Source organism: Eleutherodactylus coqui, chromosome 5, assembly GCF_035609145.1.
Source record: "Eleutherodactylus coqui strain aEleCoq1 chromosome 5, aEleCoq1.hap1, whole genome shotgun sequence".
NCBI lineage: Eukaryota > Metazoa > Chordata > Amphibia > Anura > Eleutherodactylidae > Eleutherodactylus > Eleutherodactylus coqui.
The window spans coordinates 144,812,644-144,873,591 of NC_089841.1; the positions used below are offsets into that span (position 1 = coordinate 144,812,644).

General features: G+C 45.0%; 1 protein-coding gene across 1 annotated transcript; it reads left to right on the top strand.

Annotated features, from left to right (window-relative positions):
- Positions 1 to 2,341: 2,341 nt before the first annotated feature.
- Positions 2,342 to 56,372, top strand: RFLNA (refilin A). The gene is made up of 4 exons (XM_066603364.1): positions 2,342 to 2,463; positions 7,472 to 7,819; positions 52,162 to 52,271; positions 53,110 to 56,372. The coding sequence occupies exons 2-4, from the start codon at positions 7,601 to 7,603 to the stop codon at positions 53,441 to 53,443; spliced, it is 663 nt and encodes a 220-aa protein (XP_066459461.1). The 5' UTR covers positions 2,342 to 2,463; positions 7,472 to 7,600; the 3' UTR covers positions 53,444 to 56,372.
- The last annotated feature ends 4,576 nt before the right edge of the window (positions 56,373 to 60,948 follow it).

Below are 60,948 nucleotides of genomic sequence, written 5' to 3' on the forward strand. Positions count from 1 at the left end.
ACAGTAAAAATCGGAATTATTGGTGCAGATTTCGACTCAAAATCATCTGTGTACCCGTAGCTGATCTCAGAGGACACCGCGCCCCCCTCTGAAGTCTTCAGCTGCAGCGCTTCCTTCACTCTGGGTACCCGGCCACCGGTACTGAGCGGCAGTGCTGCTGGTTACTTCTGCATCACCTGACCAGCAGCGCTGCACCCACTAGAGGCCGCCAGGTACCGAGGGTGGAGGAAGCGCTGCCAGCTGAAGACTTCAGAGGGGGGCGCTGTGTCCTCTGAGATCAGCTACGGGTACACAGATGATTTTGAATCAAATTTTTTATCTGTTTTGGATGCTGAAATGCTACGGAATCTGCATTGGAACTTCTGCTTTGTGGATGCACCGCAGCATTTCCGCCCCAAGTAAATATACCCCTTGGCTAATTGCACATGGGCGAGCATAATATCGAGCTGAGAAAACTGGCACGATATCGCGCTCGGCAACAAGCATTTTACCCGCGGATGCAAGGCGATTTTCAGGCAAAAACGCCTCGCATCGCTTCTGTGAAATTCCGATCCTCTTACGCGAGTTTTAGGTGTAATAAAGGATGGGAAGGGTTTTCCATTGATTTGAATGGGAAACCTCACATCGCACATCACATGACCTGCGATGTATTTAAGGTCCCATTGAAATCAATGGGCGATGCGTTCTGAGGAACACAAAATACTAGGACATGCCACAATTTTTACCTCGCAGCATCGCTCATGTATAGGACTCCATTCCAGTTTTATGCGTCTCACAGCGCACAAGATTTTCGCCAGTGTGAAACCAGCCCCAAACAACTTTCACAAGCGTGTGGTGCTGGGCTAATTTTCCGTGGCCCACCCTGAAGTGACGGGGGGCTGCTGTGTGGTCTGTAGTCATTTTTGGGTGTGGGGGAGTCATATGTATTATTTGTGATTCAAATGCCGTCTTTTGGGTCACGTCCTAAATAAACTGGGCGACCATAATGCAAAAGATTTATGAGGTGCCGGGTGTGCCATGTTTATTCTTTAGAATCTCCTCTCAGTAGTAGTCATGGTGGTAGGCCTCGACGACAAGGGGCCTCTGCCATATTCCACCAGCCACACTTTACCACACAGGAGCCCGCATAACTGTGCTGCACCGCCTGCAGAGCCCCCCTCTCACGCCTGCTGCAGCGGCCCCCCCTCCCGCCGCCTGCTGCAGCGGCCCCCCCCTCCCGCTGCAGCCCCCCCTCCCGCTGCAGCGCCCCCCTCACGTCGCCTGCTGCAGCGCCCCCCCTCACGTCGCCTGCTGCAGCGCCCCCCATCACGCCGCCTGCTGCAGCGCCCCCCCTCACGCCGCCTGCTGCAGCGCCCCCCCTCACGCCGCCTGCTGCAGCGCCCCCCCTCACGCCGCCTGCTGCAGCGCCCCCCCCTCACGCCGCCTGCTGCAGCGCCCCCCCTCACGCCGCCTGCTGCAGCGCCCCCCCCCACGCCGCCTGCTGCAGCGCCCCCCCCCCACGCCGCCTGCTGCAGCGCCCCCCCCCCCCACGCCGCCTGCTGCAGCGCCCCCCCCCCCCACGCCGCCTGCTGCAGCGCCCCCCGCACGCCGCCTGCTGCAGCGCCCCCCCCCCCCCACGCCGCCTGCTGCAGCGCCCCCCCCCCCCACGCCGCCTGCTGCTGCGCCCCCCCCCCCCACGCCGCCTGCTGCTGCAGCGCCCCCCCCCCCCCCCACGCCGCCTGCTGCTGCAGCGCCCCCCCCCCCCTGCTGCAGCGCCCCCCCTGCTGCAGCGCCCCCCCCACGCCGCCTGCTGCAGCGCCCCCCCCCCCCCCACGCCGCCTGCTGCAGCGCCCCCCCCCCCCACGCCGCCTGCTGCAGCGCCCCTCCCCACGCTGCAGCGGCCCCCTTACATTGCCTGCAGCGGCCCCCCTCACATTGCCTCCAGCGGCCCCCCTCACACCGCCTCCAGCGGCCCCCCTCACATTGCCTCCAGCGGCCCCCCTCACATTGCCTCCAGCGGCCCCCCTCACATTGCCTGCAGCGGCCCCCCTCACACCACCTCCTCTTTACACTTATGGGGACATTTGGTAGAAACAGCAGCAGGATGCCTAATAACCCTCCCTTATCAAAAAAATGACAATTAGAGAAGCGTCCACCTCACGGGGCGACAGAGCATATGGACACTGCTGGATTGTCCCGGGACATAGCTGGCACCAGTCAGCCATGCTGTGGCAGAGGGCACACACTGGGCACTGCCCTCACTGAGCCCCACATTACACGCTCGCTGCCCGCCTTCAGCTGGTGACAGGCCGCTCGGCACCTCAGCTGTGCCGCCTCCACCGCCGTCCCTCCCTCCCAGTGCAGCCTGCAGTGGATGGGCTGGATTCCCTCCAGATCTCCGAGCAGCAGCTCCAGGGAGCACTCGCCTGCAGCACGTCCCCAGGAAGGAGCTACCACCTCCATGCAGGGACAAGCCAGAGCCTAGTAAGTGCCCTGTACCCTCTCCAGCTGTCAGTGCCCTGCCAGTCTCCGCACAGTTGGTGCCAGTCACACTTCCCGCTCTGCAGGCTATATACTATGCCGTGTACTGATGTAGCCCAGAGTTGTGGTTAACTCTTTGTTAGCATTGCATGTGAACAGTGATGTATTGTGACACTAGTGGATAACTGATGGGCCGACATGTCTGATCTGCTAGATCTGTAAGTAGTTACAGATGCTATTCTTCCATTATGTGGGCTAATCTGTGGAGTGACAGTGAGAGATCCTGCATGTCAGCCTGGACTTTGATCCACACAGAAAAGGGTTAAGGATACAGCAGATGCAGAGTATTGACTACAGGAGTCCCTGCCTTACATTGATTATCAGGTACAGGCTGGTAAGTGAGCCATTCACTGTGCATTTAAAGGGGCTTCCCACTAGTACTCTGCCAAGACCTGTCAATCAGACAGGATATCAACTTATGATCAGGGGGTCCCAGCCGCCTGGCTTAATGCAGAGGTATCTGTGAATGGGGTATATGAATACTTTTTAGTTATTAACCTATCAAGTCTTCTGACAGCCATCACCATTGTACAATATTACTCCTATCCCAAACTGTACCCCTGCATTGGTCGTCTTGGTACTTTTCCTCAGATGTTCATCTAATATGTATGGGCACTTCAGCTGTAACACAAGTGCTTCTGGGAGAGAATGGGTTAAGTAATGAATACAATGATATTCTTTTTCATATGGTTTGAATTGATGTAGTGTAAAAGCAGTTTGTGTGAAGGAGTAGAATGGGGGCATTGATCCCAGGCTGGAATTCCCATTCGGTCTACCTATGTTTACAGTACACTGCTTCCCTAACATTGCACAAGCTCAGGTTACTGGTCCGAGAGATATTATACGGAGTTAACCTCTTACTGGCTGGTACAGCATCTTCAACCAGGGTCTCCTCACAGTGAAGGCAATAAGGCACCTGCACAACTAGATATGCACTCATGGGGTGGAAAAGGCAATTAAGGGGCAAAGCAGAGTTGTATTTTGCTGTTATTGGAATGATTTTAGCAGTTACGCTTGTAGACAAGAAGCTGTATTTATACAGGTGAGTGCGAATTAGGGCAGAGAAAATCTCAGTTATATTACACTCATTTTGTCTGCGATTTTCATGCATCTACAATGCGTTTCAGCATTGAAACCACGCGATTCGCATCGCTTTACATGCGTTTTTCATGTTGCCAATAGTTGAAATGGTAAAAAACACGTTGCACTCACATGCAATTCATATGGAATTCGAGTGCAATGCAATTTTTTTTTTTTTTTACACTTCCATAGGAAATAGACAATTCTTGCAGTGGAATCACCCCAAATAGGACATGCTGCCATTTTTCAAACTTGTACAATCAGTATGTGCGAAAATTCACTTGTGTAAATTAACCCATTAAAAATAATGGGTTCTTTACTTGCACAAGTTCTCTACACGTCGCAGCGAACTCGTATGTGAAAACCGCCCATGTAAATACAGCCTTAGGTCTCTCTGACACGGGCATAATTAGCTGCGCACATCTATCATGCGCGAGCACGCCATGAGATGCATGCAAGCGTGACAACAATTCCCATACACTATCTTGGTGTGTATGCGCATATAATCTGTCATGATAGTGTATGCCGCAGTTTGTTTTGCGCATGTATTTCTTGCACTGTGTGTGAGAGGCACAGTTAAAGTCTATGAGAGATTGGTAATGTGTATTACATGCGCAAAATAAGCAGTAAGCATACGTATGAGACAGGTCTTATAGGGATAAGGCACAGAAATATGATACAATTTGTAAAATGTATCAAATCAGCATCCTTTCCAGCATAGTAAACTTACTTTTCTTCTTTCACCTCATGGCTGTCATACTTGTCAAACCATAATAAGTTTTGTGCAGCCATTGCAAGCTATGGTGCATCATTTTTTAAATATATCATAAGTCATAAAACAAGATACAAATGGCTGTAATAGTTCACATGCCACTTGTAATGCAGGATATGCATCTTTTTTGGTGTATTACATTTGATGGATGTGTCATAAGAAACAGTTGAATAACCATATACACATCCCTGCCAACAATCCAACATCTAGTCAGCTACAGGATAGTATGAACAGTTGTAGCTGAGCACCTGAACCTCAGGGGACTGAGAAATTGTAAAGAAGGGGTTGCTTGAAAAATGTGTAAATCTGTGGTTACTAGTAATGAATCAATATTTATATGTTCAACAATTAAAGGAAAAAAGGTTTCCCATTGCAGGGATTTAGTGGCAACTTTTTCCTGACCTCCTATATTGTCTTCTGGTGCAGGTAGCCGGGGATAGGAAGATGGGGGCAGGCCTGGCACGTGGATCCCCAGATGGGGAGAGTTCTTCTTTAACATATTAAGTATCCGTTTTTACACAAATTTACCAACAATTCTTGGTGGCTATTAGCTATAAGAGTGCTTGGGACACGATTGTTACTGCTTTTGTGAAAAGGGAATCAGGGGACATTACCTAAGACAAGTTCAACAGAGTAAGATGCACCAAATATAATAAGAGGCGCAAGCCTGTTATTAAATTTGGCGCATCCTGTGCTGACCGTGCAGTACTATCTGAAATCAGATAAAACTTGCTGTGGATTTGTGCTATAATTTATGCCAGTTTCTGGTAAAGATTATAATGAATTTGACGGGCCACGGCCCTGCCCTGCTTTTGCAAAAGTGGCAAGGGCAACATAAAAAGCTGAAAAGTTGCAAACTTTTACCCAAGGGATTTGTGCAAAAACTTGTAATTTTTCTACCCCAGAAATCTAGCATAAACATGTTTATGAATTCTGCCTCAATATGTTTAAAATGTCATCATTCCTGACATGTTCAAGGAATCCCAACCTTTTAGGCCGAGCTCACATGGCATCTTCGAATTGCGCATTACGCGCGATGTACAAGTGTATAATTCGTGGTAAATGGCAGCCATTCAAATACATTGACTTTTGTTGTTCTACTCACACTTGCATGTATTTATCAATACAGCATGTTTTATTTTACCACGTATAGTGCAATAGAGCCCTGTTGTTCTCTATGTGTGCATACAAAAACACGTACATACGTAAAGACATTGCATATGTGTGGCGTTTTGATGCAATGATACTAAGAGACAATAGAAGAAACCAGGAAGCCAGTGCATGACAGCATGCGTGAGATACGCTGTCATGGGCAGGAAGTAAACGCAGCTGTACGCCATACCATACTGCGGTAAAACGTTGTGTCTTTACCATATGCTCGTGTGAGCCCAGCCTTATATAATGTATATATACAAGTTGTATGAGTTGTGTTTAAATTATACATCCTCCATTATTTAATACATTTGTTTTCTAAATGTTATTTATTTGTTTTTCTTTATTTGCGCTTTTCCTTGCAAGAAATGTTCACTTCTTACCAAAATGCATCCTATGCATTCATGGATACACCAGCGGCGAGAACCAATCACAGCAATCTCTTGCTGGAGGCGGGGTTCTCAAACCTCGCTACCAGCAATACGGTAGATGATCTGTCAGTGCAGGGGAAGCCTGAAGCAGTGCCAGAGATCAGCGGGAGGGACCTGACGGCACTTGCTAGGTGAGTATTGCTTTTTTTTTCAGCTTCCTTGGCTATCTTTTTAGCTGTGCTAAAAACGTAGCCAAAATACTGGCATAACGCATGCTAGCGCTGCTGGATCCGGTCTGAAACCGCAGTAAACGCAGTGTAGAAAAAACGCTGCGTTTCTGCAAACTATTGTGTGATTGAGGCCTTAAGGTATGTTCACACGTGTTGGTTTTCATGTGGATTTTGGGGTAAATTCTGTGGCAAAATCTACATTGAATCTGCTAGCATTCTGCATCTTATGCATCTTATGCAAGTAATAGGGTATTTTACTCTCCCGTTCACATGCAACTGAAAAAAATCCATGCCAAAAAAAAAGTCATCTGTAGATTTTGCACGAAAAAGCCATAGATTTGCTACATTCAGTTTAGCCCTATTGAATAGGGTTAATTCTTGTTTGACCCCACTGACACATCCACTGCACATCCATGGCAGAACTCCAGCTGTCAGTCTTGGATTTCTGCCGCCATTTCCACTGTAAATATAGGCGAATCCGTGATGTGAACTTAGTTTAAAACATACTATAAAAGCTCATGTGGCGTCATCCATCAGGATGCCATATTAAAAGAGGAAAACACAACTAGTGTGTTTTCTGGTTAGTCTAACATTATGGATGTAGATAGGAGACGGAGAGGTATCTATGAAGTCTCAGTGACAGTGTGACTAAATAGTAGTTCCATAGCAGCTAAAATGGTTACTGCAAACTAGCAACTTAGTTTACTGCAAATATTTTTGGTCAAGAACATAACTGGCTAACACAGGAATCAAACACAACTAGAACAGAGTGAAGAAGGATTCTGTAGTTAGACGTTGGAGTAAAGATGTGCTTTATCTGCAGATGACTTCTTGACCACAGAGCAGGACAAAGTTTAAATTGTTCTTCTGAGCACTGAGCTTCCACCTAAACTTCAGGCCCTGCAGGGCTTCTGGCTCGGGAGTAATACAAAGATTCTACAAATACCAGACCAAAGCAATATGGCATGTAGTGTTGTATATTTGTTATAAAGACAATCCGCTCTGAAAGCCCAGGTTCCTCCCTGGTGGCACCTTCAGAACTGTCACACTGCTTGAAGATGGAAAAATTGAAATGAGGAAATCTTCCGACTTTGAACTCTTCCTTAGATGCTATTTCAAGGAAGCAGCATTTCATTCATGGTGAGAGCTGAATCATTTGGTTGCAGAATAGATAACGTATTAGTTTATAGAAGAGTAGAGCCGCCGTGTTGCATCACTACTACTCAGTGCGAGGGTATTGTTTTACAGGGGGTGTAAGGCTTCTGTAGATCTGACAAATGTATATAAACAATGGTGGCCATTGGTATACTTTCTCCGTTTTTAATATTAATTTATTCTTAACCTAGGGTCTGATCTGAGGGTGCTTTGCATGTGCACAGTGGGAAGATCTCAGAATTGCATCTGATCTGTGAATTCAAGAAATAAACAGAAATTGGATCAGGTTTTCCTGGGACTTGACCGAGGCTCGGCCAGACATGGTAGGACATCTGAATTTACAAGGGATGGAAGACAGTTTGAAGGAGAAGAATCGGGAAGGGTTGTTGGATAGTCCGGATTCTGGCCTCCCACCAAGCCCCAGTCCTCCTTTCTATTCTATCTCTCCTGGCATTACTGAAAGCAGACCTGAGGGCAGCATTACACCAACACAATACCCAGGATATGCCTACAAGAAGGAAACTAGAGAGGGAAAAGTGGTATGTACTTTATTCTTGCATTCATAGCAAACTGTTTATTCAATTGCACTTGCATTCTTCTATTCCCATATTCTAAGGATGTGTCTTGTGATAACTTGTTCATGGCTTTTTAGCTTGTATTGCATTGTGTTTACACCCTATTAGAGCATGGTAATGATCGCAGGGTGGGGTTAATGTATGTCATAGAATGCACTTGAGGGTTTCATGTAGGAGATAAGAGATTTACTAATCCTTCAATTTTTTTCTGTCATAACTTCCCTCTAAAATGTACAAAATTAGTTATTTGGATGCTTTGTGCAGAAACTGTCTTCTGTAATGTCTTTGCATATTTCTTGTGTGGATGAAGAACACATTTGTACCTATTGTTTATTTGTCAGTGACGTGTGGATGAGGAACAGAATGTGGAGAGCTTAGTGTTAATGGTTTGTAATTACTGTAACAAGGAAAACTTCAAATGCATATTTGTATTTGTAGCCTGGCATGTTCAGTGCCAGTTCATCAACATCTGTAATAAAGAGCACACCCATGCCAGCTATATAATTCATTATATAATGCAAATGCAACCTTGAATTAATTAGATCCACAGAAAATCGGAGACCACATGAATATCTCATATCCTCGAGCTTCTTCAAGGCAATACACCCTTTAAGAGTATATCCTTCCACTTCTGTCCCTTGCAGAAGAAGATTTTGACTGCCTCTTGGACTGATTATACCCCCTCCTTTATGTCATAGTTATATTGAGTGGTAACATCTGCCAAATGCACACTGCCCAATGGAAATGGGACACTCTAAGGCTGGCTTCACACTGGCGCGATTTTCGTGCAATACAATAGCGAGCGAAAATAATTATGAAACAAATGATTTTCAATGGTTTCATTCCCATTTGCAATGTTTTTACTCATGTGATGTTGTGTAAAAAAAATTGCAGCATGTTCTATCTTTCACCCACTGTTATCAACGGGGTCGGCGGCAGCAGCGCCAGCCCCATTGAAAGCAATGGTAGAAATGTACAATCCTCTGCATTACTGTCACGGGGGGAATCCCTTTCAGCCTCAGCTGGGGGAATCCCTCACAGCTGCAGCTGGGGGGATTCCCAGCACTGATGCCAATCTTTTTTTACATGAAAACGCCTTGCATCCATGGGTCTCACATTGATTGCGAGAGCAATATCGCCCTTGCCAGTGTGAAGCCAGTCTAAGGCTTCCCTGACACAGGCGTTTGCAGAAATGCAGCATTTTTCAATGCTACGTTTACTGCGGTTTCAGCAGCGCTGGCTTGTGTTATGCCAGCATTTTGCGCAGCGGCAGGGACCCGGCAGGCACCTACTGGGTGAGTATTGCTTTTTGTTCCATCTAGTGTAGCTAGGGCTGATTTTCGGGGTAGGGCTTATATTTCAAGTCCACTCCCCTGAAAATCGGTGTGCGGTTAACGCTGCCAAAAGCGCTGCACCAAGTTGTGCCGCATTTTCAGCAGTGCTGAAACCACTGCCCATTTATTTCAATGACCGACGCAGGACTGAAAACTGAAAAAAAACTTTCTGACAGTTAGGGTGATCAATGAGTGGAATAGGTTGCCACAGAAGGTGGTGAGTTCTTCTTTAATGGAAGTTTTCAAACAAAGACTGGACAAATATCAGTCTGGTATTATTTAGTGAATCCTGCCTTTAGCACGGGGTTGGACCCAATGACCCTGGAAGTCCTTTACCCAACTCTATGATTTTATGATTTGCGCTTCATTCAATGTATCAGGCTGATGGAAATAGCTGTGTGCTGTACTCAACTGTCTCCATCAGCTCTATCGTGCGTGCGTGTGTGTGTGTGTGTGTGTGTGTGTGTGTGTGTGTGTGTGTATGTATGTATGTGTATATATATATATATATATATATATATATATATATATATACACATACTTACATACACACATATGTTGAATGCCTGTGATTGGTTCATGGAGCGCTGGCTCCTGAACCAATCAGAGCAATCTATTGCTGGAGGCAGGGATTTCAATCCCTGTCATGAGCAATAGATGGCCTATCAATAGATGGTGCTTAGAGCTCCAGAGACCAGCGGCGGGCACCTAGACTGTACCTGCTAGGTGTGTATTATTTTTTTTTTCTGCTAAAAACGCAGCCAAAAAGCTGGCAAAATGCATGCCAGAGCTGCTGAAACCGCAGTAAACGCAGCGTTAAACGCTGCATTTCTGCTAATGTCTGTGTGAGAGAGGCCTTTCTGGGGTTAACTAAAATGAAGCAACTCTGCTGTTTAACTCTTTTTTTCAGAATTTACATATAAAGTAGTTAATGCTATTCATTAGTGAAGCTCTGCTTAATGTTAATTTCTTACTGGCATTCCCCATGCACTAGATGAAAAGAGATGGTTATTTAATCTGAGGCACATGGGAAGTGTTTATGTCTGAAATGTCTCTGGGTAGCAAACTCCTGTGTTGGCAGCAGAGTACTTGTGAGTTTGTTGTTCAGTAACATGCAGTGTATATTTTGTGAATAATGCATATATATAACAGGAAATGGTATGTGATCTAGTACCAAGGTAATTAGAGAGTCACCAATGGTTCAGGTTTCTTTAAATGTAGCAAGTATTTTTAATATTCCAAGTGCTGCTAATGAGAGTTGCTGAGTGTGAATGCATAAAATGATTCATTCCAAATGGTAAAAGTATAGTTTATAGGGTTTTTCTATGAAAATACTAATGATGACCTATTCTCAGGATAAGTCATCAGTATCAGATCAGCGGGGGTCTGCTGTTTGGGACCCCAGCAAAGTGCTAATGAGAAACTGCTGTGAAATGGCCATAATGTTCAGGACGCCATACATAGCACAGTGGTTATGTGTGGTACTGCAGCTACTTCCCATTGAAGTGAATGCGAAAGAGCTACAATATCAAATCGGGTCACTGCGCTACAGATGACATTCTGAGCATTGTGGCCGTCTATGCCAGTTTCATCAGCCGGTCACGAAACTCCCGTTGCTATTATCCCGGAGAAGCCCTTTAAGTGTCCCTCTTTGATCCTCCAAATGTTGGAAGGTATTCTATAAACTTTCTCCATTCGTTAAAGGGGTCTTCTGCGAAAATACTATTGATGACCTATCCTTAGGACATGTGGCGCCTGCTGACAGCGCCGGTATACACTGGAGTCAAAGCGGAAACTGCTGCTCCGACCTCTGTGTAGTGGCTAGTGCTTGTAATTGCAAGGGTAGATCATCAATAGTGTTATCCTGGAAAACCCATTTAAGGTTCGTTGCGTGAAAGGTAACACTTTTTCACGTGCCTCTATATGCTTGAATAGTTTTTTTATATTCCTATTCCTATGATCCTATCTGTGTACCTGTTCTCAAAGCGCCATGCGGCCATGATCTAATGACTATATTGCCATTGTGAATGAATAGTGTAGAAGAATTGTCATGTGTAAATTTATCATCAGCTTGCCTAGTGTTTCACAAATGTTAGAATGCTTGTGGCAAAATGCATAGGTTTGCATAGCTAATAGCCAGGCCTGGTGTATGGACCCTGTACTCTTCAACTATCCTGTTTCTGCAAAACGGTCTTGATATCCCAAACTCAAAACCCTAGTGGTTACAGGATTAATTTTGGGATATTTTTGTATAGCCTTCGGTATGTCATAGTGGGAATTAGTTGCTGCTTTACCCCACTTTCTCAAGTGCGGACCATCCACAGTACAGATAATTCAGGTATGCATGGACGCTGGCCGGGCACAGGCTCGGGTTCCATTGAAGGCTCCCGCATGCGGAATCCGACTCGTTCATATGAGACCAGCTTTAGGGTGAAGTCACACGAACGTATATTGGCTCGGTTTTCACGCCGAGCCGATATACGTTGTCCTCGTGTGCAGTGGGAGGGAGGATGGAAGAGCCAGGAGCAGGAACTGAGCTCCCGCCCCCTCTCCGCCCCTCTGCACTATTTGCAATGGGGAGAGGTGGGACGGGGGCGGGGCTAATTCTCAGAACTTAGCCCCACCCCGCCTCTTCCCATTACAAATAGTGCAGAGGGGCGGAGAGGGGGCCAGGAGCTCAGTTCCTGCTCCTGGCTCTTCCATCCCCTCCCCCCCTGCACACGAGGACAACGTATATCGGCTCGGCGTAAAAACCGAGCCGATATACGTTTGTGTGACTTCACCCTCAGGCTGGATTCACACGAACGTATATCGGCTCGGTTTTCACGCCGAGCCGATATACGTCGTCCTCATCTGCAGGGGGGGGGGGAGGATGGAAGAGCCAGGAGCAGGAACTGAGCTCCCGCCCCTCTGCACTATTTGCAATGGGGAGAGGCGGGGTGGGGGCAGGGCTAATTTGGGGAACTTAGCCCCGCCTCCTTTCATTGCAAATAGTGCAGAGGGGCGGAGAGGGGGTGGAGAGGAGGCATAGGGGGGCGGGAGCTCAGTTCCTGTTCCTGGCTCTTCCATTCCGCCACCCCCTGCAGATGAGGAGGAAGTATATCAGCTCGGCGTGAAAACCGAGCCGATATACGTTTGTGCGAATCCAGCCTTATGCTGACTGAGAAACGGACTAATTTGAAGACGCATAAATCTGAGCTGGTTAGAACTGAGACCACATGACCACCTGAAGAGAAAGACTCCAGAAGTTTCAGATAAAGCTAACGCTGATGTTTTTCACATGACCTTCTCGTGTACAGTGTGATAATGCTATAAAGCAGGCTGCGGACCAACTTGCACATTAGTTCACATTAGGATGTTATTTTGATAAGCAACACGTGATCAATTTCCTGATTTCAGCAGCGGAATGTAAAGTATCTTCTTTCATTTATTTTTGGAGATGATTATATTAGAGTTTTGCAATTTGAAGTTCTTTGGAGAACTAAGCAGAGACTTTTCTTCTGAACAGATCTTTATTCCATGTTGGACCGCTGAGCAATAAGGTACACCAAGTCTTCCGAGCGCTTGTTTGTCCAGCACTATGATGCTGTCCTGTTAGAGAAGCCGGGTGCACAGCTTTACACACTGGGCTTCTCTGAGCACTGTCATTGGGACAGCAAACAGGAAGACATGAGGTGAAAATATGAAAAGTATGTGATCACAATGGCAAACAGACATGTGATATTTAAATCTAGTTTGATGACATTTCCATCACTTGTTTTCAGCACTATTTCTTGTCTTGTCTGTAGCGGATTGTGTCCTTCAGGAGCCGTGTCACATTACTGAGAAGTTATTTTGTGATTCTGTGTAATAGATCTATTCAAAGGGCAATTTACAGCCATTCTTCACAGACTCAAATTACAGTACATCCAAAGCATATGACTTTAATGGACGTCTATTACCTACAGTGTAAATCTCTAATTTCTTACTGTGGTTTAAATCCCCCACCCTATGACTTTTTTTGGTTGGAGCGCAACCAATTCCATAAATTTCCTACATTCCCTGACACTTTGTATTTGAAAATAAGTGATGGCATTTGCAGCGACAACGCGTTTCAGTTTTCCAATGCAGTTTATAGAATGTTGCTGTTGATATGCACCGACCGGCCACATACATTGTGTAGATCCTCCTTGTGCCACCACACAAGCTCTGATCTGTCGAGGTATGGCTTCCACAAGACCTCTCAAGGTGTCCTATGGTATGTGGCACCAAGATGTTAGAAGCAGATTCTTTAAGCTTCTTTAAGATTTTTGAAGCCTCCATGGATTGAATGTGTTTTCTGGCATATTCTGCAGATGCTTGATACATTTAATATCTGGGGAATTTGGAGGCCACGGCAAAAACTTAAACTCTTTTTCCATGTTCCTCAAATCATTTCTGAACAGTTTTACAGTGTGACGGACTGTCTTATCCTGCTGAAAGAGGCCACTGCTATTAGGGAGTACCTTTGTCATTAAGGAGTGTTCTTGGACTGTACAATGTTTAGGTAGGTGGTATTTATTAAAGTACCATCCAAATAAATGTCACGACCAGAGGCGTAACTTGAAGCTCCTGGGCCCCAATGCAAAATCTGTAACAGGGCCCCCAACTATAATGCTTTATTTATAGTATTAGACTTACTGTATGGAGGAGATGGGCCTTATGGGCCCCCTAAGTGTCCTGGGCCCAGGAGCAACCGCATCCCCGGCATCTCCTATAGTTACGCCCCTGGTCACGACCCAATGTTTCCCAGCAGAACATTACCTGAGCCCCACAATGCCTACTCCAGCTTGTCATCTTCCCATAGTGCATCCTGGCACCACCTTTTTAATCAGGTCAGTGACACACATGCACCCAGCCATCTACAGGATATAAAGGAAAATGTGACTCCTCAGACCAAGCCAACTTCTATTGCTCTATAGTCTAGTCTACTTCTTGATGCTCACATGCCTATTGTAGCCACTTTTAGTGATAGGTAGGGGTTAGCATGGGCTTTCTGATTGGGCTGCAGCTACATAGCCCAATATGCTGCGATGCACTGTGTTTTCTGGCACCTTTTTTTATAATAGCCAGCATTAACTTTTTCAGCAATTTGTGCTACAGTAGTTTTTCTGTGAGATCAGACCAGGCGGCTGGCCTTGCATGCCCAGACACATAAATAAGCCTTGAGTTCTAAGCACTGCATACTGTGATCACCGTATAATTTGGGCCTTGCTAAAGTTGCTCATATCTTTATGCCTGTAACTTTCGGAACTGACTGACTTGCCCTTTGCTGGGCACCCTTGTCACAGTATAATCAATATTAGTCGCTTCACCTGTCAGTGGTTTTAATGTTGTGGGTGATGTATGAGGTCCATTACTAAAGGGAACCTGTCAGAATGAATATAATGTCCAAACTGCAGGCAGCATGTTATAGAGCAGGAGGAGCTGAGCAGATTGTTATATAGTTTTATGGGGAAAGATTCAGGGTAACTTGTATTTTATTTAAATCTCTGCTCATTCTGAGCTGAACAGTCCCATGGGAGGTCCTATCAGTGACTGACAGCTCTTTTCTATGTATAGTCCTGCACAGACTGCTATCAATCACTAATAGCTCCGCCCATTGGACTGTTCAGCTCAGAATGTGCAGAGATCTAAATGAATAAAATACAAGTTACACTGAATCTTTCCCCATAAAACCCTATATTAATCTGCTCAGCTCCTCCTGCTGTATAACATGATGCTTGTAGATCTGACTGCATTTCCAACACGACTGGTTCCCTGTAAGCTGATGGTTAGAAAGACCATTTGTACTAAAATATGCATTTTGTAAATGGAGATGTATGACTTAAAGGGTTTTTTCAGGGAGAATACTATTGATGACCTATCCTCTATGTAGTGGCTGGTGCTTGTAACTCCAGGCACGGCTCACGTTGATTTCAATGAGAACCGTCGCTGCAGTTACAAGCGCCGTCCACTACACAGAGGTTGGTGCAGAGACTTCCGCTGCTTTTGCTCCGACTTCTGTGTATTTGCGGCACTGACGGCATGTGCATGCTCAGCTGATCAGTCAGGTCCTGAGGATAGATCATCAATATTATTCTCCCCTTTAACAAGCACTCCTGAGACCTAGTAGCAAAATTTGGAATGGGGCCTCCAACGTGTTTACTGTAAGGCCTAAGGCTGCCTGTCCACGGGCGGGTTCGAATTGCGTTCCCCGCGGCCGGATTATTGGCCGCGTCGCTATGGAGAGCGCTTCCCCCCTGTCCACGATCGGAGGATCATTGCGATTCTCCGCTCGCAGGCGGCAATTTGCAGCATGCTGCGATTTGCCTCGATTCTTCGCGGTCAGCCTATCTGTCAGAGACCGCAGACAGCAGAGATCCGTCTGCTGGCTCCTGCTCCCGGGCGGCGGATCTCCTGTCCAAGGGCGTTGCGGTATCCCGCGGCGGAGATACCGCGACGCCCTTCGACAGGCAGCCTTATTCATATATTACAGTTGAGACAGCGTTTTGGCTGTGGTTTTGCAAACACTGAAGCAAAAACCCAACTGAACCACAGCATCTGAATGTCTTACTGGTTTTAAGGAAAGTAGAGCTCTTCTGCGCAGGTCTATGTCCCCTTACTTCAGAATAACAAAGGGAAAGGAAACCAGGGCTCACAATGAGTCCTCATTTACGGTACCTTGTATTAATATATAGTGACTATGTTTTCCTATTTGCAGTCAACTAATATAATGACTAGATGGCAACCACCGAGACTGAAAAGAGGGCATTTTCTGTTTTCAGAATAAAAAAAATAATTAAAAATATGGACTTCAGTTAAGTGATCAGTGTTATTAAAGTTCAGATGGTTATGTCATTGAAACCCTCAACACACCCATGTACTGCTCAGCTGTATGTAGTGAGTAAGTTCATTTTCAATTCCATATATGTACTTGTATTCCTAGATTATTATTTCCGAACTTGGGTTCCAACCTGCAAACCTGGTCTGGGTTTCCACATGACACAGGAGCAAGAGGAATTGCCACTAGAGATGAGCGAACATGCTCGGCCCCGCCCCTTTTTCGCCCGAATACCGCGATTTTCGAGTACTTCCGTACTCGGGCGAAAAAATTCGGGGGGCGCCGTGGCGGCGCGGGGGGTTGCGGCGGGGAGTGGGGGGGGGGGGGGGGGAGGGAGAGAGGGCTCCCCCTTGTTCCCCGCTGCTACCCCCCGCACCGCCGCGCCTCTCCCCGCCCCCCGGCGCCCCCCGAATCTTTACGCGCGAGTACTGAAGTACTCGAAAATGGCGGTACTCGGGTGCGTAAGTACTCATTACGAGTACGTTCGCTCATCTCTAGTTGCCACCTTTTCACTAAGGGTACATCCACACGGGCAATTTTCACACGCAAGTTCTGTCTGTTTATGATATACACGGAACTCGCATGTGAATACAACACCTTAATTTCAAGCGATTTTTATTTATTTATTTATTTTCCTGCCTGGTCGACCAGTCCTCCCAGATAGAAAAATTATAGCATTTCCTAGTTCTGGGCAATTCTTATTCTGTCATAAATTCTATACTTGCCTATTCTTCTCCAGGCATTCTTCTCCAGGCCTTCTTCTTCCTGCATCTTCTCCTCACCGATGTCCCCTGGATCATGTCACTGCAAGCCCATAGCATGCTGTATTTTCCTGTGCATTTGCACCCCAAACATCCCCATAAAAGTCAATGGAGATGCGCAAATGAACGCAAAATATGCTAAGAGATGCATTAAAAGCCGCATAATTGTGCAGGAAAAAGAACACATCTTGAATTCATTAGACTAATTAGCCATTTTAATGGCTGGAAGCTTTGGTGCTTTTATTCTTTTGGCATGCGAAAAAAGTACAGTTAAATACACCGATACACTTGCAAAAAACCAATGTTCCTTTTGCAAAAACACTGCACTCATGTGCCTGCAAATACTCATACGCTCGCCTGAATGCGGCTTCAGAAGTGTGACATCAGTCCAAGTTTCGTGAACTGATATCACGCTAACCTGTGTTAATCCACCCTAAGGCTGCCTGTCCACAGGCGTTGCGGTATCCCACGGCGGAGAGCCGCCGCCCGGGAGCAGGAGCCGGCAGATGGATCTCCGCTGTCAACCTATCTGAAGAATTGTGGTAATTTGCATGCTGCGAATTGCTGCCCACGAGCGGAGAATCGTCCGTATCACGCTTGCGTCCAAGCTAGAGGCGGCACAACAGGATACTAGAGCCTCCCTTCAAGTGTTCAGCTTTCCGCAATAATTTGCTCTGCTATTGTAATCGCTTATTTATAACAATTTTACAATCACACATAGAAAGTTTTATTCGACTCCAACAACACCTAGGTGGCTTGGCTTTTTTTTTTACAATGAGTGTATGTTATGTACCCTAAGAATCAGTGCTGGGCCCACTATTATTTAGAGAGGTTGTTTGGGACTCCAGACATTCTTTTCATTTGACCTATTTTCTGGATGGGGCATGAATAAATGATCGGCTGGGTCTGCCTTTTAGGATGGGTCCGTTGCTTGGGATTCTCTCCGATCAGCTGATTCCCAGCACCGCTGTCAGTATTGACAGCTGAGGAAGCAGATTACACCATCCGTACTGCAGTGGACTGGTTAGGTAGTGCAGGTGCAGCTCTCATTAAATTCAATGGGCATTGCGCCTGCGCTACCAAACCGGGCCGCTCCATTACAGACGGCGCAGTCTGCTTCCTGCCCTGTCCATACTGATAGTGGTGTCAGGAATTAGCTGATCAGTGGGGATCCTGAGCTGTGGACCCCTGTCAATCCTCTATTGATGACCTATCCTGAGGATATGTGGTTCAGTGTAATGTTATCTGTGTACCAGTAATCTGCATGCACCATATTTACTCGGGAAGTAAAACTGGGAGAATCACTCACAAAAAAGAATCTGGGAGTACTTTTAGGCCCCAGACTAAATAACATTATGTAGTGTCAAACAGCTGTTTTTAAAGCCAGGAGGATTTTGTCCTGTATTAACCCTCTCCCGGCTAAAGACTTCTGTGCGAAGTCCATGCACAGTAGCACTTCAGAGTGTATGAGATATGTCCTTGCTTCATAGATGGTGATTATCAATGTTGGTCATATTTTAAAGCCAAGAATCTGATAGGAATGATTCCCAACCTGCGGAACGATTATCGCTGAGAAAAAAACACCCTTAGGGCGCCCACCCACTGGCGTTTGCGATTTCCGTGCGTGAAAAATGCAGCGTTTTTGGCGCGTCTTCCGCGCGTTTTTTGCGGCGTTTTCGCGGCATTTTCGCGGCTTTTTCACGCCATTTCCATTGACATTCATGGGTGCATTACGAGAAAAATAAGGACACATATGCAACTGACAGTTCCTATGTTAAAAAACGCAACGGACCGAAAAAAAAAACGCCAGTGGACAGGAACACATTCAAAACTAATTGCTCTTGAGAAAAAACGCAAAACGCAAAGGAAAAAAAAACGCCAGTGGGTAGTCACCCTTAGGGCGCCCACCCACTGGCGATTTTTTTTCCCTGCAGGGGTCTATGGGACTTGTAATGTTAAAATCGCGATCGTGCAAAATCGCGATTTCGCGATTTTAACATTACAAGTCCCATAGACCACTGCAGAGAAAAAAATGCTGCGAATTTCGCAGGGAAAAAAATCGCCAGTGGGTTGGCGCCCTTAGGCCTTATGTCCATGGCACAAGCGAAAATCATTTTAAAATGCTTGCCAGCGATCGTGGAATGCGTTTTTTTTCGTGTGCGGATGTATGCGGATGCACTGCGGATCGTCCGTGCGTAAAAAAAATTGCAAGTGCCAAGGTCCCTGCCTTCCCCCTCCTCCCCATCTCCCTGCTTGGTCTCTAAGCAGCCAGAGAGGTAACTGCCTACTAATCGAAATGCATCCGCATTGAATTGCAGATGTATTGCGGACCGCTCATCTTCATAGGGATCAACGGCGCCCATCTGCACGGAATCAGCAGTAAAATAGAGCATGCTGTGATTTCTTTTTCGGTCGTGGCATCCGCAAATCAAATCCGCAGTTATCAATCGAAGTGCGGACACCCAATGCTTCCTGCACGGATTCCGCAATTCAAATCTGCCCTTGGACATTTGGCCTTACTATAAGTCTTCCAAGGGGAGAGGATAGCATGGACTTTTATTCATGTTATCACCCCTCACCTTTGTCCTTATCGGAGAGTATACTTGCTCTCTGATTGTCATATATGGGGGTCTTTTTTCCTTCAGAAAAGGAGTGAGAAAATGAAAAGTTTCCTATCTAATCGCTCCCTATTTGCCAGATTTTGGCTATTTATTGACTCCATGACCTAGACACTTACCATTGTCCTGATCACAGCATAAAATGAGTCACACAAACACTCGCACCACACACACAATGTATTATCTTTTACATTTTACAATTCGCTTATCCTGTCTGTTCAGGATCTTTAGCATAAAATATGCGGACCATTTCTGTAACAGTACTGGTTACATGCTACAGTCACAGCAATGACAATTATTACTAGAGAGCAAAGTGCAATGCATTTTCAATAGATGGAAAAGCTATTGAAGAGATGTTTGTGCATTCCTGCGGTTTTCGCTTTTGTTTGACTCGTGCACCTGTGAACGGACACGTGGGGTATGTATGAATTTCTCAGAGCTTGCAGTTGTTCGTATGGTACATTTTGATTATGCACTTTAGTTGTAAATTTTAATTTTTAGGAAATTTTTAAGGACTGTGTGATACAAAGTTGCTTGGAGGTGGTTGCATGTGTAAATGATTAAATAGTATTTTTATGAAGAGTATTGTGTGGACATTCTATAACATATAGATTTTGGTAGCCTAGTGGGTGTTTGTGGTGGTCGATATTTTAAACACATCTGTGAATAATGTACAAATATTGTATGACCTTGATTTCGGCTTTTTTGAGAACATGAGCTCTTGATGATGCAGATGATTGTGGTATATATGAACTTTGCACATCGTGATCTATTATTTTTACATTGTGTAAACTTCTGGTTGCTTGTGAGCTTAGTGTCCTTTTTGGATTTTTGAAAATCGTGTTTGTCACAAAGTTACATGAAGGTGGGTATGGCTGTCAACAGCCTGTCAAGACAGCTACGATCAGCAGGTTGTCTGCTTTCATGAAATATATGGGGTTTAGGTGTGCACTTTAACATTTCAAACTTAAAATCAGATATAGCCCTTAGTGGTGTATACTGATGTTGCATTGCCAACGCATATCACATTAGCGCGCTACTGAGTTACAGAGGTGCAGTTAAGCTATTTCCATAGCGCGCAGGCCATTCAAAGTGAAGGGTAGCAGTTGCACTACATAAATAGCGTAGCCGCTAGAGATGAGCGAACACCAAAATGTTCGGGTGTTCGTTATTCGGAACGAACTTCCCGCGATGTTCGAGGGTTCGTTTCGAACAACGAACCCCATTGAAGTCAATGGGCGACCAGAACATTTTTGTATTTCGCCGATGCTCGCTAAGGTTTTCATGTGTGAAAATCTGGGCAATTCAAGAAAGTGATGGGAACGACACAGCAACGGATAGGGCAGGCGAGGGGCTACATGTTGGGCTGCATCTCAAGTTCACAGGTCCCACTATTAAGCCACAATAGCGGCAAGAGTGGGCCCCCCCCCCCCTCCTAACAACTTTTACTTCTGAAAAGCCCTCATTAGCAATGCATACCTTAGCTAAGCACCACACTACCTCCAACAAAGCACAATCACTGCCTGCATGACACTCCACTGACACTTCTCCTGGGTTACATGCTGCCCAACCCCCCCACCACCACCACAGCGCACACCAAAGTGTCCCTGCGCAGCCTTCAGCTGCCCTCATGCCACACCACCCTCATGTCTATTTATAAGTGCGTCTGCCATGAGGAGGAACCGCAGGCACACACTGCAGAGGGTTGGCACGGCTAGGCAGCGACCCTCTTTAAAAGGGGCGGGGCGATAGCCCACAATGCTGTACAGAAGCAATGAGAAATAGAATCCTGTGCCACCGCCATCAGGAGCTGCACACGTGGGCATAGCAATGGGGAACCTATGTGCCACACACTATTCATTCTGTCAAGGTGTCTGCATACCCCAGTTAGACCGGGCTTTTTAATTCATAGACACAGGCAGGTACAACTCCCTATTGTGAAGTCCCTGTCGACCGACAGCATGGGTGGCTCCCTGGAACCCACCGGCGGTACACAGAAATATCCCATTGCATTGCCCAACACAGCTGAGGTAGTAATGTCGTGCGTAATAGAGGTGGGCTTCGGCCCACACTGCATGCCCCAGTCTGACTGGGGTTCTTTACAAGTGGACACATGTAGGTTACACTTCGTGTGCACCTACAGCATGGGTGGCTCCCTGGAACCCACCGGCGGTACATAGAAATATCCCATTGCATTGCCCAACACAGCTGAGGTAGTAATGTCGTGCTTAATGCAGGTGGGCTAAAAATTTATTTGATTACACTGTAGGCGAGGGCCCACAAAAATTGCTGTTTCAACAGTACTAATGTACATCCCAAAAATTGGCCATGGCCAGCCAAGAGGGCAGGTGAAACCCATTAATTGCTTTGGTTAATGTGGCTTAAGTGGTAACTAGGCCTGGAGGCAGCCCAGTGTAACGAAAAATTGGTTCAAGTTAAAGTTTCAACGCTTTTAAGAGCATTGAAACTTTTAAAAATTGTTGAGAAAAATTATTTGAGTGAGCCTTGTGGCCCTAAGAAAAATTGCCCGTTCAGCGTGATTACGTGAGGTTTCAGGAGGAGGAGCAGGAGGAGGAGGAGGAGGAATATTAGACACAGATTGATGAAGCAGAAATGTCCCCGTTTTGGATGGTGAGAGAGAACGTAGCTTCCATCCGCGGGTGCAGCCTACGTATTGCTTACGTATCGCTGCTGTCCGCTGGTGGAGAACAGAAGTCTGGGGAAATCCAGCCTTTGTTCATCTTGATGAGTGTTAGCCTGTCGGCACTGTCGGTTGACAAGCGGCTACGCTTATCTGTGATGATTCCCCCAGCCGCACTAAACATACTCTCCGACAAGACGCTAGCCGCAGGACAAGCAAGCACCTCCAGGGCATACAGCGCTAGTTCAGGCCACGTGTCCAGCTTCGACACCCAGTAGTTGTAGGGGGCAGAGGCGTCACCGAGGATGATCGTGCGATCGGCTACGTACTCCCTCACCATCCTTTTACAGTGCTCCCGCCGACTCAGCCTTGACTGGGGAGCGGTGACACAGTCTTGGTGGGGAGCCATAAAGCTGGCCAGGCCCTTAAAGACTGTTGCACTGCCTGGGATGTACATGCTGCTCGATCTCCGCACCTCCCCTGCTACCTTGCCCTCGGTACTGCGCCTTCTGCCACTAGCGCTGTCGGATGGGAATTTTACCATCAGCTTGTCCGCAAGGGTCCTGTGGTATAGCAACACTCTCGAACCCCTTTCCTCTTCGGGAATGAGAGTGGGCAGGTTCTCCTTATAGCGTGGGTCGAGCAGTGTGTACACCCAGTAATCCGTTGTGGCCAGAATGCGTGCAACGCGAGGGTCACGAGAAAGGCATCCTAACATGAAGTCAGCCATGTGTGCCAGGGTACCTGTACGCAACACATGGCTGTCTTCACTAGGAAGATCACTTTCAGGATCCTCCTCCTCCTCCTCCTCCTCCTCCTCCTCCTCCTCCTCCTCCTCCTCAGGCCATACACGCTGAAAGGATGACAGGCAATCAGCCGGTGTACCGTCAGCAGCGGGCCAAGCTGTCTCTTCCCCCTCCTCCTCATCCTCCTCATGCTCCTCCTCCTGTACGCGCTGAGAAATAGACAGGAGGGTGCCCTGACTATCCAGCGGCATACTGTCTTCCCCCGCCCCCGTTTCCGAGCGCAAAGCAGCTGCCTTTATGGTTTGCAGGGAATTTCTCAAGATGCATAGCAGAGGAATGGTGACGCTAATGATTGTAGCATCGCCGCTCACCACCTGGGTAGACTCCTCAAAATTACCAAGGACATGGCAGATGTCTGCCAACCAGGCCCACTCTTCTGAAAGGAATTGAGGAGGCTGACTCCCACTGCGCCGCCCATGTTGGAGTTGGTATTCGACTATAGCTCTACGTTGTTCATAGAGCCTGGCCAACATGTGGAGCGTAGAGTTCCACCGTGTGGGCACGTCGCACAGCAGTCGGTGCACTGGCAGCTTAAAGTGATGTTGCAGGGTGCGCAGGGTGGCAACGTCCGTGTGGGACTTGCGGAAATGTGCGCAGAGGCGGCGCGCCTTTACGAGCAGGTCTGACAAGCGTGGGTAGCTTTTCAGAAAGCGCTGAACCACCAAATTAAAGACGTGGGCCAGGCATGGCACGTGCGTGAGGCTGCCGAGCTGCAGAGCCGCCACCAGGTTACGGCCGTTGTCACACACGACCATGCCCGGTTGGAGGCTCAGCGGCGCAAGCCAGCGGTCGGTCTGCTGTGTCAGACCCTGCAGCAGTTCGTGGGCCGTGTGCCTCTTATCGCCTAAGCTGAGTAGTTTCAGCACGGCCTGCTGACGCTTGCCCACTGCTGTGCTGCCACACCGCGCGACACCGACTGCTGGCGACATGCTGCTGCTAACACATCTTGATTGCGAGACAGAGGAGGAGGAGGAGGGTGCTTTAGTGGAGGAAGCATACACCTCCGCAGATACCAGCACCGAGCTGGGGCCCGCAATTCTGGGGGTGGGTAGGACGTGAGCGGTCCCAGGCTCTGACTCTGTCCCAGCCTCCACTAAATTCACCCAATGTGCCGTCAGGGAGATGTAGTGGCCCTGCCCGCCTGTGCTTGTCCACGTGTCCGTAGTTAAGTGGACCGTGGCAGTAACCGCATTGGTGAGGGCGCGTACAATGTTGCGGGAGACGTGGTCGTGCAGGGCTGGGACGGCACATCGGGAAAAGTAGTGGTGACTGGGAACTGAGTAGCGCGGGGCCGCCGCCTCCATGATACTTTTGAAGGACTCAGTTTCCACAACCCTATACGGCAGCATCTCAAGGCTGATGAATTTTGCTATGCGGACGGTTAACGTTTGAGCGTGCGGGTGCGTGGCGGCGTACTTGCGCTTGCGCTCGAACACTTGCGCAAGCGACGGCTGGACGGTGCGCTGAACTACACTGCTGGATGGGGCCGAGGACAGCGGAGATGAGGGTGTGGGTGCAGGCCATGAGGCGGTAGTGCCTGTGTCCTGAGAGGGGGGTTGCATCTCAGTGGCAGGTTGGGGCACAGGGGGAGAGGCAGGGGTGCAAACCGGAGGCGCTGAACGGCCTTCGTCCCACCTTGCGGGGTGCTTGGCCATCATATGTCTGCGCATGGTGGTGGTGGTGAGGCTGTTGGTGTTGGCTCCCCGGCTGAGCTTTGCGCAACAAAGGTTGCACACCACTGTTCGTCGGTCGTCAGGCGTCTCTGTGAAAAACTGCCAGACCTTAGAGCACCTCGGCCTCTGCAGGGTGGCATGGCGCGAGGGGGCGCTTTGGGAAACACTTGGTGGATTATTCGGTCTGGCCCTGCCTCTACCCCTGGCCACCGCACTGCCTCTTGCAACCTGCCCTGCTGATGCCCTTGACTCCCCCTCTGAAGACCTGTCCTCCTGAGTAAGCGTTGCACACCAGGTGGGGTCAGTCACCTCATCGTCCTGCTGCTCTTCCTCCGAATCCTCTGTGCGCTGCTCCCTCGGATTTACTGCCCTTACTACTACCTCACTGCAAGACAACTGTGTCTGATCGTCATCGTCCTCCTCACCCACAGAAAGTTGTTGAGACAGTTGGCGGAAGTCCCCAGCCTCTTCCCCCGGACCCCGGGAACTTTCGAATGGTTGGGCATCAGTGACGATAAACTCCTCTGGTGGGAGAGGAACCGCTGCTGCCCAATCTAAGCAGGGGCCCGAGAACAGTTCCTGGGAGTGTTCCCGCTCCTGAGCAGGTGTCATTGTAGTGGAGTGAGGAGGCTGGGAGGAAGGAGGAGCAGTAGACAGAGGATTCGGATTTGCAGCAGTGGACGGCGCAAAACTGCGTGTTGACGATAGGTTGCTCGAAGCACTTTCTGCCATCCAGGACAGGACCTGCTCACACTGCTCATTTTCTAATAACCGTCTCCCGCGTGGACCCATTAATTGGGCGATGAATGTGGGGACGCCAGAAACGTGCCTCTCTCCTAATCGCGCAGCAGTCGGCTGCGACACACCGGGATCAGGAGCTCGGCCTGTGCCCACACCCTGACTTGGCCCTCCGCGTCCTCGGCCGCGTCCACGTCCTCTAGGCCTACCCCTACCCCTCAGCATGCTGTATTACCAGTGATTTGATTTCACAGGCAGGAAATAAATTGGCGCAAGACTGCAGGCCAAATATAATTTTTTCCCTTTTTGGAAAACGAAAGGCCCCACTGCCTCTAGTGAATGAATAATCTAAGTTTAATAACTGTGCTGTGTCCCTGCTAATGTGTCACAGAACGTGAGGGTAGCAGAGTTATTATAACTCTGGCAGAGCAGGTATTTTTTTCCCAATTAAGGAAAGCAAATGGCGAAGCCAGCAGTAAAGCGTAGCTGGGTGCGTCTGATTTTTCAACGTTGTTCATGCAGCTCACACGTGTCCACAGCCCTTAGGACGGACAGAGGCTGGACAAATAGATTTGTTTTCAGTTTTTTTCCACCAAAAGGCAGCACAGCGTATATTCAATGAACATGAGAAGTTTAATAACTGTGCTGTGTCCCTGCTAATGTGTCACAGAACGTGAGGGTAGCAGAGTTATTATAACTCTGGCAGAGCAGGTATTTTTTTCCCAATTAAGGAAAGCAAATGGCGAAGCCAGCAGTAAAGCGTAGCTGGGTGCGTCTGATTTTTCAACGTTGTTCACGCAGCTCACACGTGTCCACAGCCCTTAGGACGGATAGAGGCTGGACAAATAGATTTGTTTTCAGTTTTTTTCCACCAAAAGGCAGCACTGCGTATATTCAATGAACATGAGAAGTTTAATAACTGTGCTGTGTCCCTGCTAATGTGTCACAGAACGTGAGGGTAGCAGAGTTATTATAACTCTGGCAGAGCAGGTATTTTTTTCCCAATTAAGGAAAGCAAATGGCGAAGCCAGCAGTAAAGCGTAGCTGGGTGCGTCTGATTTTTAAACGTTGCACATGCAGCCGACACGTGTCCACCGCCCTTAGGACGGACAGAGGCTGGACAAATACAATTTTTTTCAGTTGTTTTACAAGCAAAAGGCCGCACTGCGTATATTCAATGAATAATAACTGTGTTGTGGCCCTGCCTACACAATTCTTTTCCTGCAGTATCAATGGAGGGTGCAATGCTCTGCAGAGGCGATTTTGAGAAGAAAAAAAATATGCAGCACAGCTAACAGCAGCCAGCACAGTACTGCACACGGTTAAATATGGCCCTAGAAAGGACCGTTGAGGTTCTTGAAGGCTACACTCACTCCTAACACTCTCCCTGCCTATCCAACACTTCTGTCCCTAATGCCAGGTGCAACGCTCTGCAGAGGCGATTTTGAGAAAAAAAAATAATTGCCACTGCTAACAGCAGCCAACACACAGCTATCAGTGGCCCTAATAAGGACCTTTGGGGGTCTTGAAGCCTACACTAACTACCAATTCTTTCCCTACAGCAGCTCCGGTACAAACAGCACTGTCCCTCATCTAACTCACCAGGCATCTGAGGCGAGCCGCGGGAGGGGCCGACTTTTATATTAGGCGGACACCTGATCTCCCCAACCACTCACAGCAGGGGGGTGGTATAGGGCTTGAACGACGCAGGGGGAAGTTGTAATGCCTTCCCTGTCTTTCAATTGGCCAGAAAAGCGCGCAAACGTCTCAGGGAAGGAAGTGAAAGTAACCAGAACACCGCATGGTGTTCGTTACGAATAACGAACATCCCGAACACCCTAATATTCGCACGAATATCAAGCTCGGACGAACACGTTCGCTCATCTCTAGTAGCCGCACATCACACAACAAGGCCATAAAAGTAGTGCACCTAACTTCCATGTGCTGCTACATCTGTATGAACTCTGCATATGTTGAACCTTTACTTTTAGGAGGTATTGTGCAACTGATATTCTGCTTGAATTACACTTTTAGCTACTTATTAATTGTTAAGCATTTTTTTAAATGAAAAGTTACACTTTGAGACATAATTGCGTGAAGATGCCTGTATGTATTTAGTATTAAATAGTATTTTTATAACATGCCAGGTGTCTACTTTCAGAAAATCTATCAGAATGGAGGAGTTTGCGTGACTTTTTTATATTGTAATTTTAAGATATATCTGTACATGTCAAAAGTGTGATAATTGTCCTGGCTACAAGAGGTGCAAAATATCCCAAAACCCCTGACAACGGAAGGGTTACAAAAAAGCATAGATTCCCAAGACATGGACGTGTTACCATTACATATTACCTTCGCTGGATCAATGGGGGAAAACGGTGTTCTGGAGGGATTCAGATCTCAAGGAGACAGATGTAAAAAATGTTAATAAAATTAAGTCTAAATGTTATTTTATTTTTAATTTATTCTTCTTGGAGAAAAATTAGTTTTAAAGACCATTAAAACATCCAATCAGAGCCAACTCTTCCAGGAAGTGTCAGCTGATGACTGCAAACAAGTGCAGCGGAACTTCCGGTGGAGAAGTGCGGCGGAGCAGACAGGCCTGTTAGGTGTTTTTTTTTTTAAATGCTGCTATGGCTTATTTTAGGGGAAACAGAAAGACTTCCTACTGTAAAAGTTGCATCGCACTGCACAAAAACAGTGATGCAACACAAAGGAAGGCTCAATAGGGAAACATGGGCTACAAAACATTGCAAATCATGACTGTATAGAGCATGCTGCAATTCTTTCTTTTTTATTTTTCTCGCAATGTAGCAGCCTTCAAAACATCACTAATGTGAAGGAATCCATTGAAAAGCGTGGACTTCCCATACATGTGATTTGTAGCGCTGTCGCATTGCAAGAAAAGTGCAGGATTTTGTCGCCCGTGTGAAAGCGGCCTTAAGGACATGTTCATACTAAATGTGCTTAATTTCGTGTTAAAAACAACATCAACATCTGTGTCAATAGAAGGGCTGCTGTCGTCTGTGGACCTGTACCTGATACTGATTTTGGTGTCCACACCATTTTCACTGTGTGAACATACCCTAAGGCCTCATGTCCACGGGGAAAATCAGGCCCGCTACGGATTCTCCATGGAGAATCCGCAGCGGGTCCCTCCTGCCCCGCGGACATGATGCTAAAAAATAAGAATAAACTCACCTGCTGCAGTCCGTGCGTGTCTTCCTTCTGTCGTGGCCGGATCTTCTTTCTTCGGCCCGGCGGATGTGCTCGCCGGGTCGAAGAAAGAAGTTTCCGGCCCAAAGGAAGGAAGACCTGCATCACCCGGAGCAGGTGAGTTTAATTCAGGCGCGGGTCTGAATGGAGCATGTCAGGATTTTTTCCTGCACGCGGATCCGCGCCTACAGGGAAAAATGACATCCGCAGGTATTTAACTACCTGGGGGTGTCTAATACATCCCTATGGGGCGCGAATCCGCGTGCAGGAAAAACGGTGCGGATTTAAAATCCGAATTTGCCCGTGGACATGAGGCCTAAGGCTTTCAACTTGACATTTTAAATAAAGTTCTTCACTATGCATTGCAATAAGAGCAGTTATGTATCCATTAGGAATGGTGGGGGAGAGGAAATGTGCGGCTACAGTTTATCAGTCCATATTGTAGCAGCTCATCCCCTTCCTCTCTGCTATGCTTAGTAATTAAGTGCTCCTTCACCTCCACCCCTCTTCCCACCACCCAAAGTGCAGAACTGAAGGTTGCTCAAACCCCCTCCCCTACCAGACCTAATGAATAACTTAGGGGTTAACCACACTGTGTTTTCTACCATCCGTTTCACATATGGACATCAAAGTGCGTCCTGGCCTGACCGCAAGTCTCCGGACCTAAACTTGGAGCATCATACGTGCATCCTCATACGGCGTCCATTCCTCAGAGTGATGTGACAGGATCCCCTCCTCAGCCATTCCTAATGAAGGTTACTTAAGCATCCTCCTCCTGCTCCATGTATAGCGGAGAACTGTGGCTGCGGATCCCATTCCCACGCCATTCCTAATAACTTGCTCCTCCTGCCTCTATGCAAAGCTTATTAAACTCTCCTTCTTTACCCCAATAAGCAAAAGGGGCTACGAGTAGCGCTGCTTCTTACTAGCCGCCAGAAGCTATGGGGAAACGGGTAAAACCTCTGATTTTCAGCTCCTTCTGGGCAAAGCAGAGTGTATTGGGGGGCGGGTCTTTGTGAGATGTGCCTTGCATTGCTGAAGATTACTTTTAATTGGAGGTGCAGCAGCGGGGTTGGTCACAAATGGTGACCACTTGGAAAAATGTGATTGCCGTTTACAAAACTTTGGCTAAAATGGCAAACAATTTGGTCGCCACCTGCAGCTCTGCCTCAGAATATACCACATTTGAGCCACAATAAAAAAAAATTCTCGAACTCTATTATTGCCAGAACGGCCTCAGAAACTGGTCCAAAACAATTCTTAAAGTTTATGTTGTGTTATATTATTCTTTTAAGTCAAATTATTAGAAATACAATACAAACTTTGGAAGAACCCTGTAAGCAGGTAGAAGACCTGTGGAAGAATATCCGTCTTATACAAGCGGACATAGACTAGCCAGTTCTGCATCAGGTCCTCACTTTTATTTTAAACTTCGCTATCAAGAGTAAAATATTTAAAGAAGTAAATTGGTAACTTCCACACTCTAATTCCCAAATATTTCAATGAATCTTCAGGACTTAAATACAGATAAAGCACTAGACATAAAATTACTTCTATCCTTAAATAGCAAAAGAGAAGCCTTAAGTCCAACTAAAACTAAATCCAGAAACCCATCCAAGCTCCTTTATAGCCTCCATAGTTTTAACTGATTGAGAGTATCATCCAAAAATAACAGAATATCATCTGCAAAAGGCAAATTCTTCTCCTCAACACCACTAAAGTTAAAGCCCTTAACAGCTTTGTCTTGTCTTATCATCTCTGCCAATATTGAAATAGTCCTAATTTAAAGGATGCCTTGGTATATAGCAGATTGACAAGTCCCAATAGTATCTGGCTAGACAGAATGGTCCCTAATGGAAGTTTCAGATGTGGCCAATGTGCCTTTTGGAAATATATCTTGAAAGCAAAAACTTAAAAGAATAGGAAGTGTTTCCCACACAGTGAAGCAATTCCTCAGCTGTGAAACAGATTTCACAGTCTGTGTAATTTTCTGTCCTTGAGGCTAGCTTTATATACAGTAGGCAAGACCATTTGTTGCCTATATAACAGATACAGAGAACATTACAGGCCAATTTAACAAGGTGAAGGTTCACCGCGTCTAATGCAACATGTTAGAGAGGTTAACTTGGGTAATGCAGACGTGTTCAGCATGTTCCCATACTGCGAGCGGGAGGTGACCAACATAAACTCCTACTGAGGAAAGAAGCCAGATGGATTATATGTTCCAGTAGTATAGGTGCTTTAGATTTTAATGACAAAAAAATGACCCAGTGTACAGTAATGTATTTATGAATAGTTCGAATTCTTTCAATGTTCGAAATATACAGAACTGGGCAAAAGCTTTAGGCAGGTGTGGAAAAGTGCTGCAAAGCAAGAATGCTTTCAAATATAAAAAGTGTTTTATAGTTTATTCTTGTCAATTTGCAAAATGCAAAGTGAATGAACAAAAAGAAATCTAAATCAAATCAGTATTTGGTGTGACCAACCTTTGCCTGTAAATGAGCACTAATTCTTGTAGGTACACTTGCACACAGTTGTTGAAGGAACTCGATAGTGAGGTTGTTCAAGACATCTTGGAGAACTAACCACAGATTTTGTGGATGTAGGCTTTCCTCAAATCCTTTTGTCTCTTCCTGTAATTCCAGATAGACTGGATGATGTTGAGATCAGGGGGCTATGGGGGCTATATCACTTCCAGGACTCCTTGCTGCTCTTTGCGCTAAAGATAGTTCTTCATGACATTGGCTGTATATTTGGGGGTCGTTATCCTGCTGCAGAATAAGTTTGGAGCCAATCAGACCCTCCCTGATAGTACTGCATAGTGGGTAAGTATCTGTCTGTAATTCTCAGCACTGAGGACTCCATTAATTCTGACCAAATCCCCAACTTCACTTGCTGAAATGCAGCCCCAAACTTGCAAGAAACCTCCACCATGCTTCACTCTTGCCTGCAGACACTGATTAATGTATGGCTCTTCAGCCCTTCAGTGAACAAACTACCTTCTATTACAGGCAAATATTTAAAGTTTCAAGGTTTTCTTGGCCAACCTCTGTATCTACGGTCCCCAAAGTTGCCAGTTTCTTTGTGCTTCTTCAAAAGATTGTGTACAGCATATCTTGATACCCTTGGGAGAGACCTTGCTGATCCAATATAAGTACCTTATGTCTTCTTGCTGTGCTCAGTCTTACCATGGTGTATCAAGTCACCTGTGACTTAAAACTGTCTTCCACAACCTTCCCTTTGTAGCAGAGTTTCGCGGTTCCTCGCCCAATTTTAAGCCGCAGACAAGCTGTTTCTGTTTGTTATTGATCATTATCATCTGTTTGGTATAATTGGTTACTCATACATCTGATTATAATCCTACAAAATCCCAGACTTTTTTCAAGTGTACCTAAAAGAATTGATGCTGTTTGGAGGGTAAAGAGCGGTCACACCAAATATTAATTTGATTTAGATTTCTCTTTTGTTCCCTTTGCATTTTGTTAATTGACAAAATAAACTACAGTGTTTCCCCGAAAATAAGACTGAGTCTTATATAAATTTTTGTTCAAAAAGGTTTAACTTTTTTACATGTATAGCTGTCTGGACACTATTTAAATTGACTGTTAATTAACTGTTAGCAGGGCTTAATTTTGGAGTATGGCTTATATTTCAAGCATCCTCAAAAAGCCTGAAAAATCATTTTGCATCCTCAAAAATTCTGGAAAATCATGCTATGTCTTATTTTCAGGGAAACAGGGTATTAACACTTCTATTTTTTTAAAACATTCTTACTTTGCAGCATTTTTTTCACACCTGCCTAAAACCTTTGTACAGTACCGTATTTGTACATTTCACACAAATGTGGTGCTGAATACATCTGTATATTTTATTTCAGCCAGTGACGCATGTTCTATCTTATTCGGAGATGCTGAGGGTGTGCTGGACTGTTTCCTGAGCACTGTTCAGACTTGCGGGTCTCTCCTTCTGTTTACACTTGCAGAGTAGTTCCAGACCAGCTCCTTTTGCATGAGACTAGAGATGAGTGAGCACCCAAATGCTCAGGTCCGCGTTATTTGAGTCGAGCTTTTCATAAAATTCGAGCGCTCTACTTGAGTAACGAACCCCATTGACTACAATGGGAGACTCGAGCATTTTTGTATGTGGGACGCCCAGTCCCGAGCTTTTTTTTTTCTTGGTTCGTATTCTCTCTCTCTCTGCCAGCCAAAATATTCGCCATTGACATGCGCGCTGCGTCGCGGCGCGGAGGGGCCAAAACAGGCACGTCACAGCGGGGAGGTGCCAAAAACTGGGCCAGGGTCGAAACACGGAGTGATGCTCGTTTGAGTAACGAGCACCATCAAGTACGCTAATACTGGAACAAGCATCAAGCTCGACAGAGTACGTTCGCTCAACTCTACATGAGACAAAAAGGGTTCTAGAATTTGCCCAGACTCCTTCCCTGCTTCCATGATCTTTTCCATCCTTTGGTTGAACTTGATGGCTATATATCTTTTTTCAACCATACTATATATTGTACAAATACAGGCCGCTGGTTTTGCTCCTTAATGGCAGGTTTACATTTTTTGCCATCTATGTGATGTATTTATTTCATGTACAGGTTCAAAACATGAAATCTATGTGTACCACTTGGTACCTGGGACCAATGACCTTTCTTAGCCGAAGTTTCACAAAAATATTAATTGTGTTTTCTGTATTGGGCTATCATAAATATTCTGTTTTGTTCTGCAAAGCATGGAAGTGGAGTATGTGTTTCAGCAGAGTCAACAGAGTCTGTAACTGGAAATGCTTAGTAACCTCACTAACAGTCCTCAGATAATCCATCCTCTCACTCCATGTCAGCACTCTGTCATCATCTTTTTGCTGCTGTGTAACAGCTGCTTATTTTGGCTTTGGCAGCATAATAGACCTGCTATATTGTCAATAAATGGGGGGATAACATTCAGCTTAATTGTAGGCCCTGATATGAGATTTGTTTGTAGTATGTTGGAATGTAGTCGATTGTGCTATCATCCATCGACCAATGTGAAAACTAGAATATTCCACCATTTATTTTGCATGAATAGATGCTACAAAAAATCAACTAAAAATAATGAATGATATTGTCATATACAGCATGCCAATTTCTGATGGTCTTGTCTTGTTCAATGGTAGTTAGTTTGAAGGTTACATGTAAGAGTCTCTTGCCTATATTTGACTGCAACAGACATACTGCCTTATACAAACGAGGCATTAATTAATTTGATATTACAGGCATTAGTTTCTAATCCAACACTAACCTCATTGTTGAAACATGGCTCACTTAGCCATGTTTGCATAAATAGGCTGTTCAAGGCTGAAACGCATATAATATTCCAAGGTAAATAAGGCAAGCAATTCTGCTCTTAGCTTAGTGGCACTATTGACATCTAGTTCCAGGAGAAGTATATGTTTTATTGGTATCAAACTGCAGTGATTGTTTCTATTGGACCACTGCTCTGTCCTCCAAATCACTTAACCCTTCCCTATGATGTTGTGATGCACAAAATGCGTTATGTCATTGAATTTGGTACATGGGAGTAGATTTTCGGCTTTTCAGGTGTGTTTTTCAAGCCTTCTCTGATATTTTATGCTCAAAGCTATTTAATTAAACCATTAAGTGCCAGTTCTTCTGGTGAGCATACTCCAATATTGGAGCAAATAAACCACAAACTAATCAAATTTCCTGTGTTTTTCTAGCAACCATTGAGGAGACCAGCTATTGTAAACAATAGTCTATATTCTGCTGCCATTCTGTTCTATTAGAACAGGCCTATGAATGATTGCAATACTAGAAGAATATTAGTATATAATATGTATATTAGAAGCATAAAAGTATTTAATGTATATTAGAAAATTAACAATTATTTGGACAGCTTAATTAAATGGGTTGTTCCAAAATCCAAAGTTAACCCACATTCTGTGGATAGAAGATAACTTTTTGTCACTGCTTCTCCCACCCACACTGGTGTCTCATTGATTGGAGCAATGGCCTCGCTTTTTGCTCTTATCAGCAGCGAAGGGGAACCAGATCAAGAGCTACTCAGAGCCAGCATGAGAAATGGCTGTGTCGAACTGAATGGGTGTGGTTATGATACACAGCCTCTGAAATTGGAGAGGGGAGGTGGAGCTTAGCTTATGCACATTCATGAGCAAGGCAAGCTGATCAGTGTTGAGAACCCCACCCAGCCAAAAATTTCTATGTAGGAGAGCCTGCAAGCCAAGTATGAGGCTTTCAAAACACACAAGAAGGAAAACTGAATGCAAAAAAACAGATAGGTGCATTGCTTTTTTTTTCCTGCAAAGACGTGGGCTGCATTCCCACGAACGTATCCTCTGCACTATTTGCAATGGGGAGAGGTGAAACGGGGGCGGGGCTAATTCTCGGAACTTAGCCCCCACCTCGCCCCGCCTCTTTTCATTGTAAATAGTGCAGAGGGGTGGAGAGGAGGCAGAGAGGGGGCAGGAGCTCAGTTCCTGCTCCTGGCTCTTCCATCCCCCCCTCCCCCTGCAGATGAGGATGACGTATATCGGCTCGGCGTGAAAACAGAGCCGATATACGTTCGTGGGAATGCAGCCTTAGTATGATATGTGTGTTCATTTTTCATACATAAACGTTTCTATAGCCTTTGAAACTTCCAAGGTATCTTAACCTAGTGAGTTTGTCCTCTCAACGATGCAATATATAAAGTATCAGTCTGCTGCATATATATTTTATGTTATAACTACATTTGTCTTGGTTTCTGCACAGTGACAAGTCCACTTTTTGTGTGTTCTTCATACTTTCTGTGCTCCATATGTAATAAGAGAAAGGCCAAGAGGAATTAAATGTAAAATCTTTTGAGGTGTATTGCTGATTTCAGGAGAAATGTGACACTGTGCAAGAGCTTCAGTTCCATTCTGGTTGGAAAGTGAATTTTTAGTGCCAAGACTTTTGCTTTCTTGGCTGTCACCAACAGTCTCATTGCCCACTATAAAGAAGTCTGGCAGCTCCATAAACCATGCTGATTTTAAATTGAGAATAACAGTATGCAAATATGCACCGAGGGTTTTCATGTAGAGTTTCTTTTGGCTTTACACAACATTTCTTACCTTCAGCTTGCACATATAAAATGGTAGATGCTATAAGACAAGAGTACTATGTGTGCAGATACTTTAACTATTATTCTGCTGAAAAGTGCAACATGTAGTGTAACTGAATTGTATATTTAGATATAGACAGAGAAATAAGTAGGTTGTGTATGAAATCTTAATGGATGTAATAAGTAGTACCGTAGTACATATAGATAACAATTCACTTCCATTTATTGTCTCTTAAACTATTGTAATGAAGTTGGTGTTAAATTGTAGTGATCTCTTCATTGGCAGTGCCAACTATTTGAGCTTCAACTTAAAGAGACTCTGTCAGTTACTTTAAGCCCTATAAGCTAAGCTTATGGCCTTAAAGTAGCTGACCCGCTGAATCCAGGGATTTGAGTTTTATACCTCCCTTCCCCAGCGTTCCCCAAATGTTAGCGATTAGAGATGAGTGAGCGTACTCACTAAGGCAAACTACTCGATCGAGTAGTGCCTTATGCGAGTACCTGCCCGCTCGTCTCTAAAGATTTGGGTGCCCGCAGAAGTGAGCGGTGAGTTGCGGGAGTGAGCAGGGTTGAGGGGGGGGGGAGAGAGTGAGAGAGAGATCTCCTCCCCGCTGGCACCGAATCTTTAGAGACGAGCGGGCAGGTACTCGCAAAAGGCAATACTCGCTCAAGTATTTGCCCTCTGAGTATGCTCGCTCATCTCTATTAGCGATCAAACCCACCACCGTATACATTGAGTGGTGGGCGCTAAGTAGTCCTCCCATTCTAAGCTTGGAAGGTTTCAGCGCTGACATGAGCATTGGGGGGCAGGAAAAGGGGGGGGGGCAGCGGAAAAGGTACATCCCTGCAGCAGGTCAGCTATTGAGTCCACAAGCCTAGCTTATAGGGCTCAAAAGTAGCTCAGAAATGAGAGAAAAGAAAACCTACCTAGTACCTACCTGTGCGTATAAATGTCCATTCTATGTTATAATTGGTACATTTAATGGCTAGTGGTCATTGGTATATATGGAAACCGGCACCTAATGAGATGTAATGCTATTAGAACTTGTCACTGGTTCGAGTGTATTTGTAGTAAAAACAAAATAGCCCGATCCTTAATAGCTCTCCAGTGGTGGAAACTGTGCTCTTATGTATCATGACCCACTTGTTGAAATATTTGGTAGTTAAAGGGATTTTCCAGAAATGTAATATTGATGACCTATGCTTAGGATAGGTCCGTAATATAAGATCATAAGGATACGACTCTTGACACCACTGCTGATCAGCTGTCTGACGGAGCCATGGTGTTATCTCGCCCCTGCTGTCTTTTCTTTGTGACTGTAAAATAATCAGTCACAAGGCCTTTACAGCAGCTCGGCCCTATTCAAGTGAAGGGATTGAGCATCAATGCCAGTCACAGCTGCTATACAATGTACAGCTCTGTGCCTGGTAAACAATGAAGAGCCTATTTCAATCAGCTGATTGGTGGGAAAGTCGGACTCTCCAACGCACACCCCCATCCTTCTCGATTTGATATTTCTGACCTTTCCTAAGAATATGGCATGAATATCATAGTCCCAGGATCGCCCATTATTGCTCTAACATTGGGCATCCTCAAACATACATAACTCAAATTAGTGAGACCTGTGGCAGGTAGCCCACTGTCACAAGTCCAGTTATGGATTCTTTGCTTCTGTGTGACATAGTTGCAAGATCACACTTGTGATGACTGAAACATCTATCACTATGAGGGCTCATGCCTACGAACGTATCGGTCTTCCTGTAGCGTTTTACCTATATTTGTAAACACAGACTCTCCCATATGGGACCGAATATGGCTGTGTGTGCAGTGCGCATGCCCGTGTTTCACAGACATGCGCAGTGGGCCTTTTTTTTTTTTTAATGTATTGCGTATGGACAGCGCTTCATATGCAGCCTATTTAAATGTATAGGACTTGCTTTGCATGGGTATGTAGAGAAATAGAGCATTCTTTGATCTATTTCTCGTGTGTGTCGATAGTGTCTACACGCACATGGATCAATGAAAGTCTGTTGACTCATGTTGTAGAAAATCATTTTTGCTACAGGGTTGAGTTATACATTTTGCACAGATATATTCTGCAGTTTCTACATATCACTGAATATAGAAACCTCAGTCTGAGGGTGCCTACCCACTAGCGTTTTGTTTTCTGCTGCCAATTCGCTGCGTTTTTTTTTTCCAATTGTCAATAAGGCTTTCTAATGTTAAAAACGCAACGCACCAAAAAAGCAAGTTGCTGTGCGTTGAGTAGGCACCCTTAATAGGAGATCCCTCAGTGTGCTGGACTGACTGACTGAGCCCTTATCTCTTCTCTCCTGCACTGTTTTTCAGCTATTTTATGACCACAACAAATATAAATGAGCTGCTAAGAAGTTGCAGGAGAGAAAAGCCCAGAGGAAAACGGAGCAGTCACCCCAGCACATTGGCGGATTTCCTACTGAGACTTAGGCTGGCTGCACACAGGCAGATTTGCATTGTGGAATCCAGAGCAAGCTTCCGCCTCCGGATTCCGCAGCAAATACCGCCCATAGCATGCTATGGAAAAGGGCTTTTTTTCCTGCTCGCAAGGGGAAAAAAAATCGCTGCATGCTCTATTCCTAGGCAGATTCCGCATGGACTACTTCCATTGAAGTGTCCGACCCATGGCCCTTCTACAATCATCATTGCAGAAAGGTCGTGGGATCCGCGTCATCACCTAGCAATGGCGCAGCATTATCGCTACTGCGCATGTGCGCCAGCCGGCACACCCACAATACAGATAAGACTGTGGACAGGTACGCAGGGGTCAGTGGCCGGGCACAGGGTCAGAGACCACTGCGGGATTCCAACCCGCCCGTGTACAGGCGAACTTAGAGTGCAGTGCCTGTATACAGTGATATGTTGAAGCTACAGAAGACAAATGTTGCAAAATTTTTAACTAAATTCCATTATAAAAATAATTGCCAGCCCAAAATGCATGCATTTAAGCGAAAACAAATTTGCCTGCCAAAGGTGTCCACATCCTTACTGGATTCTCATTTGCAAGATCCTGGGGACCATTTATTACTGGCACGAATCAACGTAGACAAATTTTACTATTGTTCTGCACCTTAAGGAACAGATATTACACCTCTCACCACACTTTTTAGAAGTGTCTAAAAAAGGGGGCAGAATTTGACTGGAATTAGATTTTTGGAGACATTCATGACTTGCATCTTTTTAAAAAGTCGCAATCTCACATTAGTAGCTAGGTGGCAAACAAAGTGACTCCACATCTCTCAATATATTTAACCCCTTAATGATGCAACCTTTTTCTTCCTCTCTTTTCATTTTTGTTTTTTTTATTATAAATATGGGGAAAGTTTGTTTGTTTTGTTTTGTTTTTAAACTTGCATTAACTTTATTTTCCTGATTTCCACATTTTGTTTAGTCCCCAAAGGGGACTTGAACTTGCGCTCGCTTGATCACTCATACAGTATAACACAGTACCATAGTATTGCATTTGTCAGGACTCACACCTGGTACTTTTTGTGCCCCAAGTAGCAGCCCTTCCTACTGAGCTGTCCCGACAGACAACTCCCCTGCTTACACCGTGCCTCAGTTCTTGCTCCTACTACCTAGTTCCTGAATTGGCTCCACCCTGCCTTGATTAGAGGCACTATATAAACCTAGCTTGTTAATTGTGTTTAACCAAGCTGCCTCCCTGCATACCTGCCTCTCTACAAGTAGATTGTCCTCCTGTGTTACCAGACCTCGGCTATCTCCTAACTACTGTACTGCTCAAACTCTGTGCTGCACTGCCATCTTGCGTACCAGACCTCGGCTATTCCTTGATAACACTACCCTCCAGTACCGGCTACAAGAGACTTCAGTCCTGCCAGAACTATGACAGCCTTCTATCACATTTTGACAGACAGTCTATCAAAACATACCACATGCATATCTTGATAGGCAATCAGTCATGGTAGCTCTGGCGGCCTTCAGAAGGCCCCAGGGTTGTTGTGGCAATTGAATGGCACCTCGCAGTATTATCGTGGGGGGCGGATAATTCTGGCCCTCCAATATCAATCGGGGCACTTAAATGCTGCTGTCAGAATTGATAATGGTATTTAAAGTGTTAACATCCACAATTAGTGTGAACGCTGATCGCAGCTGTTGCGGGGGGGTGTCAGCTGTCAAAGACAGCTGGCACAGGCTGTGTATGGAGTGGCATCGGCTCCTGACCCACTCCATACAAACCACACACACCCAGGACGTAACTATGCCTTGGGACGTGAAAGGGTTACATTTGCAACAAATTTGACCAACATCATGTGCCATTTGATAAATGTGTTGCATCTTTAAACTGGAGAGGGAAAGAAAAACTGCCAGAAAAGTGGCATCAAGAATCCCCTGATGATAAATTCCCCCCATGTCTCCAGCTATTAGCACCCAGAACTCTATGCACAGTGTTGTTCCAATAAGCCATTGAATAACAATAATACCGCCAGTGGCGTTTCCTTCTTCAGAAGACAAGTCAACATAAATCACTGCATTCATTTGTAAGGATGTTTTGCAAGATAGGCTGGAGGCCATTTACTGTATATAACTAGGGTCTCGAAGTGGGAAATGGTAAAACATGTTTGCCTGGTTCTAATATCTGAACTGCAGATGTGAGAAGCGCCCAGGCTTGAGGCTTTGTTCTATATGCAAAGAACAAGGAGCTTAGGGCTTGTTTTATTATAACCAATATTATGGAATATTAAGTACATATATTCATACTGTTGCACTGGGTTTCCCCCAAAAGAAGACCCTGTCTTATATAAATTTTTGCCCCAAAAGAGGCGGAGAGTCTTATTTTCGGGAGGTGTCTTATACTCGCCTAGCAGTTGCCATTAGGGTCCCTCCCGCTTCTGTGTAATCCTCAATGCTGACGGAGTATCTCTTTGCTGGTGACGGGGCTTGAATACCCCGCCTCCAGCAGGAGATTGCTCTGATTGATTGGCTGAGGCAGTACTCCTGAACCAAAGACTGCGCTCGATGAACCAATCACAGCCATTCAATGATGTCATTCAATGAATGGCTGTGAGTGGTTTATTGAGCCCCACTCTAATTGGTTTAGGAGCGCCACCTGAGCTAATCAGAGCAATCGCTTAGAATCAGGGTAGAGCTTATCGGAGTAGGTCCTATTTTCAGGGTAACACGGTAGTAAGTAGAAGTGTATGCATTTCTTTCAGAAGTAATTGTTAGTGTTTCCCCGAAAAGAAGACAGTGTCTTATATTAATTTTTGTTTAAAAAGGTTTAACTTTTTTACATGTATAGCTGCCTGGACACTATTTAAATTGACTTTTTTAATTAACTGTTAGGGCTTAATTTTGGAGTAGGGCTTATATTTCAAGCATCCTCAAAAAGCCTGAAAAATCATTTTGCATCCTCAAAAATTCTGGAAAATCATGCTATGTCTTATTTTCAGGGTATGTCTTATTTTCAGGGAAACAGGGTATTTTTGAAAATTATTTTAAAATCTGGAATTTACTGGCAAAAGAGAAGCAAAAATGTTCCATCTCAAGTAGATTACTTAACAGCCACAGGGTATGAATTGGTGGCCATGAGAGTCTTACCACAACTGGCAGACAGTTTTAAAGCTATCAAAGGGGGTGCAAAGGAAAAGACAAGTGTATGCCCATGCCAACCACTCAGTTTCCAGCTATCTTCTAATAGATATCACCCTGGACATGTTGTTCCATCTCCCATTTGCACAATGAGGAATGGTATAATGCAAATATATAACTTCACACTAAATGCACCAAGAAAATGGTAACACAGAGTTCATAATTTTGAATTGCATTATTGCTAAACAATTCTACATATAGAATTGAGGTTCTTAGCGACAGAAATAAGCAAACACCTACTGCCCAGTTCTCTGACAGATTAGTCTTAAAGGGCTTGTCCAAGTTATGAAAGGCCATCTCACTGGGTGCCCCATAGTGTAAAATAAAGAAGCAGCTGATGCTTCTCCCCTCCTCGTCCCCTGGCGGTGGCTCTGGGTCTCCTTGCTGGCGTCGGCTTTAGAGGCTGGGCCAATGACAGTGCTCAGCCACAAGTTTATGGCTCATCACAAGCAGACTGTGAACAAACCCAGCAAAGACCACAGCTGGCGGCAGGGCACAGTGGGGAAAGGAGTATAAGCTGCTATCTTATTTTACAACACGGGTACCAGGTGAGATGGCCTTTCATAACTCGGGCAACCCCTTTAACACAAATCAAGCTTTTAGAAAAGTTCTACCCGAAACAGGGATCTACTAGTTCAGTGTGCCCAATACTAGTCCTGAACACTGGTGTATAAAACTCTAAGAGCCATAATAGCACTGTTTAAAGGGGTTCTGTCACTAAAAAAGAAAAATGCTATACTTATGTATTCCTCCCTCATCAGTCTACTTACCAGATCTTCACCTCCCTTATCTTCTCCTGTCTCCTGCAGTCCAGGGGCTCACTTCACCTCCACTTGCCTGATTCTGCTCCTTCCTGTGAGGTTACCTACATTAGGTTGGCAGTCTGCCAATGTAAGTTATGTCACAGCTCACAGGCCAGCAGGAGGACTGCCTATCTTCTTCAGAGATTGCTCATGCGAGCCGTCTCTGAAATAGATTACAATTCCTTCCTAGGCAGTGAAGCTACAGCACAGGGATGTGACCTTCACTGACCCAGCTGGAAGGAGTTTGTGATAAGCAGCCCTCATAATAAGCTCGGCCCAGCCTGCAGTGAGCTGACCTGGGGCACTGGACAACCTCAACTAGGAGAAGATTTGATAAGGAGACAGACAGGGAAGGAATAGGTAAGTTTAGATAATTTTTCTTTTAATGACAAAACCCCTTTAATGCTATCAGAGTGTTATACAGGCTTTTATGGTTCTTAGACAATGTTATACACCAGTTTTAGGGGTTTTGGTGAACTTTCAGTTCTGTTTGAACTAATTCAGACCGAATTGAACTTTTGCAAAAGTTTAACAAACTGTCTGAACCAAACTTTTCAAAAGTTGACTCATTACTAGTCCTGACCAGTGGGGTCCCAACAGCAGGATATCCTGTGATCAGCTTGGGAGAAAGGTATCCAAACTGGATTATCTCTTTTATCATATAAACTGACAAGGTAAATAAGTAATCTTCCTAGCAGTTAACAACAAAGGCCTGACTGTCTGAATGTACTTTTATAATTTTGGCTGCAGGAAAATGAGCTATAACTCAAGCTGTCACCTGAAAATAAGAAGCTAGTCTGGAATTTGTGCTTACAGTTATTTGGAATAGCGTCTGTCATTAAATAAAGCTGCTACTGCTTGCCTTGTAACTGTGAAGTTTCAGCTCACTAAAAATGTTCTGGTTTATCTCTAGAAAAAGCAGCAAGACTAGGTGTGAAATATTGTGTAGCGAGTCGCAGCTAGTAGGTGAAATCCTACAAATAGTGCTAAACTTGTCAAAGTTTTTTTTCCAGAACTACAAAACTGATAGCCTATTCTTAGGATAGGCCATTAATATCAGATCAGTGGAGATTTTACTCCTGGCACGCAGGCAATCAGCTGCTTGAAGTGGCACTGTTTGCCAAGCACAGCTCTGTATTTGATCTAGTGGCGATGTCTGGTACTGCAGCTCTCTTCCACTCAGTCCCACCTAAGTGAAGCCTTTTTCATACAGATGCTCTTTACTGCAATTAATGCAGCGTTTTGAACGCCGCGTTACTTGTGGAATAACGCTCCCATTGAAATCAATGGGGCCTCGCAGACATGCGTTCGATCACAGCACTGGACAGCGCCGCGGTTTTTGAGCGTGGTCTGCTCTATATTTGTCCGTTTAGCACACTTTATCCCCCATCACAATGATGGGGTGCGCTAAAACACACTTTCGGACGCAGGAAGCTGCATCCGAAAGCGAAAGTAAAATCACGGCAAAGCGTCGTATTTGAAATTGCAACGCTTTGCCATGTTAATGTGTAAGGGCGGCCTGAATAAGACTGAGCTTAAATACCAAGGCACAGTCACTACAAAAAGTACTGAGCCCCTTCAACAAACTGATCAGTGAGGGTGCCAGGAGGGGTATCCTCACCAATCTGATATTGATGGACTGTACTAATGATGTAAATGAACATCATAGACTGACTTGTCCTTAGCTGCTGTGACAGACATTTATGTCATGATACCTGTGCTAACTGACAGCTGAGCTCCCACTGTAATGGCCAGGATCAGAAAGACTCTGATCCCTATCATTTAACTTCGAAGGTGCCACAGTCAATAGCTGATTAGACAGACAGAGGGAGGGAGCTCCCTCTGTCCCTATTGGCCCCTCACAAATGCAATTGTGCTAATCAGCCTATTAGGCTGATCCTTAGCACAACCTAATAGATTGCTTTGCAGTTTTAGATGCATGTGGAATAATTCTTTGCTATACGGAGTATACCAAAAATGGAGGGAGATAGAGGGGGGAAACAAAACCCACAAAGCAAAGCTCTGCAGATGGTGGGTCCAATACAAAAATGCTCGAGTCTCCCATTGACTTCAATGGGGTTCGTTACTCGAATTGTGCTGTCGAATATTACGAAAAGCTTGACTCGAATAATGAGCACCCGAGCATTTTGGTACTCACTCATCTAGAATTGTGGGGCTAAATAAATAACAGAATGAATGTTAGTATAGTTTATTAAAGAAACACATTTACACTGTTAAAGAACAAACTTTTTTTCTATTTTGTAGAAATGAAGAAAAATAAACCACACATACAGTATCACTGTAACCTTCATGGCCCGTATAATTACCCATAATGTCACTGAACAAAACCCACTACACCAAGACCAACATTACTAATAATAGTACTATATAAGCTCCAAATTATACTGCCACAACAAGATCACACATTACCACCACATAGTGATTAATACTAATATACCATTGCAAAATTAAGACCACTACAAAAGATCAGTACTACCAATAATAACACTACATGAGGGCCAAGTAATACCCCTAGACCATGACCACATAAGACCACCACAGTATTGCTGGAAAAAAACACTATACAAAAGACCAATATTTACACCCCCGCTTCCCCCCCACCACACACACACAGTGACCATGACAGCTGTATATACTTGTTTATTTTCCCTTTTTCTTCATCTGACCAACACCATTGTGATGACTTCTCCTGGTTACAACTTACATTTTAAGAATTAGAAGTTTAGGCAAACGAGCATTGATTGTGGCTAGTTTTAGACTTAGACGCTGAACATGGACCAATCTGAGGAACAGGCTGCAGCCTAGGAGATAGCGGGGGTAGAGTAGTTCACTTGTCACAGTGGCTCTATCGTCTCCCACACGGAGGGTAACCAGGGACAAGTCCAAGGGGCGCGGGCAGACTATATTAAATAGGAAACCCACAAGTGGATTACCTTTGTGGTTCTTTGTCACTCGTGACGCCACCATTCCTTCCACCGCAGTGATCTCTCCGGAGAATAAATAATAGTCCACACATCGGGTAGAATTCAATAGGCCAAACCGGGAATGATCAGTAAAGCAGTTATTGAGTAACTTGAAATAACAACAGTCCTCTTATATCCACTGGAACGTTAGTGAGGGCTTATAAAACCTGAAGCGATAGGGAGGAAACACGGGAGAAGCAGGGTGACTTACACAGGCCTAGTTAACTGTGGTACAGGCCAGGTGCGCTCTCTCTCTGTCCAAGGAAGCAGCCAAAAGTAAAGACCTCTCTCACACACCTTGCACCCACATATATATAATGAGGTCACATGACATAGAAATAGATACTTTCCCAGACAGTAACCCATTTCAGTGCTGCAAAGGTGCAATACACGTCATATTCATACACATAAAAGACAGTGGGAAAACACAGAAACACAAGACTACATAATGCATCCAGAAACTTCCAGAACACATGTGCACATTTACTTCTGTACACTACACATGTAAAGGGACCCTTACGATATATATATATATATATATTATAGTCAGTATATTTAATTAAAATAATAGTCCAGTTTTTTTTTAATTGCATTTGAAATATTCTAGCTTTGGATCTAAAATATTTAAGAACTCCTTTATCGTCTTTGCAATTTGTTAAAGAATTGAGCAGAATGTGTGTGGTGTCAGGTCCTGCCATTGCGCATGTTGTTGTTTTTTTGTTTAAAGTCATAGTAGTGGGGGCGTGGCCAAGCAGCCGAGCAGACTGGCCGCATGTAAAGAGAGCATCCGCTCCAACCGACAAACCTATAATCCTGCAGCCATTCTGAGGGCCCCCAGACCTGACACAACGCCACTGGAGTGAGAAGAGAGGGGACTGAGCCACCGGCAGCGCTCCCATAGCACCCACAGCGGAGACAACACCAGCGGCGGACCCGAGGTGCCGCGACCGCCGCCGCCATACTGCAAATGGCGCCAACCAGCCGACGGGATTCCAGACTCGGCACAACATTGACGGAGCGGAGAGAGAGGAGACCAGACCACCAGCGGCGCTCCCGCAGCAGAGGCGGCACCGACGGCAGACCCGCGGTGCCAGGACCACCACCGCCATCTTGCAAGCAGCGCCAACCAGCCGACGGGCTTCCACACCCGGCACAGCACCGCCGACGCGGGGAGAGAGGAGACCGGGCCACCAGTGGCGCTCCTGCAGCAGAGATAGCACCAGCGGCGGACCTGCGGTGCCGCGACCGCCGCCATCTTGCAGGCAGCGACGGCCGGCCACATGGAAAAGAGGCAGCCAGGGAAGACACAAGGATGCCCCCCCCGAACGAAAGAGGCAATGCCGGGAACAGCTGCAGACAGATAAGTGTGCAGGGGGGAGAGCGGCAGATGTAAACTCCATATAGCCCTGAGACCGGGAGCAAAGTTTTTTTCCCGCCACAACCAGCGGGGATATCACGGGGGAAGCTGTAAAACACACCCAGTGGAGGGGGAATATAGAACAAACCCCAGAGAAAGACTCTCACCAGCATTAATACGCCACTGCCACTAACAAGTGCGGTCAGACGCCTACCTTTGGTAAAGGAACCGCAAACCGCGGTTGCCAGAAGAAAGGAGAGTGAAGCTCTATGCCCGCTAGTGTAACTGCCACACACTCAAACAAAAAGAGACCCATATATATCACGATTGTCGCTACGACGAAATCATTGTGATTCCTGCGTTGCAAATACTTGATAACCCGCAAAGATCCCGGCTCCGAACCTATTCCACCTGCTCCAGCGGGATCGCCAACGCTAAAAGACATCAATTCAAACCCATCTGAAGGCATAGTCCAAACCCTGCATCAACTATCCGAACAGCTTCTAGTGGCAATTCAGACATCCACGACCACTCTCACTAGTAAAATTGATGAAGTTAAAATGGATGTGAGCCTACTGAGACAAGACCTCCAAAACCTGAGAGAGCGAGTTACAAATACGGAAGACAGAATATCCACACTAGATGACACCGTCTCTCCAATGTCGGCCGCAATACGAGATCTCACACAAAAAGCCGAATACTGGAGGCAAAAAACGGACGACCTAGAAAATTGCTCACGTTGAAACAATCTGCGTATAGTGGGCCTACCAGAACGAGCTGAGGGACAAAGACCTGAGGAATTCTTGGAACGATGGCTCCGTGAGCTCTTCCCCAATGCTGGACTATGACAGGTCTTCGTGATCGAACGAGCCCACCGAGTACCTATGAAGTCGCCTATACCGGGTGCTCCACCTAGACCCCTACTAGCAAAACTACTTAACTCCCGCGACAGAGACATTATTCTGCAAGCTGCCAGAAAAGGAGGCTCCCTGCGCCACGACAACGCCACAGTATCCATTTTTCCAGATTTCTCAGCGGACCTCCAAAAACAAAGAGCATCATTCTTTGGAATTAAAAGGCAACTTCGAGATCTACAGCTCCCATACTCCATGGTATACCCGGCACGACTGCGAGTGTTAGATGGAGATCGCACCCGCTTCTTCTCTTCACCATCCGAGGCAGAAAAATGGATGACCACCAGACGTCGACCAGAAGGACTGTAACGTACACATAACCTAACCACTCCATTTCTCCCTCTAGGTGCTGGGACTTATATAATATACAAACGTATTTCTAAAACTACCTAACACTACTGCAAATTCTCGAGATAACGGCGAGTCGCTCTCCTTTGATACCCTTAACTCCTCTTCCCCCTCCCCCACTGGAATGATTGGAGAAAAGGAGACCTCTCTTCCCCTTTTAAAGGGGGCCCACCCAGTTAACACCCAACAGGTTAATGCCGGTTCTTGTTGTTGACCTAACCTAACAATACCTCAAGTATAGCTGAAGTTGAATCTATACTATGTAGGTTTCCCCCGAATACTAGTTTGCCACGAATACTAATTCAACAGAGAAAGTATTCAAAGTCTGTTCAATCACAAGTTGTATAAGTTCTAAGTTGGCAGTATACTACCGTAATGTTTACAAACCGTATGCATCAGATGCTCTATTTTATCTTTGAAAATGTACTGAAATACTGTTACATAACATGTGATAAAAATGTTATCAGGTGTTGCGGAGGGACACCTGACAGAAGATTATTATAAAAAATTCTATCCGGAACCGATTAACCCATCTTTGCCAATGGCTGAGGTAATCTTTGTGTCCTGGAGTGTCAGGGGAATGGGATCTGCCAGAAAGCGATCAGCAATAAATTCCCTAGTACGCTCCTGGCAACCACATGTATTATGCCTGCAGGAGACCCACCTCACGCCTGAAACTTCAAAAGTCTTGTTAAAGTCGTGGGTTCAGTGGTCAGCACACTCATATCACACATCATACTCTAGAGGGGTATCTCTACTAATAGGAAGGTCACTCAGATGGGAGGTAGAACAGCTAAAAAAAGAGACACAGAGGGTTGATTCATCTTCGTAAGATCCCAAATTAATAATGACCCATATGTCCTTCCATGCTATTATAACCCACCATCAGCGTCAACAGCCCTCTTAGCAGATGGCATCCAATTTGCCTCATTCTCACCAGATGCAACAATTATCTGCATGGGAGACCTGAATATGGTAATGGATCCTCTCCTGGATAGATTTGGAGGAGGTGCTCGGAGGGAGGGAGACACTAACTTGACCAGCTTAGCCTCTATGATCTGGGTGACGAGGTGGCTAGACGTATGGCGCGTATTCCACCCTTACCAACAGGAGTTTTCTTGCCATGCAGCCCACACCCATGCGCTGAGTCGTATAGATTATATATTCGGGTCCCCTTCATTATTTCCAAAAGTTGACTCCATAGAATTCCTCCCAAGGGGGGTCTCAGACCACTCACCAATTCGCATGACTCTTAAAAACCCAGGCCCGACTGCTATTAGAAGGCTGAGGATACACCCATTCTGGCTCTCACTACTCGGCCCAAATGACCACATAACAGACCAGATCCAAATATATTATGAGGCACATGGTGCACACTGTGATATGATGTTGGTATAGGAGGCGTTTAAACCTTATCTTAGGGGTTGCTTCAGATCCTCAATCTCTTTTATTAAAAAAGCCACAGCAAGGGAAGGGGAACACCTAGCAGAGCAATGTCAACTACTAGAAAAAGAATTTATCTCTGACCCCTTAGACACTAAAAGAGACAAGTGGTTACAGGCAGGCAGGGATTATCTAATATACCTAAAGGAAAAGGCCCAAAGGAATCTGTTCTTTACCCGTCAGTCCTTCTTCGAGCTAGGCAACCAGTCTAGTAAAATACTAGCCTTTATGGCCTGACAAGAGACCGCTCCTCCGTCGGTACTTAGGATCAAATCAACCGAGGGCACAATACTTACAGACCCCAAAGATATCCTAGATAGATTCCAACAATTCTACTACGATCTATATCAATCCCAAACTAACTATCCCCCTGCAGAATTAGAGACTTCTTTTACTAACATAACATTCCCAATACTACAAGAAACTCATAAATCCCTATTAGACTCCCCCATTACAACAGAGGAGATTGAAAAGGCAATGAAGGATATGGCAAAAAATAAGACCTCGGGAACAGATGGCCTACCAGTAGAGGTCTATCTACACTATAAGGAAGAAATTACACCACACCTACTCTCTTTATATAAATATATATTTGAAAAAAATCACCTCCCAGAGTCAATGCTAGAAGCCAACATAGTCCTTTTTTTAAAGCCAGATAAAAACCTGGAGGAATGTGACTCGTATAGGCCTATTTCTCTCTTGAACACAGATTACAAAATCCTTACTAAAGTGTTAGCCTCTCGCCTAAATCAAGCAATAAAGGACATCATACACACTGACCAAACTGGCTTTATCCCGGGAATGTCTACGTCGGACAACATCAGAAGGACGCAGGTGGGCTGGAGGTCGAGATCGGACTGGGCCTTGGCCTCACTGGATGTGGCTAAGGCATTTGACTCAGTTGAGTGGCCATACAGAAATGGGTTTTACAGAAATTCAGATTTGGAGATTCATTCATTAAATGGGTCTCTATTCTATATAGATCCCCAATGGCCAGAATAGTGGTGAACCGCCTGACTTCCACCTCCTTCTCACTTCATAGGGGGACCCGACAAGGCTGCCCGCTTTCCCCCCTCCTGTTTGCAATCGCCATAGAACATCTGGCTTTGAAGATCTGACAACACGCATTATATAAGGGAATCCAGATAGGACCCAGAGAGGATAGGAGGTTATACGCAGACGATATAATACTTTACATGTCGGATCCCAAGAACACTCTGCCACTAGCCATCTCTCTAATAGATAAATTTGGGAATTTTTTGGGCCTGCATATTAACTGGCAAAAATCCACCCTTATGCCACTGAGACCGAGGGGGGGGGGGGGGGGGGGCGATGGGAGATGTGTTCTGTAAACTACAAGTTGTCCCTCAATTTAAATACCTAGGAATTCATATTATCAGAGACTATACCCTGAGTTTTGACCTAAACATCACCCCTTTGTTGGCAACCCTACAACTAAAGTTAGACTTGGAGCTCCCTGCCATTGTCTGTAGCAGGCAGAATAAATCTTATTCAAATCATAATACTCCCCAAATATTTATATTGTCTAGAACATGCAGAAACAACTATACCGCAGAAGTTTTTCAAAAGACTAACTCGTTAATAGTATCATTCATTTGGGGGAAATCTAGAGCCAAACTCCGCATGGACACCCTACAAAGACCTAAAGAAATGGCAGGAATGGCACTACCACCAGACTTTAAACTATATTACTTAGCGGGAAAGATTAGATATAGCAGTCACTGGCTGTCGGGCTCTCCTCTCCCGAACTCCGAGCACCACCTGATGTTTTTTCTTTCAGAAATATCACTCTGGATCCTCCTGGAAAAACCAGGACTACTGACCAGACAAATGTTGCCCATCCATAGACTCACAACAAATGTGTGGCTGGCATGTAAACTATTGACCAAACAAGATGACATTCCTTTGGAAACCCCCCTATGGGAAATTAGACCATTACCACCTGATGAACCTGCCAGATAGACAGTTCTGGTCAAATCTGGGAATCACCACACTAGAACATTTATATATTGACGGAATATTGGCCTCCTTTGAGGAGCTACAGCAACTATACCAAGTCCCTAAAGCGGGCTTTTTCAGATACCTACAGCTTAGACACGCCTTGACAGTGCAATTCCTAGAGCCCAGATGACCTTTTTCTCTATACCCATTAATAGGCATACTGCGCACCCAAGGACCCAAAGGCCTAATTTCCGTGCTATATACTCACCTACTACATTCCAAGATCCCCCATACACCAATGACAGTGATGGAGAGATGGAAAAAACTTATCCCCTCTTTAACTAATAAAGATTGGGTGCCTGCAATGTCCACATACACAATGGTATCACCAGCCGCAAACAATAAACTAACCCAACTGTATATTCTACAACAGTGTTATCTGACACCGACCAGGCTTCACAAAATGAATAGAACGGCTACTAACCAATGACACTGTTGCCGGGCACCCAATGCAAATTTCAACCACCTGATTTGGTGTTGCCCGACGGACTACACGTACTGGGAAGAAATCAGAGAGTTTCTAACCCAACTGTTGGGAATGCCAATACCACCTGATCCAGCAATATGTTTGCAAGGTATTCTAGTCGAAGAACAATGGCAATATCATAAAAAATATTTCTCACCAAAGTACTATTTTATGCCTGCAAAATTATAGCCCTACGCTGGATGGATAGGCGCCCTCCGACACTCTCAAAATGGCAGAATATTATCAATTCTATCTTACCATATGAGAGAATAGTCTATAAAAACAGAAAATGCCCTGAAAAATTCAATAAGGTATGGGGGAATTGGTGCAGGTCACCAAATACAAATGTCACACAAGAACTATTTCAAAGTTTATGAAGGGGAACTATACCCAGACCTACTCTGTAAAATGAGTGCGAACTCCACTGACACCACGAACAGACCAGACCAATTAACACAACATGTCTAACAGTTGTAGAAACAATGTAACATATTTATGTTCTGATTATCTGTCCTAAGGAGCCTATGATGCACATGCGGACATAACTTAATAAAGAATTTAAGCCAAATATGTTATTTCTCTTCACTGCAGATTCCATATCTTCTCCTTAACAACTCTCCTCCGGAGGCACGGCCAAGGATGCACCCAGTTGTTTTTGGAGAAAGCATAGAAGTAAATCCACTGCCAATCCAGGAAATCAGGTAAATTTCAATTTTAGCACCTTGTCAGTTCATGATGACAGCCAGGAGCCTTTTATACCATTCAGTAAAGAAAAAAAACAATCCTGTACCTTTTACACTGAATAGTCACTGAGTAATGAGCAATTTGAGTGCCATTGCTAAGAGAAACAGACAAGAAAGACTTCCAGTGGGCAAAAGCATTGGATCACTGTGCAGTGGAAAAGTCTGACCTGGTCAAATGAATGCAGATTTCTTTTGCACCATGCTCATAGGAGGGTTAGAATTTGGCACAAGCAGCATGAAGCGATGAACCCTATCTATCCTGTGCCAACAGTTGAGGTTGCTGGAGGTAGGGTAGTGGTGTGTAGAATGTGTTCTTGGCACACCCTGCGTTCTCTGTCTGTGGATGGTTACCACAATTTATTGCTGTAGTTCTGAAGGCCAAAAGAGGTCCTACTAGATGGGTGCCGTTAATAAAGTGGCCATTTAATGTGTATTATAGTTATTGATAAGTGATAAAATAGGGAATACTTGGATGAAGATTTTTGGCTAAGAAATGTGATCCTATTTATTAGCCAGAATTTTTGTCCAGGGTTAGAAAAACATGGCTGTTTTCTTCCAAACACAGCACCACCCTTGTCCACAGGGTTGTATGTGGTATTACAGCTCAGCTCTATTGAAATGAATGAGAGTCGAGCTGCAATACTGGACACCCACAGACAAGGATGATGCTGTGTTTGGAAGAAAGCAGCCATTATTTTCTAACCCCAGACAACCCCTTTGAAACTGCAGATTATGTTAAATATGCCAATGTTTATACCAGTACATGTTTTTATTTTGTTCAAATTTTTCTTTGCAGGTGCAATTCAGAAATCAAATATGATTCAGAGAAACATTTTCGAGATCATGTGTTTTATGCCCCAATTCCAACGGTCACTTCTTTCAGTGAAACAATCATCTCCACTCCAAATTGCACGTGGAGGAATTACAAATCTCAGCTAGTTTTTGAGCCACGTAACAAGCCTCTGAGGTTTCAGAGCACAACCATCATCTACCCAAAACATGCCAAGAACATTTACAGAACAACACTCAACTACAACTGCGGGGGGCCAAAAAAATGGTTTGCCTCCAGTGTACATCTGGAACTGTGTGAGGAAACAAGCCCTTGTATGATATACACAGATGATCTGTAATCCACGGAAGTGCCTAAATCTTAACAGTGCAAACATGGAAGAGAGGATCTACAATCTGGATTCTTAAAACTCTCCTAACTATAAGTGAAACTGCAGAGTTAGATGCTGGAACTGGATTGACCAGTATCTTTTTTTTTTTTTATAATTCCTCTTGTATTTTTTAAAAATCTTTTTCAGGTTTTATTGTATGTAAATCATAAAGAATTGTACTAATCAGAAGATTTGTTGAAAGGGTTAACTGAGATTTATTGTGAAGTCTTAGATGGATTCTGTAGTCTCTTTGGCTTCAAGATAATGAGGTGTGTGATCATCTTACCACCTCTGTTATGCCCAGGGTATAACTAAGGAAATAATCCCTCAACAGAAAAACTCCTCCAAGTTCTGTTATCTTTTTGGGATATAAACGTGGACAAGAGAAGCAGGTCGGGTGGTCAGCTCTTATACAGAGGGATCTGTGCAATGGGTGGCTTGAGTATTTATCAGCTACCAAAACTTTTGAAAAGTTGGAAAGTTGTAAGTTGGGTAGAAATAAGGATGGTTGATTTTGGAAAGGAATGACATGACAACTTTAGTTATTATTTCCTCTACCACTAGTTGAAGAAACAGTATGTAGTGCTTTATTACCTAGTAATACTATAAATATGTTGATGGAGAACTGCGTTTGAGGCGACAACTGGAGGTTGTATCAAATGGCCTTTGCTTAACACAAGGGTTTTTTTTATTAATGGGAGTTTAATGACTCAAGGAGGTTTATATCAATAACCTTAAAGAGACCCTCATGTCTCAGGCCAAAATTTGAAATTGTACTAGGGGTGAGGAAGTTTGTAATATTACCTGGTGCTCTCTGCTTGCAGCATTCTGCCTTGGATTTGCTAGTTTTGGAGCCCTATTCTGTCTTTGCATATGGATTTAGTGCTTCTATGACTACCTTATTCTCACTGTGCATTGCAAGTGCATTACTAGTCTATGACACTACATGCTCATGTGAGCAGCACTAGTCCATCAAGGTGCAGCGTATACGGTCTTAGACTAGTGTTGCACAGTGTGCGCTGGGTAGTGAGAGGAGCACTGGGGCCATACTAGCACACAGAAGAAAGGCTTGGAAACCGGAAGTTCCACATCAGGAAGGCACAACCAAAGAGGGTACCAGGTACTATTACTCCCTTCCCCAGCGCCCTAGTGTAGCATCAAATCTTGTCCCCAAGAATGAAGGTTTGCTTTAACACCGAAGCTGGACAGGTATAGAGTAAGTTGACTTATCATGGACTAAGTAGTCAAAAAGATGTACTTCCCTAATGAAATGTGACAAGTGAATTAGTGCATTAGTAAGTTAATCTCCACCATTTATCATCATGCTATTTTTAGGGTCAACATTCTGTGCTGATTAATTTCTTAATACATCTTTATAGTGGCAGGAGCTCAATTTTTGTAGTACAGCGCTACGTAACCCCTGCACTAAGAGTGTTAAATGATAAAATCCTGGCTGCCTGCTACAACCAAAAAAAGGGAGAGTAGGAGCAAAGTGGATACTATATTTTCAATTTCAATATCATAACATGGATCCATCACCTAGGCAACCGAGTCGCCCACCTCCGGACATTGTACCTACCGTAAAACCCAGGAACTAGAGGTACAAATGGATATTGTACTATGTGGCTATTATCAGCAAGCTCACGTATATCATACAGTCGGGCACATTGATAAAGGGGGGTTCTGATCTTTGACAATTTACCTTTGTTGCACTCAATGAAGAGGGGTGTGTGGCTGCATGATCCTCCCAGGGGAGGAACTATAACCCTTTATATACCCTGCAATACCATGAGGCTGGTAATGCTCTATGTCCACCATCAGGACTGTGAGCACCCTTTTTTTATTTCCTGTGTGAATGGGGAACAATTGGAATGGAGTAGAGCATTTGCTTTAACAGGCTTAATTTATAGGGCATATTCCCAGGGCTATTAGCACATACTCTATCATGAGCCAATATCTGCTATAAGAGAGCCTATGGGTACAACCGTGCCCTTTTCAAAGCCGGCTGCAGGAGGACACACATAGAGATTTTACTATGATAGCCGTATCTAACTTACAGCAGATCAAGCTATCAGAAAAAGTTTGTAATAGGAACTAGATACCTACTTTAATATATTTATAACTATTACAAAGTGGAAGCTATATATCCTTGCTAGCTCCACCCACATCCCCCTCTATGCACATCTTTTACTACTGGAGTTACAGATATTTATACTGACCTCCAATTAAGAGCTATCAAACTATATAGTGCAATAGACAGTTACTCCCAACCCCGTATTACAAGCACACGGAAGGGTGTGTACATTCGCAATGAGCCCTCTATAGCAATCATTGCATGAGCTATATTATTAGCGACCTAAGCCTCATGGACCTTGGGTGATACACTATATTTATTACCCTAAGTTGACTTCCTGATGACCCGTGACACACACACACACGGAGAAACGCATCGAAGGTCTAATTTATTTACTAGGAGAAGGTCTGAATCACTCTCCAAGAAAACCTAAGTCACATACTAGTGGCTTTAATCTCAAACCATACTATAGGTCAACATTTTTAGGGAGTCTGGTATACAATAGCGACCTATGACTTTCCCTCTGGGCCCTCTCCCCAACACGAACCCAAGGGGTGTTGTATATTAACAAACAACCCACTATTGATGAGAAGTCTCTGACTCTCTGGGGATTTACTGTATTGGGCACTGATACATGATGAGAGGCAAGAGATACTGATGTCCACCAATCATCAAACACACATTATACCATCATACTGATTGCCAATCCTTTGTGTTCCACCCACACGTTTGCGGGTTGTGTTTTTGTTGTATTGTCAGGTGTGCCCTACTGTGGTTCATGTTTTTAACAATCATTAATAAAAAGTAAATTTTATATAGTCTAAACTGTGAAGGGCTTACAATTGAACAATTAGACTACTGCTTCTGTGAAACAATACTCTGTAGTATGGCAGGTTTCCTATCGGAAAACATTAACACCTCACAGTGGCTGACCGAAGCTGGATCAGTCTTTTCAGAGGACGGGTATAGTCCAAAATCACAAAGTGCCTCTATTAGTACTTGCTTTAAAACTCTCACACAAGATTATAAGGAATTCATGAGAAGTTGGTGGGAGGTCCAGGGCTTGGAAAAATATATTGAACATAAGATAGTGCCGAGAGGCCTGAGAAGCCCCCTATTACCACCACCCGTCGTAACGCACAATTTATGTCAAAGTGGGATGGATTAGCACACAAATTCTCCCTGAAACTAATAGATTTACTATTAGAAGAAGAAAAAGCTACACTTAACAAAAATCAAAAGGCCCTAGAGGATTCGGTACTTCAAGTAAAAAAATGTAATAGTGATCCGGAATTCAGACAACGTGAGAGAACCTTACAAGAAACTTAACAAATTCACACACCAATTAAGGACAGAAAGCATAATCTGTTCCTGAGGGACTTACAGGATTTCAGAGAGAATCGTGCGTTTCATACAGTAACACCCTCGGCGACAGGTCTGAATTCATCCGATATTGAACCCTCTGATGCGGAAGGGCCCAGATCGATTATTAATAGAGCATTACCACCTCAGGCCAACAGGGGGCGAAGACAACATCGTGGGAGGGGACGAGCGAGACCCCACACTGATCGTTTTCTCGACCAACCCATCTCACAATATTTTTTGCCGGGCCACAGGGAGTTTCCTCCCCCACATTAACACCATCTCCGCTTTCCTAGGAAGGAATCCCTCCTCCCAATCGAGAGTACAGTCACTAATCAGTCGGATAAAATGCAAAACATCAATCTATCTAGCCATATCCTTGATAGATATAAAACCAGGGTCTTGGAGAGGGGACTGTCCTTCGTCCCGACGTCCCGTTATCAACCGTTCGTCTGGAAGAAAGACATCTCCCTCTTTATCAGAAAATTAAAATGGAAGAAATATTTTTCTATTAAAGATAAGAAGATGGCAGAAGAGATGGGCTTAACGACCCAAGATCTCCCAGCACTTCATGTCTTTGAGAGCCTTGAGAGAGAAAACGAGGTGCAATCGCAATATACAGAACTAAAACGACCTAATAAAACAAATCCACCACAAACACATTGCCCAGAAATCAAAATATTTGAGGAGCTCGTATTGAGGGATATATATTATGTGGGAAGACAGCTCAGTAGAGTGCGGGTTTGCGGGGTGTTCGGCAGTCAGAGACAGACACATATTTAAAGTCCAAGTACAGGCATGACCTGTGTTTATTTCAGTCCATCAAATCAAAAGCAAATCGAACCTTGGCTTCAGGCATAAAAACAATAGTCCAGCATTAGGGTGCATTCAGACCAGCGTAGATCGGCTCGGTTTTCACGCCGAGCTGATATACGTCGTCCTCCTCTGCAGGGGGAGGAGGATGTAAGAGCCAGGAGCAGAAACTGAGCTCCCACCCCCTCTCTGCCTCCTCTCCGCCCCTCTGCACTATTTGCAATGAAAGGGGGCGGGATGGGGGTGGGGCTAGGTTCTGATGATTAGCCCTGCCCCCGTTCCGCCTCTCCCCATTGCAAATAGTGTAGAGGGGCGGAGAGGAGGCAGAGAGGGGGTGGGAGCTCAGTTCCTGCTCCTCGCTCTTCCATCCTCTCCCCCCCTGCACACAAGGATGACGTATATCGGCTCGGCGTGAAAACCGAGCTGATATACGTTCGTGGGAATGCAGCCTTAGGATAACAGACAGTACCTGCCCGTACATGTCACTTGCTGCAGGTGCACCAAACAGCAGGGCTTTTACCTCCAGCAGGTATATCAGGCTGCCTGGGTCCAGCAGCCATCCAGTCTCTGCCTGTGTTAGTGCACACTGCTTTTTATATACACCTCTTCCTGGCCCAGCCTCAGCACCTGTGCTGATTGACCTTGCACATAACCCAGAGTGGAGGAAGTGGAATGGATGGCCCCACTACGAACCTGTCATCCATTCCAAAAATCCAGGCCCAAAGATTTTTAAAGAAACCATCTCCAGCAACTACTTGCTGGAGATTACATTGCACTCCTGGACTTTCATGTCTCTAACAGAGGGACATGACAATCAGTAAACTTGGAAGATCAACAGCACACAAAAGCAGCAACTGCTGAGGGAGAAAAACAGTGCAACCGTGCGCCCCTACCCAGATGCCGGACTCCAGGCATCTACAAACAGGCAAATTCAAATAAAGGAGTAAGGCGGCACGTGGAAATCAATCTTCTTACCAGTAATTTTTCATAAAAGGAATCAAATCTTTATTGTAGTCCAATCTAACAGTGGGACATGGACTTCCTCCAGCCCCACTAGGCATAATAACGGAACCTAGGGGCGACATAGCGACCATCCACTATCACGCCCCTCAGTACCTCACATTCTATATATATATACTGAATCTTTTTCCACAAAACTATATAGGTCTATTTAGCTAATACTATGTATACTATAAAACCTGATTAAAACATACATATGGGGGTTCATTAACTAAAACCATCCATTTACCAGGCTAAATAAACATTGTGCCATGCCTAGTACAGTGCTTGAGGGGTGGAGCAGGATTCAAAGAACAGAACAGAAAAGTCATGTGCCACCCCCTTATTCGTAAAAATACATTCCCTTTAATTGGGCAGATGTCACCCTGAATAGTTTCTGAACTTTAAATGAAATGTAATATGAAACAAAGAACATTTTTCCCCACAAAACTATATATCAGTCTATTTAGCGCCTCCTGCTTCATAACATGATGCTGGCGGTTATTTTGGACATTTGGATTTCCACATGAGAAAATGGAGCTCTGACTGCTTTTAAAATATTTTAGGAAATCTATCATCATAGAATTTTAGACCAATTTAGATTTAAAAAATGCAAAAGCAAAATGGTGTGAAAAGGCAGATATTCATTTAAAGGACAAGTCTTGTATGTCAGTTTGGCTTGACTCATTCTATTTTACATTCCAGTGTCAAAGAGTGTATAGTTTTGTAGATGTGGGAATGTGTATGTACATTTGATATTTATTTGGTTGCTCAGAACTGACATCAGCTCTTTAACAACTGGATGATTTCGAGACTAGAGCTCCTGCTGAAATACAGTTAGGGCCAGAAATATTTGGACAGTAACACAATTTTCGCGAGTTGGGCTCTGCATGCCACCGCATTGGATTTGAAATGAAGCCTCTACAACAGAATTCAAGTGCAGATTGTAACGTTTGATTTAAAGGGTTGAACAAAAATATCTGATAGAAAATGTAGGAATTGTACACATTTCTTTACAAACACTCCACATTTTAGGAGCTCAAAAGTAATTGGACAAATAAACATAACCCAAACAAAAAATTTTTTTTTTCAATATTTTGTTGCGAATCCTATGGAGGCAATCACTGCCTTAAGTCTGGAACCCATGGACATCACCAAACGCTGGGTTTCCTCCTTCTTAATGCTTTGCCAGGCCTTTACAGCCGCAGCCTTCAGGTCTTGCTTGTTTGTGGGTCTTTCCGTCTGAAGTCTGGATTTGAGCAAGTGAAATGCATGCTCAATTGGGTTAAGATCTGGTGATTGACTTGGCCATTGCAGAATGTTCCACTTTTTTGCACTCATGAACTCCTGGGTAGCTTTGGCTGTATGCTTGGGGCCATTGTCCATCTATACTGTGAAGCGCCGTCCGATCAACTTTGCAGCATTTGGCTGAATCTGGGCTGAAAGTATATCCCGGTACACTTCAGAATTCATCCGGCTACTCTTGTCTGCTGTTATGTCATCAATAAACACAAGTGACCCAGTGCCATTGAAAGCCATGCATGCCCATGCCATCACGTTGCCTCCACCATGTTTTACAGAGGATGTGGTGTGCCTTGGATCATGTGCCGTTCCCTTTCTTCTCCAAACTTTTTTCTTCCCATCATTCTGGTACAGGTTGATCTTTGTCTCATCTGTCCATAGAATACTTTTCCAGAACTGGGCTGGCTTCTTTAGGTGTTTTTCGGCAAATTTAACTCTGGCCTGTCTATTTTTGGAATTGATGAATGGTTTGCATCTAGATGTGAACCCTTTGTATTTACTTTCATGGAGTCTTCTCTTTACTGTTGACTTAGAGACAGATACACCTACTTCCCTGAGAGTGTTCTGGACTTCAGTTGATGTTGTGAACGGGTTCTTCTTCACCAAAGAAATTATGCGGCGATCATCCACCACCGTTGTCTTCCGTGGACGCCCAGGCCTTTTTGAGTTCCCAAGCTCACCAGTGAATTCCTTTTTTCTCAGAATGTACCCGACTGTTGATTTTGCTACTCCAAGCATGTCTGCTATCTCTCTGATGGATTTTTTCTTTTTTTTCAGCCTCAGGATGTTCTGCTTCACCTCAATTGAGAGTTCCTTTGACCGCATGTTGTCTGGTCACAGCAACAGCTTCCAAATCCAAAACCACACACCTGGAATCAACCCCAGACCTTTTAACTACTTAATTGATTACAGGTTAACGAGGTAC

What these genes read in the sequence shown, in the direction of transcription:
- RFLNA (XM_066603364.1), top strand. Translation starts at nt 7,601, where the DNA reads ATGGTAGGACATCTGAATTTACAAGGGATGGAAGACAGTTTGAAGGAG. An exon ending in AAACTAGAGAGGGAAAAGTG is followed by an intron (nt 7,820 to 52,161) that starts GTATGTACTTTA and finishes TCTTCACTGCAG; the next exon opens with ATTCCATATCTTCTCCTTAA. An exon ending in CTGCCAATCCAGGAAATCAG is followed by an intron (nt 52,272 to 53,109) that starts GTAAATTTCAAT and finishes TTTTCTTTGCAG; the next exon opens with GTGCAATTCAGAAATCAAAT.